This window comes from Pygocentrus nattereri, chromosome 25 (assembly GCF_015220715.1).
Source record: "Pygocentrus nattereri isolate fPygNat1 chromosome 25, fPygNat1.pri, whole genome shotgun sequence".
Lineage (NCBI taxonomy): Eukaryota > Metazoa > Chordata > Actinopteri > Characiformes > Serrasalmidae > Pygocentrus > Pygocentrus nattereri.
Window position 1 is genome coordinate 3,437,003 of NC_051235.1, and position 70,498 is coordinate 3,507,500.

Consider the following 70,498-nt stretch of genomic DNA (forward strand, 5'->3'; position numbering starts at 1 on the left):
GCGCCCCTCGCGCCTACCACTCAGCCCTACCCCTCAGATTTGTGTGTTCACAGCCAGGATTATGGTGTCTGGGATTATTTACTTGCGCTAAATGTTACCAAAGCCCAGCAGTGAGGAGCTGAACTTTACCCTCCTCTGCTGTCACTGCAGATTTATCACATATACACTCACCAGCCACTTTATTAGATACACCTGTCCAATTGCTTATTAACACAAATAGCTAATCAGCCAATCACACGGCCGCAGCTCAACGCATTTAGGCATGTAGAGGTGGTCAAGACGACCTGCTGAAGTGCAGACCGAGCATCAGAACGGGGAAGAAAGGGGATTTAAGGGGCTTTGAACGTGGCGTGGTTGTTGGAGCCAGACGGGCTGGTCTGAGTATTTCAGAAACTGCTGATCTGCTGGGATTTTCACGCTCAACCATCTCTAGGGTTTACAGAGAACGGTCCGAAAAAGAGGAAATATCCAGTGAGCGGTCAGTTGTGTGGATGAAAACGCCTTGTTGATGTGAGAGGTCAGAGGAGAACGGGCAGACTGGTTCCAGATGATAGAAAGACAACAGGAACTCAAATAACCAACCAGAATCTCTGAGGAACGTTTCCAACACCTTGTTGAAAGTCTGGCACGAAGAATTAAGGCAGTTCTGAAGGCAAAAGGGGGTCCAGCCTTTTACTAGCAAGTGAGTGTATTTTTGCAATCTATAAAAAAAAAGACACAAAATGATTTTGTTAAATATAATTTGAATGTATTTGTTATTAACAGTGTTGAGCTGGGTGTAGTAAAGGTTACAGATGTAGCTAAACTGCACTGACTCCTGTGATCCACACTGTACTTTACATTAACCACGTACGTCTGCAGTGAGGCTCTCATTTCACATCAAGATATCAGATCATAACAGAGTATTAATATCTACAACACTCGATTCTGTCCTGTTATAGGTTCATTTGATCATGTTTACAATGAAGATACTGGAACACACATACCTATTTGCAATGTTCCCACATACATTTTAAAATAAATGCATTTTAAAGTATATTATATATTGTGTTAATATATAATGCAATATATTCTGACATACATTTTAGTGTTGGGGTTGTATTTTGTACTGTAATGTATTCAAAATGGATTTCAAAGATGCTAAAATATATGTCCAGATATGCTATGTTTCCAAAAGTTTTCACTCACCCATCCAAATCACTGAATTCAGGTGTTCCAATCACTTCCATGACCACAGGTGTACAAAGCCGAGCCCCTAGGCCTGCAGACTGCTTCTACAGACATTAGTGAAAGAATGGGTCGCTCTCAGGAGCTCAGTGAATTCCAGCCCACACAGTCAGTCAGCACAGTCAGTGAGCACAGCCAGTCAACACAGCTAGTCAACACAGCCAGTCAGCACAGTCAGTGAGCACAGTCAGTCAACACACACAGCCAGTCAGCACAGCCAGTGAGCACAGCCAGTGAGCACAGCCAGTCAGCACAGCCAGTCAACACAGCCAGTGAGCACAGCCAGTGAGCACAGCCAGTCAGCACAGCCAGTCAGCACAGCCAGTCAGCACAGCCAGTGAGCACAGCCAGTCAGCACAGCCAGTCAACACAGCCAGTGAGCACAGCCAGTCAGCATAGTCAGAGAGCACAGCCAGTGTGGACGAAACCAGTCCTGCGTGTTCGTTGATGCAAAACAAATGAGACGAGTAGATCAGACTGAAGTGAAACAAACGGTTTTATTACAGAATTCTGGAGAGCTTACAAACAGAGAACATGCATCATGCATCTCCCAAGTAAGCTCTGACCCCTTCTCATCTGACTCCCTTTTTATAGTCGCATGACCACTCCTCCCTTACCCAAGATATCAGTAGATTCCATCAAGCCTCCAATGTGTGCGTTAGCCCAGCTCACCAATCTATACTGTAAAAGTTTAAGGATGTGCTCAGACGTGAGCGCGTCTGCAAGGTCAGCTCAAGGTATCCCCTGTGTTTATCAACTCCCCCCGTTTCCAGACAATGGCTCTGCTTATCTGACCAGATGAAACACAGTGTCTACTACTATCAGCTTCGAGGTATTTCCTGTTATTTGACGTCCTTGTGTATTCCACCGTTAGTCAGCACACAGCCTTATGTGCTGACTCTTAGCTCTTAGACTTGGACAATATGACCATTAAGCTTTCATTGCTAAACATAAGCTTTCTTTAATAAATCTTAAAAGAGTAATATGAACAATAATAAGGCTAATAATTCCGCACCAGTCAACACAGCCAGTCAGCATAGCCAGTCAGCACAGCCAGTCAACACAGTCAGTCAGCACAGCCAGTCAACACAGCCAGTGAGCACAGCCAGTCAGCACAGCCAGTGAGCACAGCCAGTCAACACAGCCAGTCAACACAGCCAGTGAGCACAGCCAGTCAACACAGCCAGTGAGCACAGCCAGTCAACACAGCCAGTGAGCACAGCCAGTCAGCACAGCCAGTCAACACAGCCAGTCAGCACAGCCAGTCAGCACAGTCAGTGAGCATAGCCAGTCAGCACAGTCAGTGAGCATAGCCAGTCAGCACAGCCAGTCAGCACAGTCAGTGAGCACAGCCAGTCAGCACAGTCAGTCAGCACAGTCAGTGAGCACAGCCAGTCAACACGGCCAGTCAGCACAGTCAGTGAGCATAGCCAGTCAGCACAGCCAGTCAGCTCAGTCAGTGAGCACAGCCAGTCAGCACAGTCAGTCAGCACAGTCAGTGAGCACAGCCAGTCAACACGGCCAGTCAACACGGCCAGTCAGCACAGTCAGTGAGCATAGCCAGTCAGCACAGCCAGTCAGCACAGTCAGTGAGCACAGCCAGTCAGCTCAGTCAGTGAGCACAGCCAGTCAGCACAGTCAGTCAGCACAGTCAGTCAGCAGTGACATGAACATGACAGGAAGTTTTGCCCTGGAGCTGCGAGGCTGACGCTTCACTCAGCTACTGCTTCAGCTGCATACGAACACACACAACACTCGTTTATTTTAGACTGTCCTTCTTTCGTTCTCTCTCGCTCTCTTCCTTTTTTCTTTCTTTCTGTCTTTCTTTCTTTTGTCTTTTGGTCCATCTCTTCATTTCTTTCTTCTTTCTTTTGTCTTTTGGTCCATCTCTTCATTTCTTTCTTCTTTCTTTTGTCTTTTGGTCCATCTCTTCATTTCTTTCTTCTTTCTTTTGTCTTTTGGTCCATCTCTTCATTTCTTTCTTCTTTCTTTTGTCTTTTGGTCTATCTCTTCATTTCTTTCTTCTTTCTTTTGTCTTTTGGTCTATCTCTTCATTTCTGTCTTCTTTCTTTTGTCTTTTGGTCCATCTCTTCATTTCTTTCTTCTTTCTTTTGTCTTTTGTCTTTTGGTCCATCTCTTCATTTCTTTCTTCTTTCTTTTGTCTTTTGGTCCATCTCTTCATTTCTTTCTTCTTTCTTTTGTCTTTTGGTCCATCTCTTCATTTCTTTCTTCTTTCTTTTGTCTTTTGGTCCATCTCTTCCTTTCTTTCTTTCGTTTTTTCTTTCTTTCTTCTTTTCCTTTCGCTCCCTCTCACTGTCGTGAACTGCGTCACACAGGGGGCAGGAGTCAAGTGCAAGTTTAATTCCAGGTGCAAAGAAGGTAAAAACAAGCAGAGGGTCAGAAACCAGAGAAGGAGGCCACAGAAAGCAGACAAATCCAACAGAGCGGTCAGTGACAAGGCGAGGTCACAGCACCAGACGGCCCAATCAGATACTGACCCACCACACAACACACCTGCACCTGCATCAACAGATGTCTACTGTTCTGGAGACAGTGACCTCCTGTGGTGGGGAGGAGAATGGCAGGCGGCAGATGTGACACATTCTTTCTTTTTTTCCTTTCGTGCTTTCTCTTTCTTTCTTTCTTTCTTTCTTTCTTTCTTTCTTTCTTCCCCTCTCTCTTTCGTTCTTTCTTTCTTTCTTTCTTTCTTTCTTTCTTTCCTCCCCTCTCTCTTTCGTTCTTTCTTTCTTTCTTTATTTCTTTCACTCTCTTTCTTTCTTTCACTCTCTTTCTTTCTCTCTTTCTTTTTTCCTTTTGCTCTCTCTCTTTCTTTCTTCCCCTCTTTCTTTCTTTTTTCCTTTCGCTCTTTTTTCTTTCTTTCTTTCTTCCCCTCTCTTTCTTTTTCTTTGTTCCTTTCACTCTCTCTTTCTCTCTTTCTTTCTTTGTGTCTCTCTAGTCACTGTCTGAAAGGCAGTGTTTCTCCCATAAAGAAAGACAGGATTAGAGAAGAAAGTTTTCCTTCCAGCAGACCCACCAGTCACTGCGGTCGGCCGCCTACAGTGAGCAGCTCAGACTCTCCTGACAGATACATTCATCACACGGCAATTCACCTCTTCCTCCAGTATAAACATCGCCATGTCAAAACAAACACAGCCTGCCTCGCCTTCGTCTCCTTCATCACCTGGAACTGCAGCAGCGCTGGAGTTTATCCTTCCCTGCCAGCGGTCAGCTCACCGGCTAACTCACCCTAGCTAAGCAGCGACTGTGTTCGTTTACTATCCTCTTTATATTTTATCATTGAAGAACAAGCAGAACTTCCTGACGTAAGGAAATCCGATACGTGGTCATTTAGGCACATATATGTACAATATATGGATCATACATGTCGCTGCTGTACCTCCAAAACAGTGACTTTACAGGAGAAGGAAAAAACCCGCTTTACTTTTAATGTAAGTCAACGGAACGGGATTTTTTTCCAAAAGTATCGGCCAAGTGCTGGTCCACCCTCGGACCACCCAGATTACCGTCCTGCATATAAGCTCCAACTAGTTTTTAATCTCCTTGCACAGAGACTTTTATTTTAGAAAACGAACGTGCACAAATTTTACAAACACCCAAGAGAAAAAAATGATGATTCTACAGGAAATGTTGTTGCTAAAGCTGCGTGAGATTAAAATGATTCCCGGCCACTGGTGGACCACCTGGAAAATGCTGAGCAAAACGCCACTGGACCACCAGCTTTGCCATCGGTGGGCCGACAGTGGTCCACTATCCTCTTAAGTCACTCTGCCTTGTTCGCCGCATTAGCTCTGAAGCTCCGCTGCAAAACTGAAAAGGAAGCCAAGCATTTCTTCGCTGTGAGACGGCGTTTCAGGAAAGGGGGGATTTTTTTTTTTCATTAAGTTCCTTTAAGAGATTTCAGGACGAAGAATGCAGCCCTGCTGGCCTCCCAGAGTTAATGACCACTTCAGCAGGAACGCCTGAAAGGCCTGAAGAGGACACGGCGGGTGGGGTGCGGCTGAAAGTCCGAACAAAGGGAGGAGTGATCGCTCGGGTCAGGGTTTACAGATGGGCTCAGGATGCCGGAGTGAGCGTGAAACTGCTCCAGGTGGAGTTTGGAAGAGGTCTGTAATTATACCAGGCCATTAAAGCGTTACACGTTAACCAGCACAGAACGAGACCTACAGCACGAGCCGATGACACGGTTAAAGGTCCGAAATCATTTGTTTGTGCGTTTATTGCCACCAAAGGAGAAAATGGATCCTTATAATTGCAATTTTTGCAAAGTATGTCTAAAAAACTTGACAGGGTGCAGATTCTTTCTTTCTCAAAGGCTTTAGAGCATTAGCTAGCTGATGTTGTAGCCTGCGCTACTAGCGTGGGGTAGTTTCTTCAAGAAATTCATAACATTTGCTTCATCTTACCCCGATATATACCAACACCACAGCAAAACAACAGAAAGTGTGACAATGTGATGTTTAGAGCAATAAGGTTAAGCTACTTCATGGCAACAGTGCACCCAGTCTATCCTAATAGGGTCACATTTCTCACATATATGACATGATCATTTGCAAAGGGTAAAGAACCCGAATGCTAGCTGTTTTAACAGTTAATCTACAAGTTGGCATTTCTGCATTGCACCTGTAATGCTGACCAGCTGATTTACCTCAAGGTCCCAAGGTTTAAAAAAGCTGTACTAGAGCACGGACTCTGTGAAACAGCACTGCAAGTCTTTCAGCGTTGATTATGAAAGGATGTCTAAGCCTTTCCTGAATGTAATGCATTATTATGATCGGAGATGATGTCAGGTCCACAAGGACAAGCGGATGTTTGATCTTGGATTGTTTGCACAGTCTAAAATAAGACGTTCATGACATCACAGGCACCTTAGGGTTTGTATAAAAGGGAAAAAAAAGGACTTATAAATCCCACATTGAGCCTACAGAAAGTGGAATTAGTGTCTACGGCAACGCGAACTCAAAAACATAACGATCTGAATCGTGATTAATCCCACATTCACCACCGTCAAGTGGCTCCACCGCCAACAAATTAGCTGAGCAGCCTCAAGATAAGCCGAAAAACGCCGCTAAGTCGTACGATTAGGTATCGCATTAACACAAATCGCTGAGGATTTCGCATGTAAAGGGAATAAAACACGGGTTCTGAAGAGCGAGAGAAACCATTAGATCGCTTTGATCTGCTTTGACAACGACAGCCTCAGGCGAGAGAATAGGCCGCTGTTCTCAGAAAATAATTACACCAGGGAGTGGCACCGATGGTTTTCTAAAGGAACAAGGTTGGGCACATTCTTGAGGCATCAGGCTTGTCACAGCAGCTGTTGGAAAGGAAGAGTCGGCCAAGTTGCCCATGAGGGTGGCGCATACATCTACGGCATTTGACTGTGACAGCTTGGCATGAAACGCAGATTGAGAGATAACTGTTTACACTGCTAACAAAGGAGGCCATTTGGGTATATTCCCCAATACAGAGAGAGCAACAGACACTGTAGACGGTTTTCAACTGATCAGAATCTCAATTCAAGCCAGTTCCCTCTAGCAATGGAAGTTCAAGTGTAGGTCAGTTTGGCTGGACAAGTGTTGAATGATTATGGGACTGTCGTCTGCTGAATTCAGACTCTTTAGTCTGGAGCTTTGTGTATGCCTTGACTATCTGGAACCACTGAATGGTTCCTTAATGTTCAGGAAACTGTCTAATGTACACAGTTTTCAACTGTAGTCAATCAGTCAAGACATGTTTGGTGTCTAGGTCTTAATTATGGCATCGGAACTTCAAGGAGCTTCCAGGCTAATGTAGCTAACATGTAAGGCAAGCTTATACCTCAGGTCATTGTCAGTTTTTATAGATAACCATAAGTCATGCAGTGTCACAAACCGCACGAACAAGTCTGATTGATGTAACTTACAAACTCGATACAGTTTGAGGCATGTATGTGAATTAGGCATGTATGCTAATGCTAATACACACACACACACACACACACACACACACAAACACCTTCTAAGCCACTTCTCCTTCTGGGTCATGGGGGAAGCTGGAGTCCATCCTAGCCATCACCGGGCCTTTCACAGGACACACTCCAGACAGGTCACCAGTCCATCGCAGGGCAGACATACAGACAGACACTCACACCTAGGGGTAATGTAGCATGTCCAATCGGCCTGACTGCATGTCTTTGAACTGTGGGAGGAAAGCGGAGAACCCAGAGGAAACCCACGCAGACACGGGGAGAACATGCAAACTCCACACAGAGAGGACCCCGGTCACCCAGCCGGGGAATCGAACCCAGGCCCTCCTTGCTGTGAGGCGACGGCGCCACCCACCACGCCACCGTGACTAAAGAAGCAAACGTCAGTCACAGCACTTGGTAAGCGGAGAGCTGTGGAAATGCGGTTTTACACTAAATTTTACTTCGAGTTTCTCTGTAGTTTTTGTCAACCAGGAGAACGTATGAATGCTAGCAATGCTGGCAACAGAAAGATCACTGATTGACATTCCTTTATGGTGCACGACTATAATAGAACGTCTGGCAGGTTTGAACACGCTGGGTCATTGAATAAGGTATGACCACAACAGTCGGGCCCAACCTTGCCTTTAGTCCTACCACCCTTTAATCTTAGTTGTGACCCAAATCAAAGGTCCGTATGATGTTTCTACAGTGGGCACAACGTCAGCCTCGTCCTCGTCTGCCAGGCTTGGGAATTCATTGATAAAATGAACTGATCTCATAAACTAGCCTCACATTTTGACTGTTTGTAGTGATCTATCACAAGTATTTGCCAGGCTTTTAGACACAATCACTGCGCACTGCATTTTTATAAAGCCAACATTGCTAATATTTATAATTAACAGTTGTTTTTGACTTTGAGAAAAAAATAAAGTGCAAAAATGAAACTTCTCTGTTGCGACTGGCCTGATAACATAGCCAATCTTTTTATATCTAATGCTAAAGCTTCTGCTTCAAAACTCTAAAGGACGATGTACATGAAGCAGAATGTTACCTCTTCAGGTAACTATGGACCCCAAATGACTTCAGTTTGGGGTCCATAATTTCTATATATTTACCTGCTCCTGGACACTTAAGACAATGATATGAAGAACCACATAACCACGATTAAAGTAGTTTGCTGCAAAAATAAAATAAAAATGTCCTTGCACACCTGCAGTCGCTACAAAAGACAGAATTGGTTGGTAAGATTTCACACAAGAAGTCATGGCCTCAAGTTCTCAGGGACAGCAAACTACAGAGCCCGAGCAAAGACCTTACAAAGGAAAGTACAACTGGCTTGACAATATACAATTGGAACCATAATTTATGGTCTCAGATCAGGTGCACCATGCAATATATCTGTCAGACAAATGATTAGGAAGCAAAGAATGAAGCCAGCATTCCCTTAAGAAGCGTTTGACGATGACCTGAAGGCAGCAGTAACGCAGAGATGAGCGTCTAGACTGAGCACACAGTTCAGACGGGTCAGAACTGTTTTGAAACAATGTACTCTGGTCAGACAAAACAACAAAAGATCTCTTTGGCAGCAATCCAGTTCAACATGTTTGGAGAAAGAACCACTGCGCAGATGATCCCGGTGAAGTACTGAACACAGCGAAGTATGAGGGTGGGAGTATCATGATATGGGGCTGCTTTTCTATAAACGGTATTGGGGCATTGAAGGAACCGATGTACTGGGAGATATTAGAGGAAAATTAAGCTCAATGGCCAAGAGAGAGGAGACGCCTCCTTATTTCTACACTCACTGTCCACTTTATCAGCTCCACTGACTGTATAGCTGCTCTCTGTAGTTCTACAGTTACAGACTGTAGTCCATCTGTTTCTCTGATACTCTGTTCTTCAGTGGTCAGGACCCCCATGGACCCTCACAGAGCAGGTACTGTTTGGGTGGTGGCTCATTCTCAGCGCTGCAGTAACACTGATGGTGTGTTAGTGTGTGTTGTGCTGGTCTGAGTGGATCACCTATACACCTATACAGTAAGTGGAGCTGATAAAATGAACAGCGAGCGTAGAAACAAGGAGACGGTCATAATGTTATGCCTGACCAGTCCATGCAGTAGAAGTATATTAACTAACAAAAACAGGAGTGTCTGAATGTGTCCTTCTCCTTTCTCTGTACTAAATTTTTGAAAATCTTACAGCATTTAGAATAAATGAATTATCTTAAACCTTTGAATTTTCTTGATCTGTAAAACATCTGTAAAAAGATCTGTAAACAGCACCTCTGTGGGTGCAACATGGACAAGGCCAAGTTTATCTTAATGAGTGTTATTTGTATTCAGCAGTTAATTGCGTCCTTTGTTAGTCTGACAATGTGTCAGCTTCGCCCATCGGACCAACTCAACCACCGCAGCAGGAAGTTCTCGTTGCTCTTGTTTGAACTGCTCATTAGTCTTAGGTAAAAAGGGCTGAGTTCTGTCTTGGCTCATCAACTCCAACCACAATCTTCCCCCACAGGCCCATCGCATTTTCTGGAGGCTTGTTGAGTGACTGATCAGTTCATACTGTATGTATCTCTGCGGTGTCTTTGGCAACGTACCCCAGTCTTTCACCACATAATCTAATTTACAATCACAAACAAGACCACGCCTTCGAGGAACATAACTGTAACAGATTAACAGATTGAGGATGAAGTCTTCTTTCAGAGATTAGCAGAGATTATAGTCCAGAGACTAAAGTTGAAGTGGTCTTGTGGTTCTGCCGTGGGAAAAAACGGTATTTGGGTTTGTGTAAGCAAGACATACTTTGTTTTAGGAAAGTGAGCAATTAATATGTGACCTTTTAAATTAATTTGTGTGCATGTAGTTGTGGATTATGGATTATCTACATGAATGATCAAATAAATAATACCTGATGAGTGAGATTAAACAGTAGATCACTTTGTGTTTACATGCTTATGTGCATGTAAGCTTTTGTTGTTTTAAAAAAAAATGAATTAGCCTTATAATAACAAAAAGCAGAGGAAGAAGAAGCTTTATTTATTTGTTCTATTTTATTTATTGATGTTTTATTTTAATTAATTTATTTAACTATTGATTATTAATTTCTGAAACTCAAGGTCACTTTACATACATGTAATAAACTTCAACAAAAAAATGTATATATAAATATTCTTCACTTTTCAGGTAAGTTCATGGAAAGACACTTTATTTTTATTGGTCCGTTCATCATGAAATTTTCACACAGTGTACAGGGCAGCTGCTGTGTTCACATGATGTAGAAAAATAAAATGGAGACACTTTATTTTTTGCACAGCAACGATATCTATAGATAAACAGGTATAGCACATAAATTATAAAGAAAAGAGGGCCCAGAACAAAGCCCTGCGGAACACCATGAGCAACAGGAGCAGTGTGGGACATACTCAGAGGCCCTCAAGGCCCCCTGGCAGTCCGAGTCCCTCCTAAGGCCATAGCAGAATAGACTTATGTGCTGATTTCGGAAGAGTTAGAGGCAAATGTGTGATCTTTCTAAATGTTGGTGCATGAGGGTAAGCTGGATTTACCTGCTTTCTAAAGAGACAGCAACAAATTTGCGACCTTTTTAAATGTGTTAATGTGTGTGTGTTTGTGTGTGTTTGGTGTGGAGGGTGCGGGGATGTTTATTTTAGGACACTTGTTTGGGCAGAAACTGGATGTAGGCATATTAGCTTTCATGGTTTTTGCATGCAAGTGGGTCGAAACCTAAGAAATTACACATACAAGTTACTACATGAAGACGAGTACGGCATTATCAAAAGCAGAGTGATAGCATTTCACCACCATGAAGTCAGCAGTCTACCATCACATTACATTTACTTAAACTATATATATATATATATATATATATATATAAAACATCACTTCATGAACCTCTATTTACACAAAACACCACTGACATTTGGGGTCTACGTAATAAGACAATTAACGATTTAATTATCGTTAAAATACGAGTGGTGTCAGATTCAATGTGTCAAAGTTATTTAATTTAGAGGTATAAAATGAGTAGGATTCTGTAAATTTGTCCTGACTGACAACAACTTCTGTAAAAGAATACATTCCTGGCTGGAGCATGGATTGATCAGTCCTGTGTATTTATTAACCCCTTAAAATCTCAAGATACTACAGGGACTCTAAAGCAAACTGGCTGAGCTATTCTTCGGCCATAAAAGCGTGTAATAAAACTTTGGGCCCTGGCCATTTAAGTGATTACGTTTGAATAAAGTCATGAAAACCAACGTGCAGTTCTTGGAATAGTTTTGGGCCGCTGTGTTGATTGGCAGCATTAATGAATTACATAGCTTAGCTTGGCACTGGTATATGTCTTCATAATGTGTCTTCTCACTGTTTTGTGAAAGTAACAAGCTACTTGAGGCCATGGATTTACTTCACTTCAGAACCCTGTAATCATGATAACATCCCTTTACCGCTAACCGCTTCTGGGTAATTGCTCGATACTATCCCACAGAGCTGGGACTATGATTAGCTCTCATGACATATGTGATAGCAGCTAATAGAGTGACAATTAAATATCATATATATCAATATCTAACTAGCTACTGCTCTGGGGTACAAAGCTAATATAAGGCTACATAATACCAGCCTAAAATTTGGCCTACAATCGGTAGGATTCGCTAGTACATTTAAAATATCTAAGAACTGAGGCACTTTCTTGAGACACTGCCTATCTAGAACACTTTCTAGGTACTGACCTATTGAAAGGACCGGTGTTATCTGAACAACAGTGGGCAATCTAAGGTCAGTAATGTGGACAGACCGTGTATCCCTCAGTGATCCACCATGCGGTAATCTAATCAAAGCTGAGCTCTAAGCAAATTGATCAAAGGTGAACGTCGAGGCTTCACAGGGCCTCCCGTGGCACAGGTTTCAGTCGATTGGGTGCAATTAGTCAGTCCCAATGTGTCATGTTATCTTCCTGCCTTCTTCGTTCATTATGCTAAGGCAGTTATCAGCAGAAATGCAGGTCGTAAAGTAGTTTTCTGCCGCACCTCAGAGCCCAGGGAGTGGCACACATTTGACGACCTTCAGTTCGCCACGCCCTGGACACACCTGGATGGCGCCAGACACAGACACTTAAATAATATATACCCCACCCTTGGGTATTTTCAAATGCCCAGATGTCTCTCGGGGAAATATGAGGATGCTTCACCCTGTCTTTGGGCGATGTACTGATACCCTACCTTGTCCTGGGGGAAAATAAGGTTTCTTCGGGGAATACAAGGATAGACCACCCTCCCGTCAGGAACTGGAAGAATACTCCACCTTTCCTTGAGAGAACATACAAATACCCCAACTCAGTCTTGGGGAAATGTTCAGGTACACCAACCACTCTTTGGGAAATTTACAAGTACTCCACTCTCTGGTGAGGGAATATTCAGGTACTCCACACACTTGTCAGGGAATTTACAAGTACTCCACTCACTCTTGGGGAAATGTTCAGGTATCCCACACACTCTTTGGGGCAATGTACAGGTGCCCCACCCTCCCATTGAGGGAGTATGAAGATACCCCACCCTTTTTTTCAGGAAACACAAGGATACTCCGCCCTTGTTTCAGGGATTATAAAGATACCCAACCCTCTTTTCAGGGAATACAATTATACCCTATCCTCTCTTGGGGGTAATTTACAGATACTCCACCTTCTCTTTGAGGAATACAAGTATACCCCACCCTGTCTTGAGGACATACGCAGATACCTCACCTTTTCTCTGGGAAATAGATACCCATCCCTATCTTCAGGAAATACAAGAGCATCCCACCTTCTCTTGGGGAAATAACAAGAAGCCCTATAGGAATATACAGATACCCCACCCTCTCCTAGAGGTTATGCAGATACCAAACTCTCTCTGTTTTGTTATCCTTCTCTCTCTTTGGGGAATGTACAGAATAACAAGATTGGATTTTTAGCAATTTTTAAAAATATATCTTTATTTAATTATTAAATGGGCAATAAAAGGTGACCATTACATTGGAATGGACTGTAGAGATGTGACCAATCAAGTATTTCACAGCGGGTTGCAACCCATGTACAGTCAAATTACAGCCAATTTTTGTTTCTTGAGTTTTTTGGGGGGGTTTTTTTGTGGCCTGTTTTTATTATCTTTTTATTCTACCCAAAGCTCACATTGCATGGGCTACAGGAACATACGAACCATGCTAGCACATTTCCAGAAGTTTCTTTTCACCAGCTTCACAATATAAAAACTTTAAATTTGCCACTTTGCTGGGCAAAACTTGAATAGATAAAACTATTAAAATCAGATTCGTATTTAAGTAATGAAGCAAAACATACTGTACATCGAAAGTAAGAGGCAACTGGCCTATTCAGCACAATGAGTCATGTGTTTGTACAACAATATTTTGGTGCAGGTGAAGCACTCAAACCCAGAGTGAACTGACCTGCCTCACACTGTTTATATCATAAATAAAGACCGGCTGAAATATAAACAATACATGGTCTCTTGGCTGACTGCATGTTGGGAGCAAGTAATTGCAGGTTCCTTGCATCTTGTCCGATAGACTCAATCATTTCGATAGACTCAAGCTGCAGTTCTATGAACTCTTGAGGTTTGATTTACTCTTATTTCTGTCTCCAAATGAATGCAATCACATGCATATCGCTGCTGTGGGAGCAAAACCTCATATCATACATTTTTGTCGCTTTTTTCAGTTTTTGAAATGATTTGAAAATGCCTGAAGTTGTTTACATTGTGTACAAATTTCATGGTGAATGGACCAAAGGAAACAGCCCAAAATGACCTGGAAAGACGTCTGGTTCCATTGACTTACATTGAAAGTAAAGTATGTTTTCTCCTTCTCCTGTAAAGTTACCATTTTGGAGATACGGGGTTATGTTCCGACAACACTGATATGCAAATATTGGTTCTTTGTGGTGTATTTTGGAGCCTTTCGGTTGAAGATCAAGTCTGAACAATATAGACAATCTTCTCGTCACACATGTAGCAGTGGCTGGAATATTAATATTGGCTTAGTCCTGCAGAATTATAGACTCTCATTAGTGGATTATATGGCAATAAAATGTAAAACACTTGGAAACAAGCAAAATTATCGGCATCATTTCTTGAAATGAATCGCTTTCACAACACACTCAGAAAGTAAGACTGCAACAAAGGGTTCTTTGAGTGATGCTGCAGAAGAACCACGTTTGTTTGCCTAAAGAACCAAGTTTGAAAAAGATATTTATGAATGTAAAGAACTTTTTGAAGGTTAACAAACCCTCACATTAAACGCATTAAAGAGGTTGGCAGTTCTTTAAACTTTAAAAGGTTCTTTACACATCTCATGATTCTCCAAAGAACCATCAACTGAAAGATTCTTTAGGGAACCAAAAGTGGTGTGACAAACTTACTTAACACAAGCAAGAATTCTACTAGTACACTCTTAAAAGATGGTTCTTCAAGGGTTCTTTAGGAAAGACAATGGTTCTATATAGCACCAAAAAGGGTTCTGATATTGCTATGATATACTGAACAGTGTCCTTCAGTCTGAAGAACCGTTTCACCATGCAAAAAAACTATTTAAGCATGCAAATGGTTATTTGAGTGGTCATGGTTCTGTAAAGAACCGTTGTCTTGACTAAGGAATCCTTGAAGAACCATTTTTTAAGAGTGTGTGGTTCTGTGTAAAACTTTTTCGAAAATAGTTCTGTGTAGCACCAAAAAGGGTTCTGCTATTGTTATGATGTCAAACTTGTTGCAGTAGAAGAACCCTTTTCAAAAATGTTCTGTACAGAACCATATACAACACATTCTCCATCAGTCTGAAGAACCATTTCATGATGCAAAGAACCATTTAAGCATGCACGGGTTTATATGGTTCTATATAGAACCATTGTCTTTAATAAAGAACCCTTAAAGAACCTTTTTTAAGACTGTGTTGTTCTTTATAGAACCTTTTTTGAAACCGGTTCTATAAAGCACCAAAAGGGGTTCTGCTGCTGTTAAGATGTTGAGCTTGTTCCAATAGAAGAACCCTTTTTGGTGTTATAGAGAACCCTTTTCAAAAAGGTTCTGTATAGAACCACATTCCACCCCCTTGAAGAGAGTGCATGGTTCTATACAGAATAAAATAAGACAACACTTTCTCAGTCAATCTGAAGAACCTTCTTCACATGGTGAGATGGTTCTTCAGACTGATGGAGAACATACGCGCCAGATGGTACTTGAAGGGTTCCTTGGTAAAGCGGTTCTCCGTAGTGTTGTCTGATGACAGTATGGATGCCGTTGTGGTGAGTTGGTGAGTTTCCCTGTTTGGACGCCACACCTTCGCTTTTCAGGTTCCTCACCTTCTCCCTGGACTGATCCTGCAGCTCTTCTTTGGACACCACCTCCGCCCAGTGTGTATGAAGGTCCTGTGGATGTTCCACCCACCTGTCTGGATGCCCCACCCCTGCCGGGGTATATACAGCCGTCCTGCGGCTGGAGAGCATCAGTAGCAGGTGAGCTCCACCTTGGTTTCATCTCCTTCCAGTCCAGAGGAACATCTCCAGCAGTCATGAGCAGAGCGTCGGCCCGCAGCCTGTCCAGCTCCCCCCAGCTCTCCTCGATGTCCCTCACGGGGGGGATGTCCCAGCGCGTCTCCATGGGCCGCCCGCCCAGCGTGTACGGCGGCGCCGGCGGGAGCAGCGTCCGCGTGTCTTACGCGTCCAGCGTGGGCTCCGGGGTGGGCTCCGGGTTCGGGGGCGGGCTGGACCTGAGCAGCGCGCTGGACGGCGGCTTCGGCGGGGGCTTCAACGATAAGGCCACCATGCAGAACCTCAATGACCGCCTGGCCAGCTACCTGGAGAAGGTGCGCGCGCTGGAGAAGGCGAACGCGCAGCTCGAGCGCCAGATCCGCGAGTGGTACGACAAAAGGGCGCCCACCACGCGCGACTACAGCCACTACCACAGCACCATCGCGGACCTGCGCAAGAAGGTGAGAAGGACACATCTGGACTCAGACAGGCCTTAACATCTGTCTGGACACCCCCCCCCAAATGACCCGTCCTGCTAATTTTACTGTACATTTTCTGTTTTTTAAGATATTTTTTTAAGAAAATCTAAAAAGTGCCATAACTTTTGCACAGGCCACGTTCTTCCTTTTCTTTCTTTCTCTTTTTTTGTTCAGTTCAGCAGCTGAACAGTAACTGTCCAATAAAAATCGGTAAAAAAAAACGTCATTTGGTCGGGGTGCCTAAACTTTTGCACACGGCTGTGTTTACTGTAACATTTTTATTTTTTTATTTTACTATTTTATTTTAGAGATAAAAATTCATATGAAATGAATATAAAAGCAGTATATCATAAATCTAGGTGCAAATGAAGTGATCTCTTTTTTCAATTTATATAATTCAATCATTTATTTATTTATTTATTTTATTTTTTAATTTCAATTGTTGATCAGACTGAAAACAAGCAAGAAAACAAACAGCCACAAGAATTTAAAAATAATTCTTGTTTTTTTTTGGGGGGGGGGCATCTTTTTGTGCAAACCTTCCAAAATAAGAGTCACAGTTGCCGATTAAAAAAAAAATGGGCATTTTTACTGTTCTTTACATTTCCCATTAATATCTGGGTTTTACTTGATTAACTGGATAAACGTCCTCTCCGATTCATTACAACATCTTTATCAAACATAATTCAGTTCGGATGGAGACCCTGGATCCAGGTAAACGAAGGCATTACTTTCGTAATCGCCGGAAAATTAGAAATCATTAAAAACTGTGATTCTAAGTTCAACATCCAGCCCTGAAGATCCAGATGTCTTTAGTTTCCAGCCACGGCCTTGCGATCCAGTTTGGATCAAGCTTTGAGATAAATCCTGCAGAAATATGGCTCCTTCAAAATAAAAGTCACCTCTGCTCTGGCCTAATCTTACCCACTGCATCCTCTCTTCTTCAGATCAGCGTAGCCAGTCTGGACAACGCCAGGATCGTCCTTCAGATCGACAACGCCAAACTCGCAGCAGAAGACTTCAGAGTCAAGTGAGTAGAATTTGAAATTGAATGTATCCCGAGGCAAATCAGCGCAGTCGGTGTTTATCAAATGTAAATGACTTTTATCCCAAACCAAATCAGCGGAGCTTTCCAAGCATAAATTATGATTCCAGTTGTAAGTGTAACTGTCATTTTTTGCCCATTTTAGTTCGTAATTTTGTATTATTATTATTATTATTATTATTATTATTATTTGGTAAATTTAACGCATTTTACAAAATTAAGCAGGAAATAGGTATAAAATATGGCATTGCTTTCGCACAGGCCGAAGTATGTTTCATGTTTCCAATGTGTTAAATCTGGTAAATAAGCAGTGCATTAACATGCGCAGGACAGTGTTGTCCGTCGTGGACACGTTTACCTGTTTACATTTAAGAAATCAACAAAAACATGCCATCCAACCAGGGGGCGCCAAAACTTTCGCACACAACTATACGCCTATACCTATACGCCAAGCTAGACTCTTAACATCCATATTATAGCTTGGGTGTATAAGGACAGTGGAGAAAGTGGAGAAGTACTGGGCTGTCGGCGCATGAATTGGCGGTGGTGTAGCTAGAACCCGAACGAGGTTCAGTTAAGCCTGGTTTTATTATCAGAGGGGAACGTGGACGGAACGTTTCTCTGACCTGGGCGGAGAACTTCAGACGACATAGAACCGTTTTAAACAATTAAACTCCCACAGTTCTTTAGTTCTGTGCTTCAGCCACGAGGCTGATGTAGCTAACAGATGCTTGTCGCTGTTGTCGGAACAAAACCTCGTATCTCCCTCGTAAAGTGGTGGCTTTACAGGAGAAGGAAAAAACCGACTGTATTTCTAATGTAAGTCAATGGAACCAGACGTCTTTCCACGTCATTTTGGGCCGTTTCTTTTGGTCCGTTTTTCATGAAATTTACAGACAATATAAAGGGTAAAATGCTTTTTCAAATTATGTCAAAAACCAAAAAATGGCAAAAAAAAATGTCCCGATGGCAACATTATAGCACATTATAGCATCCCCCCTCACCACAAACTGCGCAGAGCTGTTCATTGACCGCTAATACTGAGGTGTCCTTGAGCAAGACGCCTAACCCCGAATTGCTCCCCAGGCGCCGTGGATAGGGCTGCCCACCACTCCGGGCAAGTGTTCGCACTGCCCCCTAGTGTGTGTGTGTGGTGTTTCACTTCACAGGTGGGTTAAATGCGGAGGTGGAATTCCCCGGAATTTCCCCCGAAATTAATAGAGTTGCTGTCATCTATAAACATGGACAGAAATATGTTAGCATAGCTACACAGTGCTGGCAGCTCTAGCCATCTTGTAGCCTGACTGCTGGGTGTACATTGTGTGCTTTGGTCAATTTAAGCACATATTTAGTCAAAAGACACACTGACCGGCCGCCTTGTCCTCTGCGTAGGTATGAGAACGAGTTGGCCATGCGTCAGTCCGTGGAGGCCGACATTGCCGGCCTGCGCCGCGTCCTGGACGAGCTGACCATGTCCCGCTCTGACCTGGAGATGCAGATCGAAGGCCTCAGGGAGGAGCTTGTCTACTTGAAGAAGAACCACGAGGAGGTAAGAGCTTCGCAAACCCTTCCTACAGTGTTGAGCATCACTTGTAAACAACGCTGTTGTAACCAAGATGCTAGCATAACGTGAGGCTAGTGGAGGTTAGCTTCCCCTCACAGGCCAGTTATCGAACACACCCAGTAGAAATATTTGGTTAACAGGAGGTTTTAATGTGAATATCGTAAGATTTAGAGCAGTCGGGATGGCAGGTAGAAGGGACTGTCCTCCACGGTTCAGGAGGGGGTTCGATTCCCCGCACGGGCAGGCGAACCGTGCTACTACTAATAGGTGTCCCTGGGCAAGACCCCTAGTGCTGCCTCTGTGACGTGATTACACTGTGAGTGACTCGTTCACACATGGGTAAATTTGAGCCCGCTGTCCTTTGACCCTGTAGGAAATGGCGGCGCTGCGCAGCCACATGTCCAGCAGCTCGGTGAACGTGGAGGTGGACGCCGCTCCTCAGCAGGACCTGTCGCACATCCTGCAGGAGATCCGCTCACAGTACGAGGGCATCGCCGAGAAGAACCGCAAGGAAATGGAGGCGTGGTACAAGGTCAAGGTGAGGCCCGCCACATGCGTATTCGCCCGCGCTCTGTGCAAAAGTATTAGACCCCCTGCGAACGTTCCGTTCGAAGCTGCTCCTCTGGCTGGTTAGTGGTTTTCTCGCTTAGGAAAACATTTTTATTAAAATAAACAGGTCCAGCCAAATGGTCATGACCGAAATATGTTCCAGACGTGGTGTTTTATCTGATGTGCATGTCATTCCACTGACCATTGTTATTAGGAACGTTTCGGTCTGATTTTTGAGCACATAGAATAGGAGGTGAGTATCACAATCTGGGGGTCCAGGTGTCCAGGACAAGCACATTTCTGACCTTCGACCTTTCTCTCTGTCAGTTCGATGATCTCAATAAGCAGGTGAAGACGAGCACAGAGAGCATCCAGACATCACGCAGCGAGCTCAGCGAACTGAAGAGAACCCTACAGTCCCTGCAGATCGAGCTGCAGTCTCAGCTCAGCCTGGTACGCACACACACACACACACACACACACACACACGTACACACACACACACACACACACACACACGCAGACACCCATAGACCATCAGTCGGATCTGCTACCAGTGAAACGAAGCTCTATTACTGTTTAAGAGGCCAGGCTTTCAGCTCACTCACTCACATTTAGCAGTCTGAAGATTCACCACAAGGGGGCGACATTATCACTCCAGTAGCTTTTAGGCCTTCATAATCGTGGTGCTTTGCATCAGTGACACCTTGTGTTTTTGTTATGTTACTCTGAATTGAAATTATGAACAGAACCCATTATACACGTTTATCTCTATTCATTTATTTTCTTTCTCTCCCCTTTGAAATGTCTGTTCTCTCTCTCTCTCTCCCTTTCTCTCTCTCTTCTTTTCTCACCTTATTTTTATTTTTTCTTTCCTATTTCTCTCATTTGTCTGTCTCTCTGTCTCTCTCTCTCTCTGTCTGTCTCTCTCTCTCTCTCTCTCTCTGTCTGTCTCTCGCTCTCTCTCTCTGTCTGTCTCCCTCTCTCTCTCTCTCTCTCTCTCTCTCTGTCTCTCTTTCTCTCTCTCTCTCTCTCTCTCTCTCTCTCTCTCTCTCTCTCTTTCTCTCTTTCTCTCTCTCTCTCTCTCTCTCTCTCTCTCTCTCTCTCACTCTCTCACCTCTCACAGAAAGCCGCTCTGGAGGGAACCCTTCAGGAAACAGAATCGCGCTACAGCCTCCAGCTGGGTCAGCTGCAGAACATGATCAACAGCCTGGAGGTTGAGCTGACCCAGGTGCGCCTGGACATCGAGAGGCAGGCCAACGAGTACAAGATGCTGCTGGACATTAAAACCAGGCTGGAGCTGGAGATCGCCGAGTACAGGAGGCTGCTGGACGGAGAGGAAGTCAAGTAAGTCGGCGTTATGACTAATTAATAATTAATCCTGTTTATTAAGATACATTAAATACGTTTTGACTATAAGATTTAAAACTACACTGTAAGTTATTATTATATGTAACATAAACACTGACAGGTGATTCCTGAGTTTTTATGGTGTTTGTGTACATTTAGATCCACATCGTTATCAATCAATTAATCAGTCAATCAACCATCAGACTCCGGTTACAATCCAGGAGACCCTCATTTACATTATAGCTGAGCGAAAGCAGAGACCAGGAACTGAGAAGGAAAAACATAAGATTAATAAACTCAATAAAATCAATTAATAAACCAGTAAAATTACAACAGTACAGTAACTTAATAAATAAGGCAAGAACAAATAAAAGAATAATTAATAAAATACATAAAGAAATAAAACATGTATCACATACATGAAATATGTGAAAAATTATAAAATATATAAAGATAATTTGTATAATAAACTTTTAAAAAATTTGCTGTTGTCGGAACAAAACCTTGTATCTTTAAAACGGGAACTTTACAGGAGAAGGAAAAAACCTACTTTACGTTTAATGGAAGTCAATGGAACCAGACGTCTTTACCAGATAATTTTGGGTCATTTCTTTTGGTCCATTCATCATGAAACTTACACACAATGTAAAGAACAACAGGTATTTTCCAAAAACAAAACTAAAATATATATATATAAATGTGCCACTTTTGAATATTAAACATATGCTAATATATGCGCATTCATCAAGGTTTTGAAATATATGCACATATCAAGTAAATCCATGTAACATCGGCATTTTTCTAAAAACTTTAATATCATATATATATATGGGGGGGGGGGGGGTATGTTGTGTATGTTGCGCCCTCTAGTGGACAGAAATACCTTTTCTATATATTTTTCTTACTTTTAGTGACATTATATTTTAATTATGTTCTTTTTTTTCTCTGCAGGAAGATGACGGTGAAAAAGGTCATCGAGGTCGCTGCTCCTGCTCCGCTTCCCAAACGTAAGCTACTTTACTGTACATCACTACAAGTGTAGAAATAATACTGTAATCTGCATTATTCACGGTTCATTTTATTCACTAAATATTCACTATTTATTTTTTCCACATCAGAATTAGACACATCTGCAAACATCACTAATATTAAACCTATGAAATCTTAGATTTTCAGCATATTAGAATCATTTATTTGCATGTTTATTTGATTATTTGGTGATTTATTTGATGTTGTTGTGGTTCCTGACGTCTTCTCTCTCGTTCTTCTGTCCACTGTAGCTGAGCCTGTGGTGACCAAGCGCGTGCGGACAGTGGTGGAGGAGGTGGTTGATGGAAAGGTGGTCTCCCGCACCGAGGACGTGGACGTGGAGGTCCTGAAGAAATAAGAAAAGGCCGCGGTCCATCTGAGCGTCTCTGTCCACAAACAACAACAGTGCGACTTCAGGAGTCTGATAAAGAGACGAGAGCGTCGAGGCCGTGAATAACTAAACATCCACCGTCTCAGTAACATCTGTGTGTGTGTGTGTGTGTTTGCAAAATGTCAAAATAAAAGACCTGTCAAACTGCCACATCAACAGGGTTTGGCTTTTTGTTTTGCTTTTGCTTATTGACAACATCAGCTATAATCAATACAGCATTCTCAGATCGGTACAGTAGCCCGTAATGATGGATGACGTATGGATGTCTCTTTGCTTAGGTACTGATACAAATAGCTTGATAATTGAAAATGATTTCATAATAATTAGTGCGAAACCAAAACAGTCCAGCATCCAAATATGCTCTTTAGTTTAAGGTGCTTATATCATTCTGAGTTGGATAGGTTTTGCCTTAGTTTTGACAGTGAAGTGTTAGAATTAATGACAGATTAATTAATACGTTCAAACAGTCAAACTTGATTTAGAAGGACACACATCAGAAACAAAAAGTTGGATGTGTCTGTCTGGATCAAACAATGAATGAACTAATTAATGTTTTAGACCAGTGAAATGTGACCTGTGACTGCACATGCCCAGACCTTTACATGAGTTCCCAATTAACTTTATTTATTTATATATTTGCTTCTTTTATGCTGTTCCTACTAACCTCAAAGTATATTTTATCATTATTTTGTCTCTGGTCTTGGTAACTTTAGACTTTTATTTTGACAGGATTTCACCACAGTACTAGTAACCCCAGGCTTTTAGTTTGACAAGATTTTAACCTTGGATATGATAACTCTACACATTTATTTTGAGAGGATTTTACTCTTGGTTCCAGTAACCCAAGACTTTTGGTCTGACTGGATTTGACCAGAGAACGTGTAGGAGAATTGCAACCCTGTAATGTTATCCAGATTTGTCAAACACTAGAGGGCACTCTGGAGCCAACCAATCAGCTCTCAGTAGCAATAATGACGACCAATCAGCTCTCAGTAGCAATAATGTCGACCAATCAGCTCTCAGTAGCAATAATGACGACCAATCAGCTCTCAGTAGCAGTAACGCTAACCAATCAGCTCTCAGTAGCAATAATGATGACCAATAAGCTCTCAGTAGCAATAATGTCGACCAATCAGCTCTCAGTAGCAATAATGACGACCAATCAGCTCTCAGTAGCAGTAACGCTAACCAATCAGCACTCAGTAGCAGTAACGCTAACCAATCAGCACTCAATAGCAGTAACGCTAACCAATCAGCTCTCAGTAGCAGTAACGCTAACCAATCAGCTCTCAGTAGCAGTAACGCTAACCAATCAGCTCTCAGTAGCAGTAACGCTAACCAATCAGCACTCAATAGCAGTAACGCTAACCAATCAGCACTCAATAGCAGTAACGCTAACCAATCAGCTCTCAGTAGCAGTAACTCTAACCAATCAGCTCTCAGTAGCAGTAACACTAACCAATCAGCTCTCAGTAGCAGTAACGCTAACCAATCAGCTCTCAGTAGCAGTAATGCTAACCAATCAGCTCTCAGTAGCAGTAACTCTAACCAATCAGCTCTCAGTAGCAGTAACACTAACCAATCAGCTCTCAGTAGCAATAACACTAACCAATCAGCTCTCAGTAGCAGTAACGCTAACCAATCAGCTCTCAGTAGCAGTAATGCTAACCAATCAGCTCTCAGTAGCAGTAACTCTAACCAATCAGCTCTCAGTTGCAGTAACACTAACCAATCAGCTCTCAGTAGCAATAACACTGACCAATCAGCTCTCAGTAGCTGTAACTCTAACCAATCAGCTCTCAGTAGCAGTAACACTAACCAATCAGCTCTCAGTAGCAATAACACTAACCAATCAGCTCTCAGTACCAGTAACTCTAACCAATCAGCTCTCAGTAGCAGTAACGCTAACCAATCAGCACTCAATAGCAGTAACGCTAACCAATCAGCTCTCAGTAGCAGTAACTCTAACCAATCAGCTCTCAGTAGCAGTAACTCTAACCAATCAGCGCTCAGTAGCAGTAACGCTAACCAATCAGCTCTCAGTAGCAGCAACACTAACCAATCAGCTCTCAGTAGCAGTAACTATAACCAATCAGCTCTCAGTAGCAGTAACGCCAACCAATCAGCTCTCAGTAGCAGTAACACTAACCAATCAGCTCTCAGTAGCAGTAACACTGACCAATCAGCTCTCAGTAACAGTAACTCTAACCAATCAGCTCTCAGTAGCAGTAACGCTAACCAATCAGCTCTCAGTAGCATTAACTCTAACCAATCAGCTCTCAGTAGCAGTAACACTGACCAATCAGCTCTCAGTAGCAGTAACTCTAACCAATCAGCTCTCAGTAGCAGTAACTCTAACCAATCAGCTCTCAGTAGCAGTAACGCTAACCAATCAGCTCTCAGTAGCAGTAACATTAACCAATCAGCTCTCAGCAGCAGTAACTCTAACCAATCAGCACTCAGTAGCAGTAACACTGACCAATCAGCTCTCAGTAGCAGTAACGCTAACCAATCAGCTCTCAGTAGCAGTAACACTAACCAATCAGCGCTCAGCAGCAGTAACACTAACCAATCAGCGCTCAGTAGCAGTAACACTAACCAATCAGCTCTCAGTAGCAGTAACACTAACCATTCAGCTCTCAGTAGCAGTAACACTGACCAATCAGCTCTCAGTAGCAGTAACACTAACCAATCAGCTCTCAGTAGCAGTAACACTAACCAATCAGCTCTCAGTAGCAGTAACGCTAACCAATCAGCTCTCAGTAGCAGTAACACTGACCAATCAGCTCTCAATAGCAGTAACACTAACCAATCAGCTCTCAGTAGCAGTAACACTAACCAATCAGCTCTCAGTAGCAGTAACACTAACCAATCAGCTCTCAGTAGCAGTAACGCTAACCAATCAGCTCTCAGTAGCAGTAACACTGACCAATCAGCTCTCAGTAGCAGTAACTCTAACCAATCAGCTCTCAGTAGCAGTAACTCTAACCAATCAGCTCTCAGTAGCAGTAACACTAACCAATCAGCTCTCAGTAGCAGAAACACTAACCAATCAGCTCTCAGTAGCAGTAACTCTAACCAATCAGGTCTCAGTAGCAGTAACACTAACCAATCAGCTCTCAGTAGCAGTAACTATAACCAATCAGCTCTCAGTAGCAGTAACGCCGACCAATCAGCTCTCAGTAGCAGTAACACTAACCAATCAGCTCTCAGTAGCAGTAACACTGACCAATCAGCTCTCAGTAACAGTAACTCTAACCAATCAGCTCTCAGTAGCAGTAACGCTAACCAATCAGCTCTCAGTAGCAGTAACTCTAACCAATCAGCTCTCAGTAGCAGTAACACTGACCAATCAGCTCTCAGTAGCAGTAACTCTAACCAATCAGCTCTCAGTAGCAGTAACTCTAACCAATCAGCTCTCAGTAGCAGTAACGCTAACCAATCAGCTCTCAGTAGCAGTAACATTAACCAATCAGCTCTCAGCAGCAGTAACTCTAACCAATCAGCACTCAGTAGCAGTAACACTGACCAATCAGCTCTCAGTAGCAGTAACACTAACCAATCAGCTCTCAGTAGCAGTAACACTAACCAATCAGCTCTCAGTAGCAGTAACGCTAACCAATCAGCTCTCAGTAGCAGTAACACTGACCAATCAGCTCTCAATAGCAGTAACACTAACCAATCAGCTCTCAGTAGCAGTAACACTAACCAATCAGCTCTCAGTAGCAGTAACACTAACCAATCAGCTCTCAGTAGCAGTAACGCTAACCAATCAGCTCTCAGTAGCAGTAACACTAACCAATCAGCTCTCAGTAGCAGTAACGCTAACCAATCAGCTCTCAGTAGCAGTAACACTGACCAATCAGCTCTCAATAGCAGTAACACTAACCAATCAGCTCTCAGTAGCAGTAACACTAACCAATCAGCTCTCAGTAGCAGTAACTCTAACCAATCAGCTCTCAGTAGCAGTAACTCTAACCAATCAGGTCTCAGTAGCAGTAACACTAACCAATCAGCTCTCAGTAGCAGTAACTCTAACCAATCAGCTCACAGTAGCAGTAACTCTAACCAATCAGCTCTCAGTAGCAGTAACACTAACCAATCAGCTCTCAGTAGCAGTAACACTAACCAATCAGCTCTCAGTAGCAGTAACTCTAACCAATCAGGTCTCAGTAGCAGTAACACTAACCAATCAGCTCTCAGTAGCAGTAACACTAACCAATCAGCTCTCAGTAGCAGTAACACTAACCAATCAGCTCTCAGTAGCAGTAACACTAACCAATCAGCTCTCAGTAGCAGTAACATTGACCAATCAATTTTACCTTCTCGTTTTTAGCCGTTGAGCTCCATTCATTCTCAGTCATTAAGGACTCTTGGGCGCCCTCTGCTGGTTGGCAGTCCTGTTTCTGTTATAATTGGATGTTCAGTAAATGTTGTTGAAATCTGACCGAACTGGACTTTATTTGATCTGATGTTCAGTAAATGTTGGTGAAATCTGACCGAACTGGACTTTATTTGATCTGATGTTCAGTAAATGTTGTTGAAATCTGACCGAACTGGACTTTATTTGATCTGATGTTCAGTAAATATTGTCGAAATCTGCCCGAACTGGACTTTATTTGATCTGATGTTCAGTAAATGTTGTTGAAATCTGACCGAACTGGACTTTATTTGATCTGATGTTCAGTAAATGTTGGTGAAATCTGACCGAACTGGACTTTATTTGATCTGATGTTCAGTAAATGTTGTTGAAATCTGACCGAACTGGACTTTATTTGATCTGATGTTCAGTAAATATTGTCGAAATCTGCCCGAACTGGACTTTATTTCATCTGATGTTCAGTAAATATTGTCGAAATCTGCCCGAACTGGACTTTATTTCATCTGATGTTCAGTAAATGTAGTTGAAATGTGACCGAACTGGACTTTATTTGATCTGATGTTCAGTAAATGTTGGTGAAATCTGACCGAACTGGACTTTATTTGATCTGATGTTCAGTAAATGTTGTTGAAATCTGACCGAACTGGACTTTATTTGATCTGATGTTCAGTAAATGATGTTGAAATCTGACCGAACTGGACTTTATTTGATCTGATGTTCAGTAAATGTTGTTGAAATCTGACCGAACTGGACTTTATTTGATCTGATGTTCAGTAAATGTTGTTGAAATCTGACCGAACTGGACTTTATTTGATCTGATGTTCAGTAAATGTTGGTGAAATCTGACTGAACTGGACTTTATTTGATCTGATGTTCAGTAAATGTTGTTGAAATCTGACCGAACTGGACTTTATTTGATCTGATGTTCAGTAAATGTTGGTGAAATCTGACCGAACTGGACTTTATTTGATCTGATGTTCAGTAAATGTTGTTGAAATCTGACCGAACTGGACTTTATTTGATCTGATGTTCAGTAAATATTGTCGAAATCTGCCCGAACTGGACTTTATTTCATCTGATGTTCAGTAAATATTGTCGAAATCTGCCCGAACTGGACTTTATTTCATCTGATGTTCAGTAAATGTAGTTGAAATGTGACCGAACTGGACTTTATTTGATCTGATGTTCAGTAAATGTTGGTGAAATCTGACCGAACTGGACTTTATTTGATCTGATGTTCAGTAAATGTTGTTGAAATCTGACCGAACTGGACTTTATTTGATCTGATGTTCAGTAAATGATGTTGAAATCTGACCGAACTGGACTTTATTTGATCTGATGTTCAGTAAATGTTGTTGAAATCTGACCGAACTGGACTTTATTTGATCTGATGTTCAGTAAATGTTGTTGAAATCTGACCGAACTGGACTTTATTTGATCTGATGTTCAGTAAATGTTGTTGAAATCTGACCGAACTGGACTTTATTTGATCTGATGCTCAGTAAATGTTGTTGAAATCTGACCGAACTGGACTTTATTTGATCTGATGTTCAGTAAATGTTGGTGAAATCTGACTGAACTGGACTTTATTTGATCTGATGTTCAGTAAATGTTGTTGAAATCTGACCGAACTGGACTTTATTTGATCTGATGTTCAGTAAATGTTGGTGAAATCTGACTGAACTGGACTTTATTTGATCTGATGTTCAGTAAATGTTGGTGAAATCTGATCGAACTGGACTTTATTTGATCTGATGTTCAGTAAATGTTGAAATCTGACCGAACTGGACATTATTTGATCTGATGTTCAGTAAATGTTGGTGAAATCTGACCGAACTGGACTTTATTTGATCTGATGTTCAGTAAATGTTGGTGAAATCTGACCGAACTGGACTTTATTTGATCTGATGTTCAGTAAATGTTGAAATCTGACCGAACTGGACATTATTTGATCTGATGTTCAGTAAATGTTGGTGAAATCTGACCGAACTGGACTTTATTTGATCTGATGTTCAGTTTGACTGTATAAGATGCTGATATTCCTACTCGGCTACTTCAGTAAACAGTACATGGCTCTGAGTCATGAAGTTAGACATGATGATGTTCTGGACCTTCGCTTGAGGAAATTCTCTCTAACTGGACGTTACTGAGTTGTAATTAAAGACCTCTGTACTACTCCAGGCTTTTATTTTGACAGGATTCCGCTCTTAGTTCTGTTGGCCCGGGCTTTTATTTTGACACTGTTGTGGTGTAGAGTAGCGGAGGCTGAGTGAAGGCGACGGGGAACATGTCGTCCTTTCTCCTGTAACGCGCTGTAAATGCGCTTTAAGCCCCGAGCGGCCGCGGCGAGCAGCTCAGGTGACCAGTGTAGCGCGTCCAGTTCGGCTGGACTTCGGCGGGTGTTCGCTGGGGGAGGAGCGCGAGCGAGGAACAGCAGAAAGAAAGCGCGAGTTCAGCTCAGCTGGACGGCGACTCCGCTTCCACGGCCTCTCGACCCGCGGACGGAGGCGCTCGGGCCGTTTATGTCGAGATAACGCGCTGCTATTCCAGCGGAGAGCCAGAGACGCGCTGTCCAAGCACATCTAGCAGTGTGATCTACGGAGCCCCGCTGGTGACATCCTGTACAAATAAAAACAATGCGAGGCCACGAGTTAGTAAGGCGTGGGAACGAGATCCTAATGCAAGGCCAGTTAGTAAGGCGTGGGAACGAGATGATTAAGTCGTGGCCACACATTATCCTGATATATACAGGATGTCTCCGTGCGATCGAGCCGGTATAATCTGGTTTGAGCTCGTATAGAAAAACATTTCCATACATTTAAAAAACGAGCTTGACCATAAACACGTCTGTCAGACGTCAGATGCACTCAAATGATGGTTCTTCAAGGGTTCTTTAGTAAAGACAGTGGTTCTATATAGCACCATATGGGGCAGTCGTGGGCTGGAGGTCAGGGAACCAGCCTCGTGACCGGAAGATCGCCGGTTCGATCCCCAGAGCCGATGGCACATGACTGAGGTGTCCTTGAGCAAGACGCCTAACCCCCCAACTGCTCCCCGGGTGCTGCGGGTTGGGCTGCCCACGCTCACAATTCACTGCTGAAAGCCAAAAATCTCGGCCGCTCTTTGTGTTGTTCTCTAAAAGTGATGTTTCCAGAGCAGATCACTGAAGAGACGCCGTCTGTTTATAGTTTAGAGCCCAGATTTGGGGAAAAACGGGTCGACTTTCAGTAGAAAAACAAAGTTCAGCTTCTTTTATTATAAGGGTTTAAAATGACGTCACCGTCTATTAGACTGGAGAGAAGAGCTACAGCCTCACACGACGCCCAGCTTCTGAATGGAGCTTATGGAATATGAACGTTATGGAGAACATGACCGAGTGCGGTTTGGAACCGCCGGTGGTTCCGAGGAGCTGAATAGGTTAAAGCTCTGGTGTAAACCTGGCGACTCCAACTAGAGCCCACTTATGTTTTTGGCCCTTTCAGTTTTCAGCCAGGGCGTTTTGGAGGACCGGTCAGTGTGTTTGGGCCCGATACCGATGGACGGCGGGGCTGGATGCCACATTTAAAGGCCCAGAAGCGATTCTAAAGCTAAACCTTCACCCCTCCCTTCAGTCATTACAGTGGAGGGGCTGTGGAACTTGGCTCTAGAGGCCTTTAGGAAACAATCAGTCGTTATATGTTCATATGTTTGCAGCTTTTGCTGTTTCATATAATTTAGCAATCGGTGTGAAATGAAACCCGTCTGTGTTAATAAAGTCAGTCCTCTTTCCCAGCAGGGCGATTATTGCCTTATAAAAATGAATATGGCAGATTATTTATCTAAGAACCTTTTGAGTTTTGGTTGAAGTGTGCGTTGTGTTTCCACAGGGTACGGCAGACGGGGGTCTCGGCCCCAGACATGGCGAGTGTGAGTGTTTCATTTACTGTACGTTCAGTTCTGTATTCCTGAGGGGATTTACAGCACATCCAGAAACCCCCACCATGCACTTCCACTCACCGGCCACTTTATTAGAAACCCCCACCATGCACTTCCACTCACTGGCCACTTTATTCTTGTCTCTTCCGAACATACTGTAGATGTGTAGTGTCTGTACTGTGCGCAGTGTTGTGAGTGTGTGTTAACGTTGTTCTCCTGTGCCGTTCACCGCAGGTGCTCTGCAGAAGAGCCAGGCGTTTGCCTGATGTCCGGGCCATAGGTCAGAGGGCTGTGTCGCTTAAAGCGTTCTCCACAGCCGGGTCGTCAGGATCAGATGAGCCTTATGTAGCGGTTTCATCTCCCGATTCAGGTACAGGATTACACATTCAAGGCAAATGAGTCGGAGCAAAAACGCTGAATAACTGATTCTGATGTTCCGCAGTCACTGGCTGTGTTTACATGCAAAGATTTTTGCCAGTCCGACTGAATACGTTCCAGTTATAGTTTAAGTCTCAGGCTTTTATGCGCACTCTGCTCAACAATCTGATGAAAATCTTCGTTTACATGCTCACTCCAAGTAATCAGATCCAAAATGGCACGTATTTGTGGAGAACCATTTGGGGTAAACGTTACCATGACAGCGAGCATCACGTGAGTCCAGTCAGAGTGAGATGAGCAGCAGTGAGCAGTGATTGTGTCTTTAACTGCTTTAAAATGACGTCAGACTCAGGAAAACGTCCTTCACACGTCCTTATTAAAGAAGCTGGACGTCCGTCCCACCGCCGTCTTTTAAAGATCAGAGCATGAACTTCGTCTCCTCTGCAGACCAGTTTCTGCTCCGCCGTGTTGAACGGTATAAACTCTCACTGTGACGCGACGCACATGCAGAACGGACTGAAACTTTCCGATAGGGAATGTAATCGGATACAGGCGTTTACACGGATATTATTCTTCTATTTAACGGATTATGTACAGTCAGAGGCCGAAGCCCATCTGAATAGTGATGTGTGGTGGTTTGTTTGTGTTCATTAGGTCCTAGAACTGTGTGGCCTGATGAGACTATGGGCCCGTTTGGCCCTCAAGACAAGCGATTCCAGTTGCCAGGCAACGTGGGTTTTGACTGCCACCTCGGGGGAGTGGGGGATCAGATGAGGGGGCTGAGACACCGCGTGGTTCCTGACGTCCTCTCGGCTCCGTCCAGCAGCGACAGACATGAATTCATCCTGGCGCAGTTTATTAATGAGTATCAGGTGGGCAGTCGGGTGGGTCTGGGCGTCTGCGCTGATTTACACAGATAATTATTTCAGTCTAATTTCCTGCATCGTTAGTGTCTCTACAGGGACACACTTCTGCACATTTTAATACACAAATGTTGCTGGATTTTACATATTGGAAAACACTGTAAAACATGCGTTGCGCAGAAGTTGACACCTTTCCTATTTTAGGTTTTATGTTTCCAATATTTAAAACTTCATGAACTTTTAAGTTGATAAAATTATTTTCTGCTCACTGTCCTCACTGCAGAAAGACAGTCATTTGTGACACAAAAGAAACGGGGGAGAATAGATATATATATTTATAATTATCTTAAATATATATCTAAAATTCATTATAAAATGTGGTAAGAAATTATTTAAAAATGACATTTAAATGGAAAAGCAAAACAGTAATAAACGCAGGTGAAAATCCTGACCCCGCTGAAGGGACATGGCTATTGATCTCACTGTCGTTCGGAATGTTTGTTTTTCCAGAGTAAAGAAGTTTCTTTATGGATTCAGAGAGTCGGAAGAGCAGAGAAGTATTTCCGTCACTCTGATGTGGAGTGTTCCATGCATTCCTGCCCCGAGCTGCTGAAACAAGGTGAGCTCCTATGGCAGGAGGAACATACTAGAACTTCTTTCTGGAGGTTCATTTTATAAAAGAACTTCATTCTGGAGGTTCATTTTATGAAAGAACTTCATTCTGGAGGTTCATTTTATGAAAGAACTTCATTCTGGAGGTTCATTTTATGAAAGAACTTCATTCTGGAGGTTCATTTAATGAAAGAACTTCATTCTGGAGGTTCATTTAATGAAAGTTTTATTTATTTTTTCCTCCTTATTCTGCACTAATGCTGGTGCAGTGATGTTTGGCGAGTTATGATTTTACATGTAAAGTTTTGTGGTCAACCTGATGATGAAGAAATTTTATTCTTGTCCAGAATTAGAATCGTTTTTCCCATCGCTCCCTGCCAGCGCCATTACTGTCGTCACAGTAACGCAGAAAAAAACAGCGAGTGAAACGGAAGAACTGGACAGAGAACAGCTGCTAGATAAAGTGAGTAATATTCCACCACGTTAATTAGGCCCTCATTACTCATTTACAGCGTTCAAAAGAAGCGCCTGGTGCTGCAAAGCCTCTATACACATACAGATATATATCAATAAATGGGATAAATGACTGAGAATGTTTAGATTTTCTACACACAGTGGGTGGAATGGGCTCATTACAGTAATGACTACTTTTTAAAGTAATTTTAAGTAAAAGTGAGTCTTAAAGTTTGTAATCTAAAACAAGTTTACAAAATAAAAGACTGCTGTCGAAACTAACCTAAAAATATTCGCTTGTTTTTGTGGTGAATAAACATTCAGTAGTGTTTTCTAAACCCTTTAGAACATCTAAGCCTATAATAGTGTATATTTATTATAATATTACTATGGAGTATGAATCACTAAAGGCCCCATTATGTTTGTAGTAATGCTGAGTATTGACTTCTGTATATGATTTGATTTAAGTGGAATATAAGATTAATGAACACGTCCTCGACTAAAAACTCACTTCTGCACGTTTCACTGCACAATTTTACATATTGGGAAACATAAGACATAAAATGGGGCAAAGTCAGGGCACATTTTATATTTAATGATTCATATGTTTGTTAGGTTTATATATAAACTTGCCTCATCTGAGAGTTAGAGCGGTGTTTCTGATTCCTGCCTGATCGGGGCTTCGAACCGTTCCTTATAACTCTTAACAGCTTGTTACAGTAACAGCAACTCGCTTTGGCCTCACCAGAAAGAAACCGCTTGTGATTTATTAGTCCAACAATTAATGCGATACACAAACTGTTCATAGTTAAATAACAAAATACTGGTACTCTGTATTGTTCATAGAGATGGGTGATGTGGCAAAATGTAATATAAGGTTTCAGCCTTGTCGAAATAGCGCCTACTACTACTAACCGAGCATGAATTCCATCATTTTATTCAGAGTCCAACTAAACTCAACCAGTTTTTTGCTATTTCTAATCAGGCGTGCAGGTTTTTAAAGTATTGACAATATCCACTCAAAGCACATTGCGATATGATTATTATTATTATTATTATTATAACAATATTGTCATGTTGCCCAGCTATTTTTTTACTGTTTTTAAACATAAAATTTTGCACTACATTGTGTCTATTTATTTATTTATTTATTTGTTCGTTTTCAATAGGACTACATTCAGTGTATAAACTGTACCTACAGAACGTTGTTGTTGTCTTTGGCTTGTGTTTGTCGTCTTCTGCAGTTCGTCAGCGGTGCTAAAGAGATCTGTTTCATGCTGTGGAGGGAAGGATACTGGGCCGACTTCATAGATCCTTTATCTGGAAACGCTGTAAGTGCTGAAGGACTTCACTATAGAAAATAGCTTTTTGGTTTTTTTTATTGGGTCAGTTTTACGGCTCAGTCTGATTCTGAAGATCAGATACGTCTGGCGAATGGTGTTGGGTTCATTTCTGGCTGATTCCAGGCTGTTCAGCTGTTCTTCTGTCACAGCTGCCGACTGAAAAGCTGCTCAGTGGTGACAAGTTTGGGAATTTAGCGCCGTCTCGTCTTCAGAGTCGGACCAAATCGGCTGTCGGTCAGATGTGATCTTAACATCGTCCGTTTTCTGTTTGAGGCCAAGTGAGAAGTAAAAACGTTCAAACATCTTGAGCGTCTCTTACAGCGGTCAAAGCCGTTGCTTAGCAACAGCGTCTCAGCGGAGTGACAGTGTTCGTGAAAAGCCTGTGATGTTCTGGTGAAAGAACAGCAGTTAGATCAGCTCGCGTGGCCGGAACTGACTGTATAATATTGTGATGACTTGCGTTATGATATGCTTTTCTGTGCATGTTGTGGATATGCAGCACTTTTAAATGAACAGGGTCACTACTGGGTTTTTTCTCCGTCTGTTCTAATATATCTAACCCCAGACAAACAGAGTTTATTGTTTGTTTTTATGTTAGTTTATACGATTATTATAAACACTGACAAACTCACAGTTATCAAAAATAAATGAATATATACATTATTCAGTCCAACATAAGTCTCTAGTATAGACTAAAGCTTAATAACTCTTTCATTCTGATCCACTAGTTTTTCGGCGCGCAGTCGCACAGCACCATCCTGCATCCGGAACAGCGTCATCACTCCGGATTCCACATCGAGGACCTGCCCTCCTGTAGAGTCATCCGGCACGTCCTGAAGGACACGCCCACGTTCGTGGGAACGCTGATCACTAACGCACCTTCACACAGCCGCATCATGAGGCGGCTTAAAGGACAGTCAGCCGACACCGAGGAGGCCGACTGACGCCGAACGCACAAGCCCGTTCTTACTAACGCTACGGCTGACGGACTGTTTTCTTAATACTTGAGTTTTGGGGAAAGTTTGGAATAAAAACATGTCTGTTATGGACATAAACGCTAATGTGAGCCCTGTAATAACTTATTTTTGACAAGCTGATACTGGAGATGCTTCACGGTATGTTTTAGCGACTGGTCTCAGTCCAGCACGTCACCCAAGCATGACACTTCCACTTCTTCTGGTATAACCAGACTGGGCAACTTTTACTGATAAAGGCCATAGGAACTTGAATATTTAATAAGACAGATGCTTGTTGTGCTTGTTTTTGTTGCCATTCACTTAAATGGCTTAGGACCACATTACAGTGCACAGTGAATTAATTTCCGATATTTATTAATAAGTCTGAAAACAATTAAAAGTTTACCTGACACTGAAATTAAGCTCTCACAAACTGCAAAATTACGTTTTCTAAACGATTTCTTAGAGAAGCAGAGCTCGTCGATCGAAAGGCTGCTGATCAATACACAAAGCTTGGAAAGTAACTGTAAATTTGCAATAATTATATTGTCTTCGCAAGAAATTCACATTACCATGTCATTTATTACATAAAAGCTTCCAGTCGGTTACAAACATGATGGTAAAACCAATAAAACCGCATAAAAACACAGAAAGCTGATTAAAGGCATCACCGTATCATGCTGATGCTGACTTCAGTGACCGCACTGTTGGTAAAATGTCATCCAGGCTCACCGCATCTGAAAACAGAACAGGACACAGAGTAGCACCTGGACTAATTTGTTGTTAAGCTAGATCAGATAAACTACTGATAAAAGTATGTGGACATTGAGTTCAGCTGTATAAAATCAAGCACATAGCCATGCAATCTCCACAGACAAACGTTAGCAGTAGTATGGGTCGTAGTGAAGAGCTCAGTGACTGTGGCATCACAGGATGCACCATGAAGTCGGTTTGCGAAATTTCTCCCATGCTAGATCTGCCCCAGACAAGTGTAAGTGCTGTTATTTGTGAAATGGAAGCATCTAAGAGCAACAGTAGGTCAGCCATGAAGCAGCAGACTACACGGAGTGTAGCTGCCAAAAGGATGTAAAACTCGTCTATCCGCTGGTACGTCACTCACTCCAGTGTTCCAAACTGCCTCAACATCAGCACAAGAACTGTGCATCAGAAGTTTAATGAAATGGGCTCCCATGGCTGAGCAGCTGCATGGAAGTCTAAAATCACTGTGCTTAATTCCAAGTGTTGGCTGGAGGGGTGTAAAGCACTCTGGACACAAACAGTGGAAACACTGTCTGGATTGAGGAATCAGCTTCACTATCTGTCAGTCTGATGATGAATCTGGGTTTGGTGGATGTCAGGAGAACGTTACCTACCAGAATGCGTAGTGCCAAAAGTAAGGAGGCGGGATAAACAGTAGAGTTTGATGGAGGGGGGATAAACAGTAGAGTTTGGTGGAGGAGGGATAAACAGTAGATTTTGGTGGAGGAGGGATGATGGGATGATGGGCTGGGGCTGTTTTTCAGTGCTTGGTCCCCTCACTTCCAGTGAAGGGTGATGATGATGCTACAGCACAAAGGCATTTTACACAGTTATCTGCTTCCAGCTTTGTGTCAGCAGTTTGGCGAGGAGCCTTTCCTGTTCCAGCATGACTGAGGCCCTGAGCACAAAGCAGCTCCATAAAGACATGGAGTGACCGGTTTAGTGTGGAGGAACTCCAGTGACCTGCACAGAGCCCTGACCTCAACCCCGCTGAACATCTTTTGGAAGAACTGGAACGTGGGTGGTGAGCCAGAACATCAGTGTCTGACCACACAAAAGCTCTTTAGACTAAATGGGCACAAATTCCCACAAACACACTCCAAAATCTTATGCAAAGCTTCCCAGAAGAGTGGAGGCTGTTCTTGCCGCAAAGAGGGCAACTCCATATAAACGCCCAAGGTTCTGGAATTAGATGTCCATCAGCTGTCCACATACTTTTGACCATATAGTGCATATAATGCAGACAAACTAATTTAAATAAATGGACTAGAACGTCTTTGTTTTCTTCTATAGGGCTGACTAGAGACAAAGTGACCAGTGCCTACCCAGAACCTGCAGCAGCTCCAGCACCAAGGAGTGAAACGCAGGAAAGAATTCCTCATGTTCCTTCAGCTTCACGATAATGCTGAATAAAACAAACCGTTTCATTATGCACATCATACACAATAGTGAAGCACTGAAGAAGCAAACCAGTATCATGGCTGTGGTTTGGTGTGAAACACTAGAGAAACAAAATGAACGTTTGTGTCAAAACTCCAGCCAATCAGAGCTGTCGAGGGGCCGCTCCTGTCAGTCCACCGATCATGCCATCCTTTCTCGAGCAGCTTTATGCCAATTGGTCAAGCTACGTTTGTGGCTGTGGTATTGACAGAGCCGGTTTATGAGAAGCCTGGCCACTCCCTATTACTCCCTTTATATCAAAAACAGGACGGCTGAACAGCAGAGGGCGCCCGCGAGCGAGTCCTCAATGAACGAAAGTGAATGGAACCCAACGGCTAAAAACGAACAGTTAAAGCAGCCTCTAATCACTCGCTCAGAACTTTCCTTTAATTTTAGAAAGTGGAAGGATGGGTTTCACTAAAAAAGCAAAGAAATCTCACCAATATGTTTCCTTTATTCTACAGTGAACGGGTTTTGGGCGGCAGGAGGCGGGCTTTACTGCTAGAACGTGATGATTGGTCGGCGAGCGGAGCAGCTCATTGGCTGTTCGCGCTCTCCGACATTATGAACGTACATGAGGCACCGTTTTAAAAAGCTCTTAAATATAGCATTGTTAGTGTTTTATGCTGTTCTGGAAATAATTGCACTCTTTTACATTAAAAAAGTTTCCGCATTTATAAACTATGACTTTGCTCAAAGACGCAATATCAACCCATTCATTCTGGACTCGCTCGGGAGCGCCCCCTAGCGTCTGAGAAACCCGGAAGACATTGCAGAGAGTGGGAATTCTCCTCTGTACGTGTTCTCTGGTATTGAGTCGGCGAACGGCTTAACATTAATCAACTACGCTGACGTTAGCAAGGCTTCTTTGACTGCAGCTCACAGTGTCCGACAGCGTCCTACTGAAATGTCTCAACTCTCCTGTAGTGCTTGTCTTCATACGCTTAGCTTGTTAATCCTGTATATTTATCTTGTATAATGGCATCAAAAAACAAAACCGATGCTGTGGAGTTTTTAAAAACTTCAGTGAGTCCAGGGAGTCATAGTTCATCCTGTTTTGCTTACTAGACATAATACTGTTTTCTAAGGCCCAGACATAATGACACTGACACATTGAAATGCTGACAACAGATGATAAATCAGCCAGTTAAGTCTTTAAACAGTGAGTTTCAGAATAACCCGGCCTTTATGTTGGGGTTTTAGACTATACTGCTTATTCAAAAGGGTTGGTGGAAATCCAGCGATGGTAGCAAAGAGAATGAGGAGAATTGTCACAGTTTGTGCGCTTGATATTTTAATCAATGATTTACTGTAACCGATGTGTGAGCATCAAACACAGAGGAAAATGCATTATGTCTGGGCCTTAGAAAACACTATTAAGTCTAGTAAATAAAGTAGGATGGACTATGACTCCCTGCACTCACAGAGGTTTTTTTTGTTCATATAAAACTTTGCGGCATCGGTTTCGTTTCAGATCTGAATCCAACAGGATGCTTTTGGGATGTGGTAGGACAGCAGATTCACAGCACCTGGAAAATCTGCAGGAACGATGCAATCAGGTCAACACGAACCAGGAATCTCAAAGGAATTCTTCCAACATCTTGTGGAGTCCATCCCGCAAAGAACTGAGGCTAATTTGAGAGCAAAGGGAGGCCCGACCCAGTACTAGTGCAGTGTGCCTAATAAAGTGCTGTGTATGTGTTTGATAACTACCATCTTCAGTAGTGTAACTGGACATGAGATGCATATCCTTTATATTACTTTTAGGTTATTCTGTGTACTGGGTGAACAAACACTGTTTCTGACTATACAATACATTCAAAACAATAGCATGTCATAAAATTCATAAAACTGCTAATCCACTAAAATTACACATATTATTTTAGAAAATACTGAAATTGTAATCAGCGCCCAAATTATACTGTCATTAACCCGAAACAGTCACGCATATAACCTCCATAATCTACAGGTGTACCTGTCGATGTCGCTGGTTCCCAGCAGGTCTTGCAGGTCTTGGCCAGAAAAGGCTCCAGGAGGGGACACAATTCTAGCCACTGTGTTGACCACCTCACTAGGGGGCGCTCTATCATCTAACACACAACAAATAAATGTTGCATTAAACACAAAAGGAGGCTTCAGGTGAGAATCAAGAGAGAGAAAATTATACTATTCTTTATATAATTCACAGAGTTGATAATCCAAGCATATAAACAATATCGAACAATATCGAATGGATTGCTATCAATTCTACAGTCGCTCTGACAGACTGTAATACACTACAGGAAGCGTAGGGGGCGATACGGCTTCTACTGTTTCATTTAAAAAGCTCTATAATGTTCATATGATCCACACAGTCGCTCTGACAGACTGTAATACACTACAGGAAGCGTAGGGGGCGATACGGCTTCTACTGTTTCATTTAAAAAGCTCTATAATGTTCATATGATCCACACAGTCGCTCTGACAGACTGTAATACACTACAGGAAGCGTAGGGGGCGATACGGCTTCTACTGTTTCATTTAAAAAGCTCTATAATGTTCATATGATCCACACAGTCGCTCTGACAGACTGTAATACACTACAGGAAGCGTAGGGGGCGATACGGCTTCTACTGTTTCATTTAAAAAGCTCTATAATGTTCATATGATCCACACAGTCGCTCTGACAGACTGTAATACACTACAGGAAGCGTAGGGGGCGATACGGCTTCTACTGTTTCATTTAAAAAGCTCTATAATGTTCATATGATCCACACAGTCTCTCTGACAGACTGTAATACATTACAGGAAGCGTAGGGGGCGATACGGCTTCTACTGTTTCATTTAAAAAGCTCTATAATGTTCATATGATCCACACAGTTACTCTGACAGACTGTAATATACTACAGGAAGCATAGGGGGCGATACGGCTTCTACTGTTTCATTTAAAAAGCTCTAGAATGTTCATATGATCCACACAGTCACTCTGACAGACTGTAATACACTACAGGAAGCGTAGGGGGCGATACGGCTTCTACTGTTTCATTTAAAAAGCTCTATAATGTTCATATGATCCACACAGTCGCTCTGACAGACTGTAATACACTACAGGAAGCGTAGGGGGCGATACGGCTTCTACTGTTTCATTTAAAAAGCTCTATAATGTTCATATGATCCACACAGTCGCTCTGACAGACTGTAATACACTACAGGAAGCGTAGGGCGCGATACGGCTTCTACTGTTTCATTTAAAAAGCTCTATAATGTTCATATGATCCACACAGTCGCTCTGACAGACTGTAATACACTACAGGAAGCGTAGGGGGCGATACGGCTTCTACTGTTTCATTTAAAAAGCTCTATAATGTTCATATGATCCACACAGTCGCTCTGACAGACTGTAATACACTACAGGAAGCGTAGGGGGCGATACGGCTTCTACTGTTTCATTTAAAAAGCTCTATAATGTTCATATGATCCACACAGTCGCTCTGACAGACTGTAATACACTACAGGAAGCGTAGGGGGCGATACGGCTTCTACTGTTTCATTTAAAAAGCTCTATAATGTTCATATGATCCACACAGTCGCTCTGACAGACTGTAATACACTACAGGAAGCGTAGGGGGCGATACGGCTTCTACTGTTTCATTTAAAAAGCTCTATAATGTTCATATGATCCACACAGTCGCTCTGACAGACTGTAATACACTACAGGAAGCGTAGGGGGCGATACGGCTTCTACTGTTTCATTTAAAAAGCTCTATAATGTTCATATGATCCACACAGTCGCTCTGACAGACTGTAATACACTACAGGAAGCGTAGGGGGCGATACGGCTTCTACTGTTTCATTTAAAAAGCTCTATATTGTTCATATGATCCACACAGTCGCTCTGACAGACTGTGATACACTACAGGAAGCGTAGGGGGCGATACGGCTTCTACTGTTTCATTTAAAAAGCTCTAGAATGTTCATATGATCCACACAGTCGCTCTGACAGACTGTAATACACTACAGGAAGCGTAGGGGGCGATACGGCTTCTACTGTTTCATTTAAAAAGCTCTATAATGTTCATATGATCCACACAGTCGCTCTGACAGACTGTAATACACTACAGGAAGCGTAGGGGGCGATACGGCTTCTACTGTTTCATTTAAAAAGCTCTATAATGTTCATATGATCCACACAGTCGCTCTGACAGACTGTAATACACTACAGGAAGCGTAGGGGGCAATACGGCTTCTACTGTTTCTCCATAATATAACAATATATTGATAGTTATAGGATTTCAGGTTCAATTTGGCTCTGGAAATCTACTCCTAAAGGTGTTTATCCTCTGAGCTGTGCCACATACCCATGTCCAGAACATCCCTGAGGTTCCTCATGGCATTGGTCATCTCTCCCAGCCTGGAGTAGACCTCGTTCATGCGGGGGTAAACACCGTTCAGGTGGGGGGCGTCAAAAAGTTTCTGAAAATGAGACACCATTGCCTCCAGAGTGTGTTTAGTTGGGCTACGCAGAATCTACAAAATATAGAAAAGTAAAAGTACCAGCAATATTATAGAAATATTTCACATATATTCACATGACTGCAAATTGCATCATGCTAACTTGACTCCCATAGCTTTCATTCACCATCAATTACGGCAGCATCTTAAAATAGTGATTTTTCGATAAGGTTATTGCATATTTGCTGAACACCACCTTTCCAACAAGTCAGTTCATCAGATTTCTGCCTAGCTAGAGCTGCCCTGATCAACTGTAGGTCAAGTGAAAAGCGGCACGGTGGCGTGGTGGGTAGCGCTGTCGCCTCACAGCAAGGAGGGCCTGGGTTCGATTCCCCGGCCGGGCGACCGAGGTCCTCTCTGTGTGGAGTTTGCATGTTCTCCCTGTGTCTGCGTGGGTTTCCTCCGGGTTCTCCGGATTCCTCCCACAGTCCAAAGACATGCAGTCAGGCCGATTGTGTAAAATGATCAAATTGTAAGTCGCTCTGGATAAGAGCGTCAGCCAAATGCCGTAAATGTAAATGTAATGTAAAGCTCAGGCCTCCAAAATCATCTAAACCTTTCATGAGATGCTTCACATCTGAAAATGAAAATCTCAGAAGGTTTAACATTCACTTCTTTGATGCCTTATCCAAGTAACTAATGATGGGTTTGGATAGCCACTTATTCAAATGACCCTCCACACGGTGCTCTCCCCAGGTTTGTTTGCAGATCTGCGGGAAGCACTGCAGCATGTATATGGATGTTTAGGTGTCCACATACTTTTGCTCATGTAGTGCAATTGCAGCAAACTAATCAGTGATCACTAATTAGACACGGAAAATGTGAAGGTCAAAATCAGTAAATGTGTAACGTCTGGACTTTAGTGTATCTGTGTGTAAAGGAAAACACACCTTGTCATCAGGAGAAGTTTCATCCAGCAGCATGTCCACCAACAGCATCGCGTCTTCAACCTTCACACTGTCGGACTGGGAGTCCACTCGGTCCTCTGGCTGCCACGGCAACAGCCTCTTCACCAGTCTGCCCAAAGAGCGGTGAAGATCCTGAGACGCAAGAGAGAAATTTAGCAAGATAAAGGCAATAAACCAGCAGAAAACAAAGAAAAAATCCAAGACAATATTTCAAATATGACAATATTTTATCGGTATCGTAATAAATGTTCTTTTTCTGTGATAAAATGCATTTCTGAGCATATCATGGATATCATCTTTACTTAGAGTCTGTGCTTAGAGCCTCCTTGTTTCTACGCTCACTGTCCACTTTATCAGCTCCACTTACTGTATAGCTGCACTCTGTAGTTCTACAGTTACAGACTGTAGTCCATCTGTTTCTCTGATACTCTGTTACCCTGTTCTTCAGTGGTCAGGACCCCCATGGACCCTCACAGAGCAGGTACTATTAGGGTGGTGGATCATTCTCAGCAGTGTATTTGTGTTTGTGGTGCTGGTACAAGTGGATCAGACACAGTGTCTGATCCAACAAATCAGGTACGTTGGCCAGGGCCAGGCACCAAAACTTTTGCACACATCTGTATACTGTACATATAAAATGAAAAACATATTTGACCCTATAAGACGTGACGTGTTGCTGACCGGCAGAGAGCTGAGCTGCTGGCTCCAGAATTCCAGCGTGGGGACGATCAGCTCCAGCTGTCCCTGCTGGCTGTTTTCTCTGAAGCCGTGTCCATCAGCAGGCTGCTTCAGCAACCCCAGCGGAGCCCTCGGACTGGTCAGGACTGCTGTGATGTCATTAATTACCTATCAATCAAAATACAGACTGTTTGTGAAAAACAGTTGGCTGTGATTTCCATGAATGAATGACTGAACACGGAGTGATCAAAAGACAGAAACGTTCAGATGATCAATTCATATCAGAGATGATCTATGAAGAACAACGAAAACTAGAAAAGGGAAGGTTGTAAACAAAAAGAGCATTCAAGTATTCCAGCTGGTTGTTAGGATGTTGCTAGGTGCATGCTATGGTCCTGGTAGTTGGCATTGGTAAGCAGTTGCTAAGGTATCCACGGAGGTTGACAGGTGTTACTACGTGGCTGCTTATGTATCCAGTGTAGTTGTAGTTGTTCATAAGCAGTTCGTAATCTTATTCCAGGTGGTCACTAGAGTGTTAGGTTGCTGTGGTATCTATGGTTGTCGCCAGATGATTGCTGTGGTGTCCCAGGGGATTGCATGAAAACTGTTAGGTGGTTGCTTTGATATTGGTATTGCTAGGCTGTTGCTATGGTATCGCTGGTGGTTGCTAGGATATTGCAACGTGGTACTGTTTACTATGGTTCTAGAATGTTGTGAAGTGGTTGCTAGGGGGCTGCTGTGGTGTCCCAGATATTGTTACATGGTTGCTTTGGTATTCTAGGTAGTTGTGAGGCCTTTGCTAAGGTATCTCTGGTGGTTGCTAGGGCATTGCAATGTGGTTACTATGGTATTGCAACGGCCTTTGGTGTCAGACGTGGGCGGAGTGCACTCACCTTCTCCAGTGTGATAGCAGAGTCTGCCTCTCTGCAGCGAGCTTTAACAGCAGAGACAACATGACTCATGTCCTGCACCTTCAGCTCCGAGCAAATCTCCTACAACACAAACCAAGCCCGAAATGTCAAACAGGATGCACTGATACACAGTGGTGGACAGTATGGAAGTAAATGTAATGAGTTTCTGTACTTTAGTATTTTTGGTGTATCTGTACTGAAGTTTCTCCGTTCTGGACTTTTTCCTTTCACTCCACTACATTTCAGAGTCTAATATCCGACTTTTTCCTCCTACATTTTGAGAAATCTGTGGTTCCTTTTGGTTTCTGTGTGTATAAAAACGTAACGTCAAAACGAAAGAAGCGCAAAGCCAGAGCACCAATCAGGGCCCAGCGGTCACTTTGTTCAGAGCTGGTTTTGACCTGTTGGTCATACCGACCCAGTGCAGCACGCGGTTCAACGTCAGCGCAGCAGCGTAAAACTTTGGGAGAGTCTGTTCAACATAAATGATGAACTAACCTAACTTTGTGTAAATAGAGCTCAATGTAGAAATATGTCCACATATGCAGTCGAGACTGACGCGGCTTTTTTCTGAATTTCTACAAACACCATTTCATTTTATAGTAAATGAGTTTGGGCTGGTTTATGTTTATGAACAGACGCCTACAGATCAACATAGTAAAGGAGCTCATCTGTGATCCTGAGTTTAAAGCCAGTTTTTATTCAACTTAAACTTGGAACTAAGTTGTAAATAAATCTGAAACTTTGCTTGTGTGTAAAAAGTGATTTCAGAGCCACTCGGTTCTCCCTGATGGAAACTGTTTACCTTCAGTGTTTTGTGCTTCTGATCATTTTAATAGACGTCAGCGTCACTAATTAATGACGTTCTATTAAAAGACTGGTTTACCAAGAGAGACGCTGGAGGACTTTCACCTGAAATGAGTTCATGAAGCCAGTCTGGTTATAAAAATGATAACAGGACATCAGAGCCAGAATTACTCTTTTAGTACTTTTACTTTATACTTAAGTACATTTGAAGGTAAATACTTTAGTACTTTTACTCAAGTGGAGGTCTAAAGGGAGGAACTTCTACTTTTACTGGAGGAATATTTCATCTTGGGGGTCTCGACTTTAACTCCAGTGCATGGTTTGTGTACCTCGTCCACCACTGTTGATGTGTAAATATGTTGTGTAGTGTTGTATCATGCTAATAAAAAAAAAAACGGTTCTAAATGAGAAATCCTGCTCCGTGAAATGATCTGTAATAAGACAGACACTCGACTTTGACTTCGACCTCTTCTTTTACATAATAATAAATAAATACAATAAAAGTTAAGATATGGGACCTTTATTGCAAACGAACAGTGAAAATTGCCCCGGGTGTGTGATCTTGCCCACCTCGAGGTATCTCTGGCAGTGTATGCTCTGGTGGCTCTCAGTGCCAGTTGTTCCTGCAAAATCCTCCAGTCTCACTTTCTGTGCTGGTCTGAGAAAGAAAGAAAACGGGCATCATCAACTTGATAACCACGTAAGACATATCGCTGCTGTCGGAATGAAATCTGCATTATTAGATAGTTATTAGTACATTAGTTATTAGTACATTAGTTATTGTTGTGTATCTGGTCTGTTGACAAAGCAAATATAAATGTAATTAAATGTGTCTATTTAAAAAAATAACGTAATGTTGGAATACGACCTTTTCCACAACAAATTTGTAATGGAAGTTAATGGAACAAGATTGTTTTCTGAGTAATTTTAGACCATTTCTGTTGGTCCATTCAACATGAAATTTGAAAACAACTGCACATTTCAAATTATTCACAAATAGGGAAAACATCAACAGATTTACAGTTTCCTTTTCCAAACTGTAGCTAAAATTCCATACTGAAACTTTTTTGGCCCAAAGGTGGTTTAAATACCTGAACATTTTCAATATTTACTGCAAAGCAACGCACAAGTGTAGCCAATGTATATCAGATATGCTGGTTATATGTGAAGTCTGAACTGAAAAAGTGAAAATAAATCCATAAAAACTTTGTAGAAAATATGTTGCAATGCATGCACTTTTCAAAAAAATCTAAAAAAAGGGAAAAAACATCAAAATGTAGCAAAAAATTTATTCTTAAACAGCACAGCACAACACTAGACTTCAGAGGATTCCGTGGATTTATCAAATTTACCTCTTCAATTCTTAAAATTCATCAAATTCAGCCAAAAGGAAATTTAATTCAATAAGAAGTGACTTCTAACATCAACAAAGCCAGCTTGTATAAACGTGACTGTGCCAGAAGTACTATGTCATACTTGGTGCTGCTCTGCTGGATAATCCGGTCCATTCGCCTGAGCTGCTGTTTGCAGGACTTCAGCTCCTTCGCAGTGGGTCTGAAACACACATTTAACAAGACCACACTTTAACAACTGCATACTGGAGCCAACGTTAACCCCCATTTCATTTCTCTGACCTACACAACACAAATCAGCACACAATCCATGGGACAAATGTACAAATGCACGAACTCAGAAACTAATATCGATTAAAGGTCCAACACTGTCACGTCTTTCCATCGTCTGGCAGTCAAAATATACATCGTTGATAAAAATGATGAATTCTGGTAGGGTGAACCTGATATTGGGTCAGTTTTACGGCTCAGTCTGATTCGGTCCGACTCTGAAGATCAGACACGTCTGGCGAATGGTGTTGGGTTCATTTCTGGCTGATTCCAGGTTGTTCAGCTGTTCTTCTGTCACAGCTGCCGACTGAAAAGCTGCTCAGTGGTGACGACAGTTTGGGAATTCAGTGTAAGGAGCTGGGGAACGAACTGCCGGCTGAGCAGCGAGTGGGCGGAGCTCGTTACTCTGACGTACCAACGAGCTGCTCGTTAAGGAGCTGAACATTAAAACATATTAAACGCTGCGTTCATGGCCTCTTATCGCTTTTAAAGAGGTCTGTAGTGGATTATCCCAGGTTAGAGGCATCGCCATGCGATAAAGGGGAACCAAATACAATGTATAGATGAGTAGATCGTTCATGTAAGCGACTGAATGAAAGAATGAATAAAAGAATAAAGAACCTGGACTCCAGGTCCTGTTTGAGCCGCTGGATTTCATTCTTCAGTTCCTCGCGCTGAGCCTTGGTCCTCCTCAGTTGCTCCTGATACGACTGAAACCGAGAGCAAACACAGCGGTGTGAAGGAGGGGGAACTGACTTCAGAGTTAAAAGCACAGAGATTAGTGTTCACCTGCTGTCAGAACAAAACCTCGTATCTCCAAAATAGTAACTTCACAGGAGAAGGAAAAAGCATAATCTACTTCAAATGTGGAACCAGAATTTTTATCAAGTAATTTTAAGCCGTTTCTTTCGGTCCATTCATCACGAAATTTACACACAATGTAAAGAACAACAGGTATTTTCAAATTACGTCAAAAACTGAAAAACAACAACAAAAACATATACAGCAGTAATATATATATATATATGGGTCATTCTCTATTTGAGTGGCTAAAAAGGTGCTTAAAATATTAGGCACAGCTCCAAAAGTCGGTATGCACATTTACACAGTTGACCTAAGATTATATAACTTTCCCTTATGATTCTCTGATTTTTCTCTTTTATCCTGTTTCATAGTCGCTCTGCATGTTTAAAACAGCTCGTCACAAAAAAAATTTTCAACATTTAGAAACAACTTTTAATATAAAACAATATTTTTAAGAGGTTTCAGTTTAAAACTTTTATAAAACAGATTCATGTTTACTTTTTCTATCATTAATGTTAAACTACATTTAAAAATACTTTAAAAATTCATTTGTCACAGACGTTTTGGTCACTGGTGTTACCAGGACTCTAATTTTACATTCTGACACAGTATTTTAACTCTGTTAAACTGCTTCTTTGGGTCGAGACTCATCAGAGAGGAAGCGCCTCAAGGCCTGAGGAGAGTCCACACTCACTCCCTTTATTCAATTTATTAGTAATTTTGTTTATCAGGCAGCTCATAACTTCTGTGTGGCACTGGTGTTACGTGCTTTAATGGATAAGTAATTAAAATCTGTGAAATGAATGCCTTGTTATCATTTTATTACTGAGTCAGCCAGTTTAGAAAATCCTCAGTTTTAACCAGAATATCACTGGAGTCACCGTCACTGGTGTTACACCATGTTCACACAACACCGGTGACTGTAAAACATGTTTAGATTAATCGCTCCTTTCTGCATACATGATAATAAGAGAGGTTAATGGACACATTAAGATTATTTCGTTTTGGAACGAAAGAAGCTGATTATTTTAAATGAATCCACCTTAAGCAGCGCTTTGTAATTGGAGGAGGCCAAAGCCGAAATGTCCGTGCCGGTCTTGTCTGTGGTCAGCGAGTCTGAGGAGTCGTTCTCACGTGAACTGTTCTTCTGGCAACTCCTGCAGGAAAAGATCAATAAGATTAAAGGGACAATTTGACCAAAAGGCTGTAGATGGCAACATAAAATGAAAGATGGTAGAGCATAAAGGCTGTTTCCTTTCGCGTACTGATAAACGGTCCTTCTGACTTCCTTTTACTGGCTGTGTTTACAATCTGATTGAATACGTTCCGATTATAGATTTAAACTGAGGTGTTTATTCTCACTCTGCTCAACACTCTGATGGAAAATCTCTGTTTACATTCTCACAACAAGGAATCAGATTCAAAACCACGCGCATGCGCAGAGAACCGCTTAGTGTAGTCGTTACCATGACAACCAGCATCACGTGAGTCCAGTCAGAGTGAGATGAGCAGCAGTGAGCAGTGATTGTGTTTTTAACTGCTTTAAAATGACGTCAGACTCAGGAAAACGTCCTTCACACGTCCTTATTAAAGAAGGCCGAGAGGAAGACGTCGTGCTCTGAGACACATAAGCTGGACGTCCGTCCCACCGCCGTCTTTTAAAGATCAGAGCGTGAACTTCGTCTCCTCTGCAGACCAGTTTCTGCTCCGCCGTGTTGAACGGTATAAACTCTCAAAGTGACGCGACGCTCATGCAGAACGGACTGAAACTTTCCGATAGGGAATGTAATCGGATACAGACGTTTACACGGATATTATTCTCCTATTTAACAGGTTATTTACAGGATTACCCACCTCGATCAATCGGTTAGAAACTGTATTCTGAATGCCACCATCAGACTAGACTATTCCCATTGAAGTGTACACATGGACGTGTTCCTTTCCGATTGCGCTATTAGTCGGATTATTAATGGATTATTAGGCCGCATGTAAACATGGCTACTGTTTACCATATTAGCTATTTTCTAATTCCTGCACAGGATATAATTATTCTATTTAACTAACCACTGTCTCTACTGAGCTACGACATTTCTCGGTGTGACATTCACAGAAAAAATGTTAATGACCCATGACCGTATCTCTTTACTGTGAAACTTAAACATCAGACAAAATATAATACTCACTTCAGTTTAGCCCGTAACTGCTGCAACTGGGATTCATAAACATCAATGACATCCAGGATCCTGCAGAACAAGAACCAAACAGAGTCTAAACGAGAAGCACTAACATAAAAATAACGGAGACCGTCGAATGACGAGAGCTTGAAAAATGGACTGAAATGAATTTGGACTGTTTTCGGCACATAAAGCCACACAAATCTCATACGTAAACTTTAAAATATAAAATTAAAGAATGCTGCAGGACACGGGCCCTTTAAGATAACGGATTAATAAGAACACAGCATAAGGACTTAGTAAAATATCAAAACATTGCTATTGATGATAGTTTATTTATTATTTTATTAAGGACCGTTTTAATCCAATAAGGATTTGTACTCCTAAAATCATTCTCTGGAACCTCTGTGTGAGGTTAACAGTAAGTGTGTGGACTCACAGCTGGTCGCTGGGGGAGTGGGCGCGGGCCGAGCGGTTTTGGATCTGCTGGAAAGCCTGATTCTGCCGGGTTACGCGTCTCTCCTCCTCCTTCACGGCATAGGACAGCTTCCTCTGCAGATCAGACACCAGCACCTTCTGCTCACTCAGCTGCTGTAGCAGGGCCTGACAGCGCTTCTACACAAACGCAAGCAGAGTTGGAACCTGACTGAGATAATCCCAGCTATGTCTGAGCAAAGCCTGACTGTAACAGAGCTAATCCCAGCTATGTCTGAGCAAAGCCCGACTGTAACAGAGCTAATCCCAGCTATGTCTGAGCAAAGCCCGACTGTAATAGAGCTAATCCCAGCTATGTCTGAGCAAAGCCTGACTGTAACAGAGCTAATCCCAGCTATGTCTGAGCAAAGCCCGACTGTAACAGAGCTAATCCCAGCTATGTCTGAGCAAAGCCTGACTGTAACAGAGCTAATCCCAGCTATGTCTGAGCAAAGCCTGACTGTAACAGAGCTAATCCCAGCTATGTCTGAGCAAAGCCCGACTGTAACAGAGCTAATCCCAGTTATGTCTGAGCAAAGCCCGACTGTAACAGAGCTAATCCCAGCTATGTCTGAGCAAAGCCCGACTGTAACAGAGCTAATCCCAGCTATGTCTGAGCAAAGCCTGACTGTAACAGAGCTAATCCCAGCTATGTCTGAGCAAAGCCTGACTGTAACAGAGCTAATCCCAGCTATGTCTGAGCAAAGCCCGACTGTAACAGAGATAATCCCAGCTATGTCTGAGCAAAGCCCGACTGTAACAGAGATAATCCCAGCTATGTCTGAGCAAAGCCCGACTGTGACAGACTAGCCCAACCATGACTGAGATAATCCCAGCTATGTCTGAGCAAAGCCCGACTGTGACAGACTAGCCCAACCATGACTGAGATAATCCCAGCTATGTCTGAGCAAAGCCCGACTGTAACAGAGCTAATCCTAGCTATGTCTGAGCAAAGCCCGACTGTAACAGAGCTAATCCCAGCTATGTCTGAGCAAAGCCCGACTGTAACAGAGCTAATCCCAGCTATGTCTGAGCAAAGCCCGACTGTAACAGAGCTAATCCCAGCTATGTCTGAGCAAAGCCCGACTATGACAGAGCTAATCCCAGCTATGTCTGAGCAAAGCCCGACTGTAACAGAGCTAATCCCAGCTATGTCTGAGCAAAGCCCGACTGTAACAGAGCTAATCCCAGCTATGTCTGAGCAAAGCCCGACTGTAACAGAGCTAATCCCAGCTATGTCTGAGCAAAGCCCGACTGTAACAGAGCTAATCCCAGCTATGTCTGAGCAAAGCCCAACTGTAACAGAGCTAATCCCAGCTATGTCTGAGCAAAGCCCGACTGTAACAGAGCTAATCCCAGCTATGTCTGAGCAAAGCCCGACTGTAACAGAGCTAATCCCAGCTATGTCTGAGCAAAGCCCGACTATGACAGAGCTAATCCCAGCTATGTCTGAGCAAAGCCCGACTGTAACAGAGCTAATCCCAGTTATGTCTGAGCAAAGCCCGACTGTAACAGAGCTAATCCCAGCTATGTCTGAGCAAAGCCCGACTGTAACAGAGCTAATCCCAGCTATGTCTGAGCAAAGCCTGACTGTAACAGAGCTAATCCCAGCTATGTCTGAGCAAAGCCAGACTGTGACAGAGCTAATCCCAGCTATGTCTGAGCAAAGCCTGACTGTAACAGAGCTAATCCCAGCTATGTCTGAGCAAAGCCTGACTGTAACAGAGCTAATCCCAGTTATGTCTGAGCAAAGCCCGACTGTGACAGAGCTAATCCCAGCTATGTCTGAGCAAAGCCTGACTGTAACAGAGCTAATCCCAGCTATGTCTGAGCAAAACCTGACTGTAACAGAGCTAATCCCAGCTATGTCTGAGCAAAGCCCGACTATGACAGAGCTAATCCCAGCTATGTCTGAGTAAAGCCCGACTGTGACTGAGACTAGCCCAACCATGACTGAGATAATCCCAGCTATGTCTGATCAAAGCCCGACTGTAACAGAGATAATCCCAGCTATGTCTGAGCAAAGCCCGACTGTAACAGAGCTAATCCCAGTTATGTCTGAGCAAAGCCCGACTGTGACAGAGCTAATCCTAGCTATGTCTGAGCAAAGCCTGACTGTAACAGAGCTAATCCCAGCTATGTCTGAGCAAAGCCTGACTGTGACAGAGCTAATCCCAGCTATGTCTGAGCAAAGCCTGACTGTGACAGAGCTAATCCCAGCTATGTCTGAGCAAAGCCTGACTGTGACAGAGCTAATCCCAGCTATGTCTGAGCAAAGCCTGACTGTAACAGAGCTAATCCCAGCTATGTCTGAGCAAAGCCCGACTGTAATAGAGCTAATCCCAGCTATGTCTGAGCAAAGCCTGACTGTAACAGAGCTAATCCCAGCTATGTCTGAGCAAAGCCTGACTGTAACAGAGCTAATCCCAGTTATGTCTGAGCAAAGCCTGACTGTAACAGAGCTAATCCCAGTTATGTCTGAGCAAAGCCTGACTGTGACAGAGCTAATCCCAGCTATGTCTGAGCAAAGCCTGACTGTGACAGAGCTAATCCCAGCTATGTCTGAGCAAAGCCCGACTATGACTGAGGTAATTCTGGCTATGACTGGGATAAATGCAGCTATGACTGAAGTAAACTTGACTATGACTGAACTCAAATTGACCGAGGCGAACCAAAGCCATGACTGTGGGAAACCCAGGCTAACAGGGCTATGACTCAGGCTTATCAGATCTTATACCATTAAACCACGCTGTGTGACCGGAAGCTAACAGTGGGCTAAAAACTAACGCAACGTTCCACCTCTGCCTCCTGCTTCTCCTGCTGCAGCTGTTGGAGGTGGCTGTGCTGCTGGGCCGCTTTACTGATGAAGCAGTCCTCCAGGCCCTGAACTTTGACCTTTACGCTGGCCAGCACGTCCTCCAGTTCCTCCGCGCGCCGAGACTGCCTCGCCGCCCGTGCCTGCTGCTGCTCCACCTCCACTCTGGATCAGCACACCAGGAAACTTGCTCAACACAGGACACTGGTTTGATATTAAGCCTTGATATTTGCTGTCTGTGCGATTATGCAGTCCAGCAGTTTCTAGGAGTAACTGCCCCCTCAGCAGTCCAAACGTAGTCACCGGTGCTACGTGGCTAATGTAGCTAACAAGAGGTTCTAGACATGCAACACACTTTCAGTGATTTTATATTCAATTAAAAGACTAAATTAAATAACCTCATATTCATGCTGTACTGGTGTTTTATGCCTGCCACTGAAGAACAATGTACCGGGCTACGTTTGAATGTGGGGAAGAACAAGAGAACCACAGCCATGGCTTTTCTCAAGCCTAGCGTTAGGAATAGGGGGGTGGCTTTAGTTTTGGGGGGACGCTAGAGGACCTATTCACACAGTAGTTGACAGCAAATAATATTAATTTTACTTTGTATTTTTTAATATTACACTTTGATTTTTGTACATTGTTTCTGTCTGAAAATGGCCTGAGAATCTTATTTTGGCTAAAATATGATCACATGCCGTATTGACTTCTACTATAATCAATCATAATCTACACTAACATTCCAAAATTGTTTGGTGAACGACCACCGTTAGGTCAATGCTTTTTTACATGCCTACTGACTGGGTTTATGTTCTCCTTTAATTCCTGCTTCAGCTACGCTTCAGTGAGCAGGAGTCTGCAGTGGTACATCACAATCCCCCCCGGAGGCCATACCATCCCACCGGCACAGCCTAAGCAAGATCACATAACAACAGGTGGTCAGCACACCCACCAGGTCTAAATTATTAAGTGGATGATAGAATTAACTTGTATAGGACCTGTTCCATCCCCAGGGGACGATCACTACTGTTATTCAATTCAATGAAATCCATTTGAATATTTGATGAAATATGTCCAAACATGCATTTGACAAAATGTCTTTTACACTGTTGCCTTGTTTTCTCAGCAGTTGACAGTGAAACAAAGAGAAACACGTCAGACTTATTAATACAGAAAGTAAACGTAACTCAATTAGGCATCTATGCAAGTAATTGTCATATAATAATATCTAAATTACACATTGTGTCCAAAGTACTCAGACAACCCTAAAGGGATCATTCAGCTACTTCAGGGTCACCCATAGCTTGAATAAACGCCACAGAAAAGCACTGACTAATAGCAGATGAGCCTAGAGTCACCACGCCCAATGCCAGGCGTGGGTTAGAGGGATGTGCAGTTCTGGAGTGATCCAGAACTGACCATCCAACACCAGTACCTGACCTCACTAATGCTCAATCAAATCCTTACAGCAATGTTGCAATGTCTAGTGTAAAGCCTTCCTAGAAGAGTAGAGGCTGTTACCGGTGTAAAGGGAGACAATCTCCCTATTAATACCCTTCATTACAGAAAAAAGGTGTCAACAAACTTTTGGACATCAAAAGAACAATAATAACTTTTGACTGGTCTGACTTTTTAGCTATGTTCACATTACAAGCCTCGATGCTCAAATCAGACTTTTTGCTCAAATCCGTTCTCTCTTACATGATGGTTCACGCTCGTTTAGGTGATCCAAATCTGTCATTAATGTGATGAACCGGCCTGAAATGACCCTCATGAGCTCCTCCTACTCCTACACCATTTACAGGCTTTAACGTCTGTTCGGCCCTGTTGCCATGGTAACGCTGAAGGAAAAAAAGCACATGGATTCTGATCTGAGCGTCACATTAAGGTCACACGGCCACAAATCGGATACGTATCCGATCTATGACCACATATGAAAGTGACTCAGGTCGGATTTGAAAAGATCAGATTTGCGTCCACACAGCCCTGAAAACACCAGATCTGAGTCACATTAGGGCCAAAAATCAGACTTGTACCACCTCAACTTGCCAACGTGAACGTAGCCTTTGTTTTAGACAGATTTTCCCCTCAAATAAAGTGCTCTGGTCTTACTTCAGCTGGCTATTGGACTGAATGAGCTCCTGGATCAGGGCCTGCCTCCTCTCCGAATCCGCCAGCATCGTCTTCAGCATGTTCCGCATTTCAGCCGCAGACGTTCTCTCCAGCAGAACCAGGTCTGCCGAGACAACCAATCAGCAAACACCATGAACCACACAGCTTTGAGCTTATGGAACTCAATACGACACTGATGATTTGATCTGATATTCAGTTGTTGACTGTATAAGATGCTGATATTCCTGCTCGGCTACTTCAGTAAACAGTATATGGCACGGAGTCATGATGCCAGTTAGACATGATGATGTTCTGGACCTTCCCCTGAGGAAATTCTCTTACTGGACCTTACTGAATTTTAACTAGAGACCCCTGCTGTAGATCAAACAAGACACAAAAGCACTGCTTTCAGTTTAAACATGCCTTAAAAGAGGACCTTGTTTGTCTGATGTTGATATACTGCGGTTCACCCCTCAGACGACTACAATAGAATAGAGAAGCCCAGTCGTCTGCTAGTCGGTGTCTGAATACTGTGATATGCTCTTACATGGATGTGGTAGGAGTGACGGCAATAAGGCGGTGTGATCCATCACTGACCTACCAAGCCAGCCAATGTTTGCTGGTCGTACTAAGTTGACGTTGTTGAGAAACTAAACAGGTTAGCACTATATTTGGCCACCTGAGCGCTCGTCACCAGAGAGATAATAATCTTTTCTTTCTTAAATTATGACTATTACAAAAACTGCGGCCGTGCTTTTCCAGCTGGTAAAACCAGCTCACCAGACACTTTCTCCCACTGTCCCATGACAGATCTGTGAGACGTTCCACTGTTTGATGAGTGTTGGTCGTGTTTTGACCATAAAGAAGAGTTTAAAACAGCAACGGACCACCCAGGAGCAAAAATCAGCCTTCAAGCTTGAAAAAAATCGATATGTATCGATATCGACCGATATGAATTTTGTTTATCGTAATAACATTTTTGGCCATATCGCCCACCTCTAATCTCTAGTAATTGCTGTATCGGTTTAGCACCCCAGGAGACTCGCAGACCAATCACATGCATTGTAAACATCATGTGACCCTACTCAGCCAATCAGATCTGTGCATTACGATGAGCTCTGAGACTCGAGTGAGTGACGTCACACAGGGGAGGGACGAGGAGAGAAACAGCAGTCAGAGAAGAAAGTGAGTCAGAGGGAAGTTATTCCACATGACGTGATCTAAAAAGAGGAAACTGACAGTAAATGTTGTTGAAATCTGACCGAACTGGACTTTATTTGATCTGATGTTCAGTAAATGTTGTTGAAATCTGACCGAACTGGACTTTATTTGATCTGATATTTAGCTGTCGACTGTATAAGACGCTGATATTCCTACTCGGCTACTTCAGTAAACAGTATAAGGCACTGAGTCGTGATGCAGGTTTGACATGATGTTCTGGATGTTCCGGAAATTCTCTCTAACTGGACCTTACTGAGATTTAATTAAAGACGCCCGGTACAGAACAGAAGTAAATACCTGCCAGGTTTTTGTTCTCCGTCGGATCCGCAAAGCGAACAGGCTTAAAGCCGTGATGCTGCAGCAGCCGGTTAACAGCATCCCACTCCATCTGCTCCTGCTGCGGATTAAACACCAGAGCGGATAAACAGTCGGAGTTTCACAGAGTCTGAACAAAACGTCACGTCACATTACAGACATGCCCACCTGAAACTGGCTGTAGGTCCACAGAAAGACATACGTCTTGTCTCTAGACTGAAAGCGAGTGGTCAGAACTGCCCTGTCCATCTTTTTTTCCCTGCTCTAAACACTATTTACGCCTTCTACAGCAAAACAAACACAACACGAAGGTGACCAGCCGGATCTGCTGGATGCCTGAGGTCTGTCCCTGCAGCTCCGATCCACAGCGCGTCTCCAGGGACGGTGGTAGAGATCAGGTTACTACACCTGGCTGGTCAGTGACGGGTTAGAAAGTGCTGCAGCTCACCTTTTCCATCGTGACGCCCCTTTCGCTCCGTGAGAGGACGTATTCTGTGTGCAGCTTTCACCAAAACGCCGGCAATATTAGAAAATCAGTGCACTTTCTGGAGCGTCTGTGGTCCTGAAAACAAAACGAAAGCTATTTTAGCATCACTGAGGTATAAAAGTATTCATGGAACTGCATTAATGTAGCGAGTAACACGCTGTCTACGTCATACAATTAGGGGTGGGCAATATGACGATATATATGGTTATTGTGATAAATCACGTCTATTAAAAGACTGGTTTACCAAGAGAGACGCTGGAGGACTTTCACCTGAAATGAGTTCATGAAGCCAGTCTGGTTATAAAAATGATAACAGGACATCAGAGCCAGAATTACTCTTTTAGTACTTTTACTTTATACTTAAGTACATTTGAAGGTAAATCCTTCAGTACTTTTACTCAGGTGGAGGTCTAAAGGGAGGAACTTCTACTTTACTGGAGGAATATTTTACCTCGGGGGTCTCTTTTCAGCTCGGTTAGCCGCGTTAGCTCAGCTCTGCTAACAGCTCTTCCAGCTCAGTCCAAACGAACTAAAGGCTCCTTTAAGCGCCGCTCGCCGTTATTCGGACATTAGTCCTGCCTTTCGGCCTCAAAGACGAGTCATTTTTAAAGTATTTCGAGGTTTTTATGAGCCTAAAACAGCGGCAGCTTCTGCTTTTAGTTTTTTCAAAATAACTGCTAAAAGTGACGCAGCGGTTCACGTCCACGAAGCTGACCAATAGCAGATCGGCATGCCGACAAGACCCCGCCCACTACTAGCAATGCGTCACAGGGAGCTTTTATTTTGTATTCGTGGACCGAACAGCGGCGCTTAGTCCCGACAAGCCGGTTTAGTGGTACAATTTCATTTAATTTAATCAATATCACGATTAATTATTTCGTTTTAATAGTGTTTTTCACTTCAAACCTTATTTTTGGAATTTAAGAAAAGTGCCAGAAAGTACAGTGTTAGAGAATCTGTACAATTAAATTAAATTAAATTAAATTTAATTAAATTACACAAATCTTCTGGTTTGTATTTATTTCTAGATTATCTTTAATTACAAAATGACGTTTTAAAGGAACAAAAAAATATTAGGGGACCAATGTATTATCTTTAAACGTACTAATTTCTGGTTATGCTTCTATATAGCACCAAAAGGGGGTCTTCTATTGTGTACAAAACTGACAAAAACATAAAATATAATATTGTACCAGAGTCAATCAGAAACCTTTTTGGTGTTATAGAACCGTTTTCAAAAAGATTCTTCATAGAACCATATACATTTTTCCATATCTATCTGAACCGTCTCACTATGCAAAGGCCTTTTAAGCTGGAAATGGTTCTGAAGAGAACCATTACCTTTACTACAGAGTGGGACTGTATGGTTCAGAATCATAGCAGGTGGCGTACAACATCCACAAGGTGGCAGAAAAGTAAAGTAAAGGCCAAAGCAAAGCAAGCAGTGGTTCCTTCACATGTTTCTTCAGAGCCTCTCTGAACTTCACTGGTGCTGTGGCATCTCCTGCCATGCTTTGGAGCGGTCAGCGTTCGTGAAGGCCAGTGTGGCGACTGAATCTCTAAGAGCGAAACAGGAAACTCTCAGACAGAGAGGAAGACGACCCCTTCTGAGAAAAGTGACCACAAGCCTGCACAGTAAATGAGGGTCAAAGGCAGCCACAGGCTGCTGGTTTGTCCCACAGCTGCACAGATGCTGACCTGCTATTTAAAATCTGACGGGCCTCTTTCTTCTGTTAAAGGAACAATTTGGCCCAAAAAAACTTTGCACAGTTGCCCTTTAACCTGTGATAATGTGAATGATCCATGATGAGTTGGGTAGCTACCTTGAGGTTCCACTCACTGGCCACTTTATTAGAAACACCTTCTTTTTATAAAGGCAATGGTTCTTCGGACTGATGGAGAACGTATTGTTGTTCAAGGTACTTCCACTGAAGTCCTCAGTAGAAGTACATTGTGCTTCCACTAATTGTGCTTGCCACTTTATCAGAAACACTCACCTTCTGTTTCCACTAACTGGTCACTTTAATGGAAACACCTCCCTTGTGCTTCCACTAAGCAGCCATTTTATTGGAAACACTTAGTTTGTGCTTCCACTAACTGGCCACTTTATCAGAAACACCTACCTTGTGCTTCCACTAAGCGGCCATTTTATTGGAAACACAGTACAGCTCCCTGTACAGGTGCACCACCCAAAATAATCTCCAGCCAGGAGAGGCTTTGTGGTAAGAAACCACTAAGAAAGAGCTGGAGAAAAACTAGCACAGACTGGACATCAACGAATGTCTCTAGACGCGCACCAGCAAAGTGGAAGTCCACGGCTGACTTGTTGTAAATCAGGCTTTTGCCCCCACGGTGCTCGATAAACAATTTTTTTAGCTGTGCCTTTCAGACCCTGTTCTCTGTGATGTCACAACCGTGGTGAATTTTTTTAACTCATTTTAAACCTTAGTAGAATTATAGACTGAGAGTGAAAAGTATGTTTTAGCAATTAATATCAACCTTTTATCTCCAAATAAAGGAAGGAAACTTTGTTTGTCTGTGATATGGGCCCTTTAACTAATGGCTACGTCTTGCTAAGCCTCCAGACCACCAGCAGCTTTGTTGTGTGTTTCTCCCGCAGAGAAATAACCTGTCATACTATTCATTGAGTTTCAGCAGACGCAGTAATGTAGTTTTCAGGAGTCCAATTAACCAGACGCTGCAAACATGTAGGAGCTAAATGCCACTGAAGGCCTGCAAGTGAAGCTGTCTGCTCACAAAATGCCATTTCTCTGCTGAATATGAGCCGGGGTGGGTGGGTGGTGGGTGGTTGGGTCGGGGTGACGGCGGGGGGGCGCCGTGGCTGACATTTTGTAAGTGAAATGGCTCTTTAGTGAACAGAAATCGAAAACTAAAGAGCGACGCTGTGAGCAGGGAAAAGGAAAAGCCGCTAACGCTCACCGCCGCAGCAACACGAGGGCGCAAACTGAGAGATTAGCAGGTAAACGAAGGGATGAAATGGTTTCCTGACAGGAATCATCCTCCAAAAATCTACTCTGCACTTCATTACGTCTGTAGTTTGGCACTGGAGCTACAAGGCTAATAGCTAACAAGTAACGGAAGCCCCATGAGCTTGTAGCTTAGCATTATGCTAACTTAATAATTGTCTAAATCACCTGATCACCTCAGACAGTAACTGAGTAAATGTTTTTCATGTATTTGTACTTTTTCCTTTCACTCCACTACATTTCAGAGTCTAATATCCGACTTTTTCCTCCTACATTTTGAGAAATCTGTCGTTCCTTTTGGTTTCTGTGTGTATAAAAACGTCACATGTCAAAACGAAAGAAGCGCAAAGCCAGAGCACCAATCAGGGCCCAGCGGTCACTTTGTTTAGAGCTGGTTTTGACCTGTTGGTCAGACCGACCCAGTGCAGCACGCGGTTCAACGTCAGCGCAGCAGCGTAAAACTTTGGGAGAGTCTGTTCAACATAAATGATGAACTAACCTAACTTTGTGTAAATAGAGCTCAATGTAGAAATATGTCCACATATGCAGTCGAGACTGACGCGGCTTTTTTCTGAATTTCTACAAACACCATTTCATTTTATAGTAAATGAGTTTGGGCTGGTTTATGTTTATGAACAGACGCCTACAGATCAACATAGTAAAGGAGCTCATCTGTGATCCTGTTGTTGCATTGTACAGTATTTGGATGGAAATGTGTATGATTTCCAGAACCGGGCGCAGACCGGCTTTTCCCAAAGCGTTTTTAAATGCTGTTTGTTTATTGTGTCATTTAAAAACCTCAGCATGCTGTCTTTGAGAAGAGGCGTCAGATGTTTCCATAGCAGGGGGTTCTCGCTCCTCCCCTTTCACTCGTCATTGCTCACTAACAGCTCAACACAGAGCCGCAACATCACAGGTTTACTGGGACAAACATTTTATTTGCATGAACTGAAGACACCTGAGTTGATTTCCATTCTGCAGGTGGGCCACTAGAGGGCGTGCAGAAAGAGGTTAATGATGTCCAGCGTCAACGCTGAGACACCTGAAGGGAGGATGTTGAGTGTCGTGTCTCTCTTTGAGAACCACAATTCCTCATCTACTGCCGAGGCCCTGATCTTATCTTTTCAGCCCAGGAACGGGAAGCTGGAGCCTCGGCGCTCTTGACGCCTTGTAATTGCACTCCACAAAAGTGGCTTTAAGGAAGGCGGCATAGCCGTGAGAGTGAAACGTGAGGGAAGGAGAGCATGTTTCTTTTTCCATTCGCCTCCTGAAAGGCAATTTGCAGATAAAGGCCTTAATCCTGCCTCACCTTGAGTCGGATCGACTTCTCAGCAGTCTCCGTCACAAATCTGCCCTTTTTCCCCCAAACAGAAAATATCTCCTCCGTGGCTTCTCGTCAGAGGGTTGAAGGAAAGATATAAACTGTTTTTTTTTTTCCTGTGGCACAGCAATTCTCCTGGACCCAAGCAGACTGGATCCGGTAGAGGCAGAGGGAAGAGAAGGATTGGAGTTGCGATGGCCGATAAGGTCTGTTTGCGTTTAACTGAAGCAGAAAGGACAGGTAAAATCCGGCCGGAGATTATCGGCCACTCTCATGAGTCACCCAGGTGTGAGGCACTGATATGGAGGTTGGGGAGAGAGAGCGAGCGAGAGAGAGACACTCACATATCATCAGCACTGCCTCTTTCTTATGAAGCGAGGGGGTTATCTCAATTGCCTTTATTTCAAACTGAATAGCCAACAGTTGGACATACTTAATGCCAATTTACATAGAATAAATAACTGCACATCTTCGTTTACACTGTCAATCGCGCTGTCCGTCAAATTCCAGTGTATAAACAATTCAGAACGACAATGAATTCATAAGATTTGACAAAATAAATTACCAACAAACTCACTTTCTGTTTCCGAAACTGTAAATGATTTCCAGATATCATATCGACAAGGATTTTCCAAAAGATTTACAGGATTAAATGGTTAAGATGTCATTCAGAGTGGTTTGCTGTCCACAGTGGTGGTGATAGGAACCAGACGTCCACCTCTAAAAGCTCCTCACAGAAAGTTCCTACATGAAATGGTTATGAATTCACTGCCTGATGACTGAGACAATTTTACGATGTTTCGGCCTAAAACATCTTTTTAAAATCCATTCAAGGTGGACGGAGACATGTAGAGTGGTCCGAGGCAAAATAGTCTCCAAACAAAACTCTCCTTCGATGTTCTAGCACCATTTCACCATCGTCAACATTACATATAAAGATAAGGACTTGTGTGGGTTCTCTGGTGGTTCTGGATGGTAAATAAAGTGTCTATATCTGTGTTGTAGTCATGGCAACGCCTGGTTCCCATCACCACCACTGTAAAGGCGTCTGAACTGTTTCACACCAAACCCTCTGAATGACTCTGAATTGAGTGCATCTCAACAAGTCTAAGATGAGTCTAAGACTAGTCTGATGTCAAATATACCAGGTCCAGGTTTAGAGGCAAAGCAGACTCATGTAATAATTGACACCTACTTAGTAGCTAAAGGACCTCTTAGAGTCTTCATTAGAGCCCATCTGCACTTCAGTAGGCCAGAAAATAAAACTGATAAACAATATATATATAAAAAGAGCTCACATCTTCAGAGACAGTAGCTATTTACAATCACTTAAAGTCAACCGTAAATCAAAATAGCTACTATAATCTAAAAATATTACGCTGTATTAATCTATCATAAATTCCTGTAATCGTTCATTTAAATATGCTGACTTTTTGCCCCGCCCCCAAAACATCTTCTGATTTCTGATTGCATCATCATGCACAAGCAGGTGGAGACAAATCATATTAGCCAATCATATCACGCTACACCTTCCCCTCCGGCCACCTCCACGTCTCATGGAGGGAACAGATAAGCCACCAATCCACTGCATGGTACCGACTCGACTTGGTACTAGCTACTTCGTTTACCGCCACAGATGCAGTAGCCGCCCCGTCAATGTAGCTGGTTGTCATAGCAAGGGCAACAAAACTGCCGTTAGACAAAAGACAGCTGAGAAAACCAGGAGAGTCTGGGGGAAAAACTGACGTCAGAGCTCAGATGACGGGACGGTTCTGGCTGCTCAGAGAGGCCTACGCTAACCTGGTAGCTAACGTTCGTTTTCCCAGAACAATCAATAGTCCGCAGCGATTTTACGGCGCCTTTTGGTATCAGCTCAGCTCGCTTGGAACCTCGACAGACGTTGCGCCAAAAATAGTACCCAGTACGAAGCACCAGGTATCAGATTTGCCCTGTGGAAAACCAAGAAAGGCAATTCAAGTCGAGTCTAGTCAAGTCGAGCCAGTACCATGCAGTGAAAAGCCATTATAGCCATTCTAACTCTGTAAGAGAGCCTTGCCGATGCCATGTTTCAGGTCGCGGTGCAGACAGGAAATGCGCTGTGTTTCCGATTCACGTTGATTTTAAGTACAATTTTTAGAGATGTGTGCTTTTTTTCAGATGCTTCAGCCAAGTATTTGTGAGGGAAATATCTGCCCTTTCCGCTGTAACCCCTCACATTCATCCCGCTTTATTACTAGACCTGGAACCTTTCCTGAAGGGCTGACACTCCCAAGCCTGTTTAGATGAGTAGACGTAGACTTGTGTCGTTTCTTTGGCGTAACAATTCTTTTACTGGACTTTTTCTTTGACTGTTCAACTCACACATTCAATTACCAGCCACTTTATTCAGTTGCTTGTTAACACAAATAGCTAATCAGCCAATCACACGGCCACAACTCACTGCATTTAGGCATGTAGAGGTGGTCAAGACAACCTGCTGAAGTGCAGAACGAGCATCAGAACGGGGAAGAAAGGGGATTTAAGGGGCTTTGAACGTGGCGTGGTTGTTGGTGCCAGACGGGCTGGTCTGAGTATTTCAGAAACTGCTGATCTACTGGGATTTTCACACACAACCATCTCTAGGGTTTACAGAGAACGGTCCGAAAAAGAGGAAGTATCCAGTGAGCGGTCAGTTGTGTGGAAGAAAATGCCTTGTTGGTGTGAGAGGTCAGAGGAGAATGGGCAGACTGGTTCCAGATGATAGAAAGACAACAGGAACTCAAATAACCAACCAGAATCTCTGAGGAACGTTTCCAACACCTTGTTGAAAGTCTGCCATGAAGAATTAAAGCAGCTCTGAAGGCAAAAGGGGGTCCAGCCTTTTACTAGCAAGGTGTACCTCATAAATTGGCTGGCATGTGTACGATAGTTCAGTGAAAATGTGATTTCCAGACCTCGCCGGGATTTTAAAATGGAAAACGAGAGCGCAGTAGGACCAGACAGCTCTCAGCAGGCCTGCAGGTGCTGATAAACACAACACTTCAGGCTAGCCGTGGTGAGTGAGGCCATGCTAACAGCCTAGCCGCTACCACACCATGTGGTGGGTAAAGAAAAAGGCCACACGCAGCAGAATTATTCTTCTGAAAATGGACCGCTCTCGGTACCAATCTGAACGAAAGTGGTTGAATCTATGCGCTCAGTTTAAAGATGTTTTGCTGTTTAAAAGTGTCAGCGTTTCAGAAATTCCTGCAGTTTACACACGTAAGCAGGACCACGCTGAGGGATTATGTGGGAAAAAAAGATGAGCCAGAACTTTCCTGGCCAGATAAGATAAGCTGAAGTGTGTTTAAACCCACACACTTCTTTTTGAAGAGTTTATTAAGCCCTTTGAGTTGACGTCTTATACGCAGCACTTAGCAGAGCACAGCAAACTAAGGCGATGCTTCAGAACTGGTTCTCTAAAACAATGGACAGCAGTAGATGGATGGCTAGATGGCTAATCAGTGTATATATATATATATATATATATATATATATATATATATATATATATATATATGTATATAAAATCATAATTCAGTCTAATAGAGATTCGAGTCCTTATAGGAAAGTCTTCCCAGTCAACACTGAACCTGATTAGGGGCCACATGCAGCGCTGCAAGCGGAGCTGGCCCGGTGTCTTTTTCTTCTGTGGACAAATTGAAGATGATAAACAGAACGAACCCAGTTTTTACCCAACTGCGCCAATCATTTCTTTCTTCTATTCTTTTATTTTTGCTAAATGCTTGAACCAGAGAACTTTAGAGAGGAGAATTCCCACTCTGCAATGTCTTCCAGTTTTTTCAGACACTAGGGGGCGGTCTCGAGCAAATCCAAAATGAATGGGTGGATATGGAGCATTTGCGCAAAATCATAGTTACATATTTAATGTAAAAGAATGGAATCGTTTCCTGAACACAGAGTAGCATAAAACATTTGAACACCGCTGTTATATTTTTAAGAGCTTTTACACTCGAATTTTAAGAGTTTCACAGCCAACGAGCTGCTCAGACCGCCAATCAACATCATGCTTTAGCAGTAAAGCCTGCCTCCTGCTGCCCAAATCCTGTTTGCTGTAGAAGAAGGGAAATATATTGGTGAGCTTTCTTTGTTTTTTTAGTGAAATACATTCTTCTACTGTCTAAAATTAAAGGAAAGTTCTGGGCGAGTGATTAGAAACTATTTTAACTTGTCATTCTTAGCTATTGAGCTCCATTCACTCCCATTCATTGAGGACTCCCTCACGGGCACCCTCTGCTGATTAGCAGTCCTCTTTTTTATATAATGGGGTAAATAGGAAGAGGCCAGGCTCCTCATAAACCGGCTCTGATTCAACTCTCGTTATCACTGTTTGCCCAAGACCGCTTCAGAGTCAGAGACCATCTCAAAATTACAAGATGAAACAAGTGAAGCTATTATTATAATGAGGCGTAGTAGCTGTAGTATCTGTAAATGCCTCTGCTGATGCTTCTGAACATATCAGCAGATGTACGTACAGAGACAATAATGATAATGCTGATAATGATAGCAAAACGCTTTTTTTAGTAATTTTGAGAATTTTAAGACGGACCCTGAGTCCCATTTCTGAGGGTTATTTTCCACACTTTGAACCAAATAAGAGGATTGAGTTACTGGTATTTGCTATTTCAGCAGTTTCAAGAAAATAAAAGATCTAAATAATGTTATCATTTCTTTAGTGGCTGTGTTACTGTAGATTTTACAAAGGCTTTTTAAGAAAAAAATAGTAAAATCTGACAACACAAAAATGCTAATACAAAATAAGATGGTTAAACTAACGTTAGAGCTCGCACTGGCTAATATGGCTTAGCTAGCTATTTAGCTGGCTAGCTCCCCACACCACAATACAGGTTAGCTTTAGATTCTAGCTACAGCCAGGCGAGAGAGATAACGTACATTAAGTGTATGTTGATATTAAAGATCATTAAACAGAAATTCTCAAATGTTAATTTAGTTCAGAATTGGACATTTTGACTCGCTACCTCGGCTAACATAACTAGCATTGATGTCCTTCTCTAGCAACTCCACCATTCAGATTATTTGCTTGTCAAACTGAATAAAATATTAAAAGTTAAACAATAAAATTCTTGATAGTTCATCCTAATTCTAATAAATATATAAAGGTGCAGCCACTGTTGACACAAGAGTTCAAATGCACAGTTTGTATAATCTCCATGGAAATTGACCAAAATAATGGGAACCCACGCATGAGCTTAAGATCATGTCCAGTGCCAGTTGTCGGATAGTGGAGCATAAAGCCCCCCAGCACTGTGCTGTGGAGCGGTCGACCTGCTTTATCTGGAGTGATGGAGCTCCATCTAGTACCTTCGGGATGAGATGGAGTGATCTAGAACTGACCATCGAACATCACCTGACCTCACTACTGCTCCTCTGGCTAAATGCAATCAAATCCTCAAAGCAATGTTCCAATATCTACTGTAAAGCCTTCCCAGAAGAGTGAAGGCTGGTCCTACAGTGAAGGGGCAAACTTCTTTTTAATTTTTTTAATTTTGGAATTAGCTTTGGATGAGCAGGTGTCCACAGACTGCTTTGAGGTGAATTTTCAGGCTGGGCTGTTTTGAAATTTGTTTTTTTTTTTGCCGTTTGCTGGTGAACGGAGGAAAGAAGAGAGACAGCTAACCTTATATCTTTCTATAACTGTAGCAACTCTCTAAATTATCATGACGGTGGGTAGAATGAACTTCTATGACAGAAATGACTTGTCAGATGATTAGGACAACAAGCTAAAGGCTAAAGTTAGCAAGCTAGCTGGCTATCTAGCTAAGTTACCTCAGCTTTTTTCTGTTTATCTCGTTTTTGTTTTGCGCTAAATAAAGATCGAATCACTGATGTCTAACTTCGAGTGTTCTAGGATTAAGGCAGAAGCTATCATCTAGATTATTTACCTCAGTTTACCTCAGGACATCTAGATTAGTTACCTCAGTTTACCTCAGGACATCTAGGTTAGTTACCTCAGTTTACCTCAGGACATCTAGATTAGTTACCTCAGTTTAGCTCAGGACATCTAGATTAGTTACCTCAGTTTAGCTCAGGACATCTAGATTAGTTACCTCAGTTTATCTTAGGACATCTAGATTAGTTACCTCAGTTTACCTCAGGACATCTAGATTAGTTACCTCAGTTTAGCTAATGTTTTATGCCTATACAAACTTGTTTTCGTTTTGTGCTAAACAAAATCACTGATGTCTAACTTCTAATGTTCTAGGATTAAGGCAAAAGCTAAACTAATGCTAGCTTGGTTGCATTTATTAGCTTAGAGACCAGTGGCTAGGCTAGCAGTCAGGAAATCTGCATAAGTTAGCTCAGTTTGGCTAATTTTCTGTCTAAAAACTTGTCTCTGGTTTTCCTTTAGTGCTAAACAAAATCACATATTTCTAACCTCGAGTGTTCTAGGATTAAAGTAAAACCTAACTGCTAGCTTGGCTATATGCATTAGCTTAGAGACCAGTAGCAATGCTGCAGGACACAGAGTTCCCTCAGTTTTTCTATCTGTTCAAATTTGTCTCTGGTTTTCTGATTTTTGTCTGGTTTTGTGCAAAACTTAGACAGAATCACTGATGTGTAACTTCGAGCATTCTAGGATTAAAGTAAAACCTAAACTAATGCTAGCTTGGTTGTATTTATTAGCTGTTCCATGCCAGCGGCTAGGCTAGCAGTCAGGACACCACAGGGATTCCAATGGTTATATGATCCATTTGTGTAATGCATGCTGGGTATTGTAGTGAGAGAACACTGATGAACAAAAATGTGAAATATATTTTAGAATGGTTGTAAATTGAGACAGATTATATGAAGCAATGCATAATGTGAACATGATTTTAGCACAGATAAAATGCAAAACTGTTCATATTTGTGGCAGATTTTATCTTTAATAACAAAATCTAGCTACAGCTATGTGAACATCAACTGGTTGGAATGACAAAAAAATACCAAGCGTAGACAATTTTGGGTAATGTTTCTATCATTCGATTCAGTTTTAAATAAAAACAGCTAATTTTGAGCATGTATTAGGCTGGATTGTGCTTTTCACACCCACCGTTCATTCCCATTAATTCATTCACATTTTAACATCGTTAAAATCTTAAATATTAAAGGGAATTTTTGTTTGAATTTGACATTCATTTCCGCAAACAGGAAAAAATGGACCACAGTAAAAATAAAAAAAAACAATGAATAATGAGGTAAACTGTAAAATAACATTACGGATGGCAGCAATAATAACAATAACAATAAAAGGAAGACGCTATGCAATAGCAATGGTTTGAAAAAATCTGAATCAGAAAGCTGCAACGATAGAGTTTCTGGAGCGGGGAGGGGAGAAACAATCTCGGGATTTTGGGGGGCAGTCGTGGGCTGGAGGTTAGGGATCTGGCCCTGTGACCGGAAGGTCGCTGGTTCGATCCCCAGGGCTGACAGTCCATGACTGAGGTGTCCTTGAGCAAGACACCTAACCCACAACTGCTCCCCGGGCGCCGTGGATAGGGCTGCCCACCGCTCCAGGCAAGTGTGCTCACTGCCCCCTAGTGTGTGTGTTCACTAGTGTGTATGTGGTGTTTCACTTCACGGATGGGTTAAATATGGAGGTGGAATTTCCCTGTTGTGGGATCAAAAAAGTATCACTTAATAATCAGCATCTGGTTAAGTTAGTCAAGCAATTCAAAAAAATCTTGCAACAAGAATAAAAAAAATCCAGTTAGCAACATGCTAATTCCTTGTTTTCGGATATTCGCGCGAACGGAAAACTTGGAACCGCTGAGAAAAAAAAAACATCTCAATGACATCAGCATGAAATATAACACAGACAATGTTCAGATAACATAGCTATGATATGACGAGTGCTGGGAGGAACGTACAGTAGAAAACCACCAAATGGAAGCGTCGTAATAAAAAACAGTAGCATACACGAACACAAAAGTCATAAAAGTACTTTAAATAATTAAAACAGTCCCCTCATGCTCTTTCCCTTTTCCCTTTTCTCTGTTTTTCTCCACCTCTCCCTCACTGGTTGAGGGAGAACTGATCCTGTTCGATGGGTTTTTTGACCCAGGCGCCCAGGCCTGCTTTCTGGAAGGCTTTAATCAGAGTCTGTTTGGCGGTGTGGTACTCTGCCGCCCCCTGCTTGGCCTCATGGTACGTAGCTGGCCGCTCCACGCTGATCCTCAGAGTCTGGGAGAGCTAAGAGAGAGAGAGGTAGAGTTATTCCACAGCACTGAATGAATAACCGACTCTAAATGTAGGTATTGTGATATAAACCGAGTCTGTTCTACAGTTTCTCATTAGGCTGAATGAATAACCGACTCTAAATGTAGGTATTGTGATATAAACCGAGTCCGTTCTACAGTTTCTCATTAGACTGAATGAATAACCGACTCTAAATGTAGGTATTGTGATATAAACCGAGTCCGTTCTACAGTTTCTCATTAGGCTGAATGAGTAACCGGCTCTAAATGTAGGTATTGTGATATAAACCGAGTCTGTTCTACAGTTTCTCATTAGGCTGAATGAATAACCGACTCTAAATGTAGGTATTGTGATATAAACCGAGTCCGTTCTACAGTTTCTCATTAGGCTGAATGAATAACCGACTCTAAATGTAGGTATTGTGATATAAACCGAGTCCGTTCTACAGTTTCTCATTAGACTGTATGAATAACCGACTCTAAATGTAGGTATTGTGATATAAACCGAGTCTGTTCTACAGTTTCTCATTAGACTGAATGAATAACCGACTCTAAATGTAGGTATTGTGATATAAACCGAGTCCGTTCTACAGTTTCTCATTAGACTGAATGAATAACCGACTCTAAATGTAGGTATTGTGATATAAACCGAGTCCGTTCTACAGTTTCTCATTAGGCTGAATGAATAACCGACTCTAAATGTAGGTATTGTGATATAAACCGAGTCCGTTCTACAGTTTCTCATTAGACTGAATGAATAACCGACTCTAAATGTAGGTATTGTGATATAAACCGAGTCCGTTCTACAGTTTCTCATTAGGCTGAATGAATAACCGACTCTAAATGTAGGTATTGTGATATAAACCGAGTCCGTTCTACAGTTTCTCATTAGACTGAATG

At 42.6% G+C, this 70,498-nt stretch overlaps 4 protein-coding genes across 7 annotated transcripts in view; 2 read left to right on the forward strand and 2 right to left on the reverse strand.

The window, feature by feature from the left end:
- The first annotated feature begins 15,681 nt into the window (after positions 1-15,681).
- krt97 (keratin 97) lies at positions 15,682-22,290 on the forward strand. The gene is made up of 8 exons (XM_017683214.2): positions 15,682-16,188; positions 17,154-17,236; positions 18,644-18,800; positions 19,189-19,353; positions 19,692-19,817; positions 20,491-20,711; positions 21,666-21,721; positions 21,995-22,290. The coding sequence occupies exons 1-8, from the start codon at positions 15,769-15,771 to the stop codon at positions 22,099-22,101; spliced, it is 1,335 nt and encodes a 444-aa protein (XP_017538703.1). The 5' UTR covers positions 15,682-15,768; the 3' UTR covers positions 22,102-22,290.
- A 6,459-nt stretch (positions 22,291-28,749) lies between these two features.
- mmadhca (metabolism of cobalamin associated Da) lies at positions 28,750-35,140 on the forward strand. Its single transcript, XM_017683215.2, has 8 exons — positions 28,750-28,873; positions 30,382-30,421; positions 30,665-30,800; positions 31,463-31,680; positions 32,182-32,290; positions 32,631-32,746; positions 33,981-34,067; positions 34,808-35,140. The coding sequence occupies exons 2-8, from the start codon at positions 30,413-30,415 to the stop codon at positions 35,021-35,023; spliced, it is 891 nt and encodes a 296-aa protein (XP_017538704.1). The 5' UTR covers positions 28,750-28,873; positions 30,382-30,412; the 3' UTR covers positions 35,024-35,140.
- A 457-nt stretch (positions 35,141-35,597) lies between these two features.
- cep70 (centrosomal protein 70) lies at positions 35,598-57,732 on the reverse strand. Of its 3 annotated transcripts, none has more exons than XM_017683219.2 (18): positions 57,505-57,732; positions 57,015-57,128; positions 56,549-56,645; positions 55,031-55,154; positions 52,903-53,083; positions 50,069-50,244; positions 49,639-49,698; positions 48,498-48,612; positions 47,273-47,361; positions 46,506-46,583; positions 45,600-45,687; positions 44,205-44,303; positions 43,315-43,479; positions 42,616-42,765; positions 41,572-41,740; positions 39,210-39,324; positions 37,120-37,199; positions 35,598-35,772 (listed from the first exon to the last, which is right to left on the reverse strand). In XM_017683219.2, the coding sequence occupies exons 2-18, from the start codon at positions 57,021-57,023 to the stop codon at positions 35,711-35,713; spliced, it is 1,857 nt and encodes a 618-aa protein (XP_017538708.1). In that variant the 5' UTR covers positions 57,024-57,128; positions 57,505-57,732; the 3' UTR covers positions 35,598-35,710. The 3 variants fall into 3 exon arrangements, with proteins under 3 accessions (XP_017538708.1, XP_017538707.1, XP_037390298.1); XM_017683218.2 differs by having other exon boundaries at positions 56,549-56,648; XM_037534401.1 differs by lacking the exons at positions 57,015-57,128; positions 57,505-57,732 and having other exon boundaries at positions 56,553-56,645.
- Positions 57,733-68,920: 11,188 nt separating this feature from the next.
- Positions 68,921-70,498, reverse strand: part of adarb1a (adenosine deaminase RNA specific B1a) — a 38,383-nt gene continuing 36,805 nt past the window's right edge. For both annotated transcript variants that reach the window (XM_037534691.1, XM_037534690.1), the window contains exon 10: positions 68,921-69,593. In XM_037534691.1, coding sequence (XP_037390588.1) covers positions 69,417-69,593 — 177 coding nt within the window. In that variant the 3' untranslated portion in view covers positions 68,921-69,416. The remainder of the gene's footprint in view (positions 69,594-70,498) is intronic.

Excerpts from the sequence above, each read along its gene's own strand:
- krt97 (XM_017683214.2), top strand. The coding sequence starts at position 15,769 with ATGAGCAGAGCGTCGGCCCGCAGCCTGTCCAGCTCCCCCCAGCTCTCC. Across the intron at positions 16,189-17,153 it reads TCGCGGACCTGCGCAAGAAG|ATCAGCGTAGCCAGTCTGGA; the intron begins GTGAGAAGGACA and ends TCTCTTCTTCAG. Across the intron at positions 20,712-21,665 it reads CTGGACGGAGAGGAAGTCAA|GAAGATGACGGTGAAAAAGG; the intron begins GTAAGTCGGCGT and ends TTTTCTCTGCAG.
- mmadhca (XM_017683215.2), top strand. Across the intron at positions 32,291-32,630 it reads CCCCGAGCTGCTGAAACAAG|AATTAGAATCGTTTTTCCCA; the intron begins GTGAGCTCCTAT and ends ATTCTTGTCCAG. Across the intron at positions 32,747-33,980 it reads GAGAACAGCTGCTAGATAAA|TTCGTCAGCGGTGCTAAAGA; the intron begins GTGAGTAATATT and ends CGTCTTCTGCAG.
- cep70 (XM_017683218.2), bottom strand. Across the intron at positions 47,362-48,497 it reads ATTACAAAGCGCTGCTTAAG|TCGTATCAGGAGCAACTGAG; the intron begins GTGGATTCATTT and ends TCTCGGTTTCAG. Across the intron at positions 39,325-41,571 it reads CAGGGATGTTCTGGACATGG|ATGATAGAGCGCCCCCTAGT; the intron begins GTATGTGGCACA and ends GTTGTGTGTTAG.